The sequence below is a fragment of the Schistocerca nitens genome, chromosome 8 (genome assembly GCF_023898315.1).
Source record: "Schistocerca nitens isolate TAMUIC-IGC-003100 chromosome 8, iqSchNite1.1, whole genome shotgun sequence".
In the NCBI taxonomy this organism is placed as follows: domain Eukaryota; kingdom Metazoa; phylum Arthropoda; class Insecta; order Orthoptera; family Acrididae; genus Schistocerca; species Schistocerca nitens.
Genome location: NC_064621.1, coordinates 277,365,658 through 277,437,746, shown reverse-complemented (window position 1 = coordinate 277,437,746; position 72,089 = coordinate 277,365,658). Strand labels below are relative to the sequence as shown.

General features: G+C 43.0%; 1 protein-coding gene across 1 annotated transcript; it reads right to left on the bottom strand.

Moving 5' to 3' along the window:
- Nucleotides 1–21,693: 21,693 nt before the first annotated feature.
- Nucleotides 21,694–47,764, bottom strand: LOC126198838 (uncharacterized). The gene is made up of 2 exons (XM_049935416.1): nucleotides 47,635–47,764; nucleotides 21,694–22,879 (listed from the first exon to the last, which is right to left on the bottom strand). The coding sequence occupies exons 1-2, from the start codon at nucleotides 47,717–47,719 to the stop codon at nucleotides 22,626–22,628; spliced, it is 339 nt and encodes a 112-aa protein (XP_049791373.1). The 5' UTR covers nucleotides 47,720–47,764; the 3' UTR covers nucleotides 21,694–22,625.
- Nucleotides 47,765–72,089: the final 24,325 nt, after the last annotated feature.

Here is a 72,089-nt window from a genome sequence, read left to right as displayed (position 1 = left end):
GTTTTTCACCAATGAGTTCGCGGGAAACATCGCTTACGTCACGTCGATCTGACCAATCGCGGTCACCTGTGGGAGTCGCCGCTCGTTGAAAAACTTTCCAGACGCTATCTTGGCGCCTGTGTGCAACCGGACACAGTCACTCCTCTGTATCACTCTCAAAAAATATGGAATGGGGGATTCGTGGAGGTACTTTCCTTGCTGGCATTGTCACCTGCGACTTTTTCGTGAGCCCAGGCCGACCCGCCGAGGGGGAAACAGCGTCTCCCTTCGTTGTTCACTTTGAGCAGACATTCCGCTTGCCTTGCAGTGTTTTGCCGGAAGTGACGTCTGCCTGTCGGGTGGCATCAAAGCCCTGCCGCTGGAGATTGCACTGGCGGTGCCAACAATCACCCCCTGGGGTCCTGGAGGTTGCAAAATTCACCCTGCTGGCTTCCCGCCACTAGCACCCTGAGTACAATCCCGCACGACACTCTATCCACAAAATTTGTTTGCACTTAACGCAGTGCAGTACATTCTCATTGTTGATCCCTTAGTCATCTCCGTTAGCAAAGCTCAATGGACCGCAGATTCGTTCACAACAACGCTGCTATTCGTCTTTACTGCCCTAATTAATACTCAAAAATGCAAAGTGGCGATTGATGTGGGTGTTACACCCCCATAAAGTTTGCCACCTTGCATTGATCCCTCCTTACCTCTAGAATTTAGCGTCGGTCTGTACACAGCTTAGAGTAAGATAGGTGTGGTACAGGCCCAATAAATTTCTGCATGAGTAGACTACATACGTCATAATTGGTACAAATGCAATCATAAATCAAAGAGAAAAGAGTGGGTACCAACCAGCATGCACCCCACAAGTGGCCCATAGGGACCATCCGACCGCCGTGTCATCCTCATATGAAGATGCGGATAGGAGGGGCGTATGGTCACACCACCGCACTCCCGGTTGTTGTGATGGTTTTATTTGACCGGAGCCGCTACTGTTCGGTCGAGTAGCTCCTCAGTTGGCATCACGAGGCTGAGTGCACCACGATAAATGGCAACAGCGCATGGCAGCCCGGAGGGTCACCCACTCAAATGCCAGCCACGCCCGACAGCGCTCAACTTCGGTGATCTGACGGGAAGCGTTGTATCCACTGCAGCAAGACTGTTGCCTACGAATGGGCATAGTGTAACATATATGCACAAATTGAATGAAACACAAACAAACAATGTACTAAAGTAATCATATTAATGGTCAATGACGACGCCTGTATACCTATAAAGGGTGGCCCTAGGGCTCATCTCTCCCGCCATTGAGGGCGATGTAAGGCGACACATTGTCTGGGAAGACGTATAAACATGTTAGTGGCAGTAATCATAAATAAGTTATAAAAATTAATTTATCATTAAATATTGTATTTGACATCAGATAAGTCTGGTAAGAACATTGTGGTCACACAATAAAGAGTCTAACATCATCCAAGACTGTAGTTTTGTGAGTAGGCTGTTTAGGTTTATATGTTGGTAACGCCACGTAGCGCTCTGTATGAAAACCACTGACTGTGCTGTGTGAAGTCTGTGGCTGGTGGACGAGGCAATTCTTCATGCAGTTGACGATAACCCTAATGTCAGCGTCAGAGAAGTTGCTGCTGTACAAGGTAAAGTTGACCACGTCACTGTATGGAGAGTGCTAGGGGAGAACCAGTAGTTTCCGTACCATGTACAGCGTGTGCAGGCACTATCAGCAGCTGATTGGCCTCCAAGGGTACACTTCTGCGAATGGTTCATCCAACAATGTGTCAATCCTCATTTCAGTGCAAATGTTCTCTTTACGGATGAGGTTCCATTCCAACGTGATCAAATTGTAAATTTTCACAATCAACATGTGTGGGCTGACTAGAATCCGCACGCAATTGTGCAATCACGTCATCAATACAGATTTTCTGTGAACGTTTGGGGGCATTGTTGGTGATTTCTTGATTGGGCCCCATGTTCTTCCACCTATGCTCAATGGAGCACGTTATCATGATTTCATACGGGATACTCTACCTGTGCTGCTAGAACATGTGACTTTACAAGTACGACACAACATGTGGTTCATGCACAATGGAGCTCCTGCACATTTCAGTCGCAGTGTTCGTACGCTTCTCAACAACAGATTCGGTGACCGATGGATTGGTAGAGGCGGACCAATTCCATGGCCTCCACGCTCTCCTGACCTCAACCCTCTTGACTTTCATTTGTGGGGGCATTTGAAAGTTCTTGTCTACGCAACCCCGGTACCTAATGTAGATACTCTTTGTGCTCGTATTGTGGACGGCTGTGATACAATACCCAAGCACGACTCACGGCCCGTCCTCACAGCTTTAATTCCGCCAGTACCTCGTCTCCTACCTTCCAAACTTCACGGAAGCTCTCCTGCGAAACTTGCAGAACTAGCACTCCTGGAAGAAAGGATATTTAGGAGACATGGCTTAGCCACAGCCTAGGGGATATTTCTAGAACGAAATTTCAAGGTTTCGAGTTCGAGTCTCGGTCCGGCACACAGTTTTAATCTGCCAGGAAGTTTCATATCAGCGCACGCTCCGCTGTAGAGTGAAAATTTCATCCTAGAAACATCCCCTAGGCTGTGGCTAAGGCATGTCTCCGCAACATCCTTTCTTCCAGGAGTGCTAGTTCTGCAAGTTTCGCAGGAGAGCTTCTGTGAAGTTTGGAAGGTAGGAGACGAGGTACTGGCGGAATTAAAGCTGTGAGGACGGGCCGTGAGTCGCGCTTGGGTACCTAAGTTGGTAGAGCACTTGCCCGCGAAAGGCAAAGGTCCCGAGTTCCAGTCTCGGTGCAGCACACAGTTTTTATCTATCAGGAAGTTTGACGTTAACACTGTTTCCCAGGACATAATCGGTGTCCACCTCTCTATTGCGAGCAGTGTCGTTTACGTCAAGTTAGTCAGTGAAGATCTGTGAAACAGGATCGTGTGTACACATGCGAAAAATCGCAAATTCAAACAATCCGATAGCTGTACTGGGGCAAGCACTATCGACCACGTGGAACTCATCTTCTGTACGCTACGAGTTTACGAACTCCCGTTCGAAGTACCAGCGGACATCATCACCTCGTTTTTCCAACGTTATGGCAACACATGGCTGAAAAGTAGACCAATTTTTCAACATACCCAATCATCAACGGTGTACGACAGGTTAAAATTTAGCTTTCAAAATACATGCCGTTCTACTTTGTCGTCGGCTGCAGTAGGGCGATTACTATGTTCGAAGGACAGCCGTGTACTTACCATGTAATTACTCCGGTTGTGGCCAAGAAGATCATAACAGGTCGGCATGCCTACAATAGCGGACTACTCAAATCCCGACTGGTGAAACTGTGACTTCTCCTACGGTCACGACCCTCCCCCTCAACCATGCAGCTGTTACACGGACGCCGCCCCATCCGAAGACGACCATACTCATCAGGCAGACGCTCCCGACAGGACGAACATGGTGGAGTCAGAAGTACTGTTCTCATCTACTATGACGGCGCTCCATTCAGAAGAAACTCAACGGCTGACTTTGCAGGGGGTTGCAGATGAGAAGATGGACACTGACACGTAGGTGGTGCCGATACATCCTCTCTTCCCGAGGACAGAACAGTTGCAGAGATCTACCCACATTCGATACCGAAACAAACGTCTACGAACAGCGTTCTCCGTGGAGACACAAGAAACGGCGGCGAGCTCCGTCAGACGACTGTCTGCTGCGAACGTCTGAAAAAGAGTGTGGACAGTTCGACGGTGGTGACGGGGATACAGAGGTCGCAGTCGCGCCACACCCTGTAGATCGCATTGTCGACGCCTTCAGTCCCTACAACTGCACTGTAAGAAAGGACCGAGTCTTCAGTTCCTACAACCTCTCTGTAAGACAGAGGCAGGATATCTTGGAGATATCCGCCACAAATTACCCCCCCCCCCCCCCCAGTCAGGCGGAGCTGTGCCAAGAGCCACAGCTGAGATATCCCATCCACCGCCAAGGCGATTGGGCGGACAATTGTGAAGAAGATTCATAACACGTCGCGTCGACACCACGCGAGTGATTTCACCCCATCAGTGTTGATCCCTTGTTACTGTCGATGATCGCAGTGAGACACGCTGACGTAACGAACCCACACTCCTTTCGGTTGTGCTGATGGCCAACACGTGTGTTATGAACAGACTACAAACGTATCATGTTGCGACTATTAACATCAGCACTATATGGACACGCAATAAGTTATCCTTGCTTCAGGACATATTGATCGCTGCTGGCATCGTATAGTCTTTCTCCAGGAAGTATACGTCGACGACTTCCCAGGAATGTACGGCTAGAGCACATGCGTGTCCCATGCCTCTCTCAAAGGTTACTGCGTTGCTATACTTCTACAGGAAGGTGCAGCGGCGGACGGCATTCACTGTACCACAGGGCCTGAAGAATGGCACTCACAGTTCTGAATATGAGGCTTAATAATAAAGACATACCTAATGGAACGGGCAGACGTCGAGAATGATCATGTTTCTTTACGGAAGAGGTCGCGCCACTCTACCATAGCCGCTACGACCATTAAATGTTCGGGGATGACTTGGATTGCGTCCTAGCGTCTAGAGACCACATGCCTCGACATAATCCGTGCCTGGAACTCGGACCCTAATCCGGGACCTGCAGATGGTGGACACTTCGGAAAATGTTCGCTGCCATTGACCTCAGTTTACACACTCCACGTGTCACTCTTCCAGTCGCATTAACCGCGTTTATGTTCCACGTGCTCTCGGCGCTGAGACGTACGATGCGGAAGTGTGGCCCGCCGCTTTCTGAACCACTTGGCCTAAATACGGGCCAGCACCTTTGTCGACAACAGGTGTGGACTAGCCGCAGTTAGTGGAGGTTAAACGCCGCTCGCCTGGCTTATCCAGATTTCCGCCAAGCCATTGAGGACATTTGACATTTGTATGTAATCCGTCTCCGTGCATATCCTACGACGATGCGCTGGTGGCTGGACTGCCCTAAACCGGCCATGCGACGAACGTTAATAAGGTATGGTCGAAATTACGCAGCTTGGCCCAGACGTACGGTTCACTTCTGTTGTAAGGTACGGCGGGACTGTGGTAACATGACAAAACAGAAAATGACTCCTTAATATACAAATCAAGCAAGGCAGCGTCTTCCCACACGCGACCCATGTCGACCGACAGCGTCTAGCTACAAATATCCGTGCGCACTCAAACTAAACATCCCCAGTAAAGCTTGCGGCGTGTTCGCTCCTGGTTGGCCAGCCATAAGAGGCTCATCAAACTGCTTCCTCCTACACTCAAACCTAGTATTGCAAACAAGATTCATGTTTTATGAGGTCGACTACTCGGTACATAATATATTTTTACAGTGTCTGAGATTTAGAATACACAGAATAAAATCACTTTTGATAGTTACTATAACTTTCAACAGGCTTTCCTTTAATTTTACGGAAGGTTGTTTTCACTTCACTGTATTCTGAAGTTGTCCTTCCTACGGCCATTTCGTTTTCGAATAGGAAACTGCAGTGCCTGTTTCCGAAGAAGTGCGATGCAATGTTCCTTTGACACCCCCTCATGTACTAAGGAACAAGCACTGTGGCGACTATAACTGCTATGAAAGGCGTGAAATGTATTCGCAGTTGCGAATATAAACCACCTCCAGCTGTATAATGAAATGACGACAGTAAAAATTTATGGCGAACTGGGACTCGAAACCGGATTACCCACTTTAATTTTTGTTTTGTTTCTTTTTTTAATTTTTTTCACAAAATGAAAAATTATGTTTTTTGCACCAAATGAAAAATATTCCTCCTCTTCTGCAATTAAGTCTTTTTTTGTTTTATCAGAAAAGATTGAAACTGAGTAGTGCAGTTGTTGCATCAAATTGGGAGCTAAATGCATGGAGGGGACTGACAGAACTTAGTACATAACTGATGACGCAGCAAATTAATGAGTAAAGTATGTTGGTAAGAAAGCCATGAAATAAAATCGAATGATAGAATCCGTACCACCAGTAACTTGTGCATTGTGCGCTGGACTGGAAATAAAAACAGCCAAGTATCGTTCCTCAGTTAACATGAAAAATTAAAAAGGAGCACATACCGCAGGACAGTGCAAAGGGTCATGGAGAAACTCTCCCATAACTTTATCAAATGGTTCAAATGGCTCTAAGGACTATGGGACTTAACATCTGAGGTCATCAGTCTCCTAGACTTAAAACTACTTAAACCAAACTAACCTAAGTACAGTACACACATCCATGCCCGAGACAGGATTCGAACCTGCGACCGTAGCAGCAGCGCGGTCGGAAGCGCCAGAACAGCTCGGCCACAGCGGCCGGCAAACTTTATCATCCAGATATGACTTCTCATTCGGTCTAGGGAATATCCTTCGGTGAATTGTTCACTGTTCTATCATCATCTTTTAATTCTACACTACTGGCCATTAAACCTGCTACACCAAGAAGAAATTCAGATGATAAACGGTTATTCATTGGACAAATATATTATGCTAGAACTGACATGTGATTACACTTTCACGCAATCTGGGTGCTTAGATCCTGAGTAATCAGTACCCAGAACAACCACCTCTGCCCGTAATAACGGCCTTGATACACCTGGGAATTGAGTCAAACAGAGCTTGGATGGCATGGAACAGGTACAGTTGCCCATGCGTGCAACTTCAACACGATATCACAGCTCATCAGGGGCAGTGACCAGCGTATTGTGACGATCCAGTTGCTCGGCCACCATTGACCAGACGTTTTCAATTGGTGAGAGATCTGGAGAAGGTGCTGGCCAGGGCAGCAATCGAACATTCTCTGTATCCAGAAAGGCCCGTACAGGACCTGCAACAAGCGGTCGTGCATTATCCTGCTGAAATGTAGGGTTTCGCAGGGATCGAATGAAGGGTAGAGCCACGGCTCGTAACACATCTGAAATGTAACGTCCACTGTTCAAAGTGCCGTCAATGCGAACAAGAGGTGACCGAGACGTGTAACCAATGGCATCCCATACCATCACGCCGGGTGATACGCCATTATGGTGATGACGAATACACGCTTCCAATGTGCGTTCACCGCGATGTCGCCAAACACGGATGCGACCATCATGATGCTGTAAACAAAACCTGGATTCATCCGGAAAAATGACGTTTTGCCATTCGTGCACCCAGGTTCGTCGTTGAGTACACCATCGCACGCGCTCCTGTCTGTGATGCAGCGTCAAGGGTAACCGCAACCATGGTCTCAGAGCTGATAGTCCATGCTGCTGCAAACGTCGTCGAACTGTTCGTGCAGATGTTTGTTGTCTTGCAAACGTTCCCATCTGTTGACTCATGGATCGAGACGTGGCTGCACGATCCGTTACAGCCACACGGATAAGATGCCTGTCATCTCGACTGCTGGTTATACGAGGCCGTTGGTATCCAGCACGGCATTCCGTATTACCCTCCTGAACCCACTGATTCCATATTCTGCAAACCGTCATTGGATCTCGACCAACGCGAGCAAAAATGTCGCGATACGATAAACCGCAGTTGCGATAGGCTACAATCCGACCTTTCTCAAAGTCGGAAACGTGATGGAACGCATTTCTCCTCCTTACACGAGGCATCACAACAACGTTTCACCAGGCAACGCCGGTCAGCTGCTGCTTGTGTGTGAGAAATCGGTTGGAAACTTTCCTCATGTCAGCACGTTGTACGTGTCGCCACCGGAGCCAGCCTCGTGTGAATGCTCTGAAGAGCTAATCATTTGCGTATCACAGCATCTTCATCCTGTCGGCTAAATTTCGCGTCTGTAGCACGTCATCTTCTTGGTGTAGCAATTTCAATGGCCAGTAGTGTAGCTTCTCCTGCCAGTGATGATCCAACTCCACAGAGGGTCCTGAAGTGCATTGCATGAATAACTGGAGACGGTATTTTCTGTTAATAAATAATTCAAGAACACTCTTAATCGCAGGAGTGACACCAGCAGCAGCCGACCAATGGTGTAAACACCCAGAAGATGACCCCTACGTCGGGTTGAAACCGGTTGGCGGTATTATAACAATAATAAATGCGATTAAGACTAATAAGTGATTAATCATACTAATTGCTGCTTCTCTCCACAAACATGTTGACCAAAAAGTATTGTCTGTTCTTGAGTTACGTATGATCTTATACTGTCGTTCATGCACATATTTACAGACGTCCAATGTGTTCTTAGGGCCGTCGTGAAAAAAACAATACTCCGCGTGTCTACAAAACCAGGATCAAAAATGGTTCAAATGGCTATGAGCACTATGGGACTTAACTTCTGAGGTCATCAGTCCCCTACAAAATAGAACTACTTAAACCTAAATAACCTAAGGACATCACACACATCCATGCCCGAAGCAGGATTCGAACCTGCGACCGTAGCGGTCGCGCGGTTCCAGACTGTAGCGCCTAGAACCGCACGGCCACTCAGGCCGGCGCAAAACCAGGCCACAGCATTAGTTTGGGTAGGCTGGTAATGTGTCTCGTTCGGGAAGAATAGAGTTTTAGGTGCAACATGATTTAGTGTCACTCGAAGAAAGTACACGAACATTATTTCGCTTCACCAAACGTCACACTGCCGCCGACGTGCCTCAGCTAAGACGGTGTTCATCACTGTCTTGTAGTCAACAGCCGGTGCAAAGTGTTGAACCCGCCATGTGGATCGCGTGTAGCCTCGATGTGTTCATCTGTTTGCCGTTAACAGTAATAAACCACATCGCATTGTGGGTGATGGCCAGTGTAACATGATGGATCGTCCACCTCAACACGTTCGAACACAAGTTCGGGTCAGAATGAGACTTTCACACTGCAGCGGAGTGTGCGCTGATATGAAACTTCCTGGCAGAGCACTTGCCCGCAAAAGGCAAAGGTCCCGAGTTCGAGTCTCGGTCCGGTACACAGTTTTAATCAGTCAGGAAGCTTCATATCAGCGCACACTCCACTGCAGAGTGAAAATCTCATTCTGGAAACATCCCCCAGGCTGCGGCTAAGCCATGTCTCCGCAATATCCTTTCTTCCAGGAGTGCTAGTTCTGCAAGGTTCGCAGGAGGGCTTCTGTAAAGTTTGGGAGGTAGGAGGCGAGGTACTGGCAGAAGTGAAGCTGTGAGGACGGGGCGTGAGTCGTGCTTGGGTAGCTCAGATGGTAGAGCACTTGCCCGCGAAAGGCAAAGGTCCCGAGTCCGAGTCTCGGTCCGGCAAACAGTTTTAATCTGCCAGGAAGTTTCACAAGTTAGGGTGCTTTCCGCCAACCACGTAATTTGGCCACTCGCACTGCATAATACTATAGTCTGCCGGTGCCGTCGCCATTCGTGTCGCTGACAGCGCGAGTCGGACATAACTGAGGTCTAAATAAAGGACACCGATGTTCGGACAGCGGCGCCGTGGTTTGACGAACGTGCTTACAAATAGAGCGGCCGCCCTCTCACGGACATGGACAGGCTCAAGTCCTGCCCTATTCAGACATAGTGTAAACAGACTGCTTAGGTTTTTATGTTGGTAACGCCATGTAGCGCTCTGTATGAAAATCACTGACTGTGCAGTCTGTGGCTGGTTTGCATTGTTGGGATATTCGCCATTGGAGCGTTGGGCAGTTGGCTGTTACCAGTGCGTAGCGTTGCGCAGTTGGAGGTGAGCCGCCAGCAGTGGTGGATGTGGGAAGAGAGATGGCGGAGTTGCGCACGCTGTATTGCAGTAGTTCGAGTAACGAAGATTTTGTGAGGTAAGTGATTTGTGAAAGGTATAGGTTATTGTTAGTCAGGGACATTCTTTTGTAGGGATTTTTGAAAGTCAGATTGCGTTGCGCTAAAAATATTGTGTGTCAGTTTAGTGTTGATCAGAATAAGTAAAGAGCGAAAAGTCTGAGTACGTTCAGTTCTGCTCAGCTGTTTGAAAATCAAATGACGTAAGGGGTTTACCAGCACAGTCATTCAATAATTTTGCTAAGGGGTCGTTTCAATAGGATGAGAGCTCGTATCTTATCCTGAAAAGATTACCGGAACTTACAGAGGACCAAAAAGCGAGCTAACTTCATAGGCAGCCCTTAGTAGAATTTCCAGTGCCCGTACTTGATTTGCAGGCAATTCCTGTCCGAACATTTTGTAAAAGTCGTCTGTAGTTTTGAGCAGCGGGTGCGTCGTATATTGTCAGTAAAATCAACGCTGAGGCATTTCTTGGTCACTGAGCAATAGGGGTGACACTACCAATAGGCAGCATGACCACGATATTCACAGCCATTGCTTTGGTGACGTTGATACGACTACCCGAGACGATGCCATATGTACCGACCCAGTCCAGTGAGTTACCCGCATCGTCGCCGTTGCGGATCACAATCACCATGTTGTCCGCGCACGCTTTAGATCGGAATGTGTGACATCGTAACATCGTACCCGTTAGTAGCTGCCGCAAGCAGCATAATAGTGGTTCGACGGCCACAACATAGAACAATGTAGAAAGAGAGCAGCCTTGCCGTACAGATCGACAAATCGTGAGGGTTGGCGAAGGCGTCCGTTGACGATTACCTTAGAGTTCGTGCCACGGACGAGTCGCATCACCACGCTGATAAAAGGCTATGGATATCGCATATGTAGCTTTCAAATAAGGCCCACGTGATAAAGGCTTGACTGAAATCAATTGTCGCGAATGCACCCTTCACACATGCCCTCTCTCCGCGATCAAGTCACGCTATTCATTGAGTGCTGTTTGAATGATATTCTCATCTCCAAGCGACGTTTGATCGGTTGAAAATGTGTAAAATTTGGCGTATACGGGCTTCCAGCAGTCTAAGAAAGATCTTGAGGTCACAAGTCAGGAGCGTCAGCGGGCGGTAATCTTGTATCCGTGACCCACCGGACGGATTGTTGAATTGGTGTAATCATCCACTCCACAAAGGTCGCAGGGAGCGACAGATGTCCGTTCATCGGGTGGCCAATAAACGTTTAAATTTCAGGTGAAATTCTAAGGGAAGGCTGTCATTCCCCGGAAACTTATTTGCTGCTCATTTACCAAAGGAATCTCTTGCAAAATTTCTTGCAGCAAATACGCCTCCATTGCCGGGGTAACAGTGTAGAAGAATCAACTACTAATCCCGATGGATGAGGAGTCTGAGCTGAATAAAGCTATGAATAACAGTCGTGGAACGCGTTGCTTACGTCGTGTTCTGAGGACAGATGACGATAGTCCTCCAGTCGGTTGACTGTATCAGTGGTCGTCAGCGGCGTTTAGTTCACGGTCGTTCACTTTCTATTCTATTCTAAGTCCTAGATCAGGCTACCGCCACCGCTATGTGTCTTCGCGTACGGGCGATGGTCTGAACCTTAGCGCTTTAAGTTGCCTGATTAGTCGAATATTTGGCAATATATATAATTTTGCTGGTATTGGGGACATCTGAGAACCACTAAGAGCTTCATTGTATTGTATTTATGTTGGCTATATGCATTGTGAAAGAATAAATTCAGTGGTTAACCTTAGTGTTCAGCCATGGCAAAATTTTTGGAGGTTAAACTGTGATCCTAAGTGTTTTTAAGTATTTTGCCTTTAATTTATATTTTATATTTCGTCTGCTGTAGCAGAAATTTCCTGTATTTAATATATGTGTTAAAACTGTGTTGTAGATTTCCATCTAAATACCACGGAAGGAAGTATTGCTTGTAAGATCTAGTTATTAAGTACCACGTGATAGAGGTAAGCTTGTCATTTTCGTTACATTGTTTGTTCGCACAAGGTTCCTTTCCATGTGATTTGGTTAAATTACTGTCACATGTTATTTTCTGGGCGTTTATTAAGTTTTCCAGAGAGGCTTTACCCTCTCCAATACTATGGATTCTTGATATTTTGTAAGTTTGGTTAACGACAAATTTTTGAAAATTGGCGAACTGTTAAGAGGTCTTATGGTGGCACTTGTCGAGAAGAAGGCCATTAATATTTTCTTAACTTGTTTGTTTGGCGTATGCTTGTTTGTTAACAGCCTGGTTAGTCTTCTGAGTTTCGGGACCTGTTTTTCAGCGACTGAGGGTAGATAGGGGTTGTTGCTGTTATGCATCGCCTTGGTGTTAAATGGCAGCGTCTGAGGCGCGTTCCTGATTGCCTTAGAGTGCTGGTTTGCGTGGCTACTAACAAATTTTAAATAGTGGCTGTATTACTTAATGTTCTGGTCTGTGGAATCTTATTTAAAGTTTCACTTAAAGGAGTATATCGCCTTTGGAATATGAATTTCGGGTAGTATGAATTAAAGTTAAGGTGCGTTTCTGTGAAAGACAGCGTCCTGAAACTGGCGGCCAGGTTGTGCGCAGCGTTGGATAAATCTATCCACACTGCCCCTGTCACCGTTGGAGGGATAGGTGCCGGTATTTCTACTGCTTCTGTAGCTCTGGAAGAAGTGTCTTGTAATTTGCAATCTTTGGAAGACAGTCAACATACTTAAAGGCCATTGTGTAGGGTCCAAGCCCATTTGGCTCATACGAGTAACTGCCTTTCTGATTTCAATTATCTTAAGCTTAGTGATCAGCAAAGGGAGGCTTAAGCAGCTGTCAGTCAAGTGAAAGATCTACAAGTTAGGACTGGTTCACTGAATTACGGTAGTGAAGGGGGTAGCTTAGAACACCGTAGTTTAGCCAACAGTCATTCACTAGATTTAAAACAGATCGATTCTCGAGGTCTTGGGTGTTTGGGCTCTAATGCATTTGCTAAATTACTTAACCCAATCATGTGTTTGTTTAGTGGTATTTCCGATTTATGTGTTGATTACTTAGATGAAGTTCGACAGGTGTCAGTACTTGTCCTATTTGAATTTCATGCTGATGTCTTGCACTCATCCCATTCTGTGATACTTTGCTTACTCTATCCTTTGTCGGAGAGGTTCTCTAAGTCAGCTCAGGACTCGTACAATAACGAACTTGAGCGGGTACACTATTCGTAGGTACAAGCATCTACCGAGACATTGAGTCAGTATCTTGAGCGTGTTCACATTGCTATTTCGGGTTTGAATAGGAAGGTTACCGCACATGACTCTATCTCGAACATTTTTAAAGGCATGCGACCTGAAGATCTGGTGCGCTTTGTGTTTGCGAACAAACCCACGAATTTTTCTGAGTTAAATGAGTTAATTGGTGCTGTTGAAGCAGGCGAACGACGATATTGGGGTAAGGTTTTCAGTCTGAACCTCGTATCCGAAATGGTAATCAACAGCAATTGCTTTCTGATTGATTAACCGATAAACGTTGTTTTCAGCGTGGTGCCAGTAGCCGTGTTATGCCCGAATGCCAGGTTAGACGTGGTGCTACACCTAACATCTGATGCCATAAGGCGCGGCGTAAGACTCTACCGAGTAAACTACCGGCTCATTTTGCGCATATTCTCTCTCTTAATAAATGTGCTCTTCCATTTGTTTGTATTGGGCTTAACCAGGAACTTGTTTACGCACTTCTAGATTCTGGAAGTTTCATTTCCTTCCTCTACTATGGTAGATATCCCAAGTTTCGTAATTTGTGTAGGATGCCTCCTAGATGCGCCTCTTCCTAGAGATGTTGCGTCGCCAATGGCAAGAGTTGACTCTGCTGGGTGAGGTACGCGCCAGTTTACCTAATTGTGATTTTTCTTGTCCTCTTAGGTTCATTTTCATTAAAAACTTGTCTGTTCCCTTGTTGTTTGGATGTGATTTCATTCAACAGACTTGCTTGGTTTTAGATTTTGCTAGCAATACCTTTTTCTTTAGATTTCGTCCGTCTGTGGAAATGGCCTTTTCTCATTTTATCAGTAATATCAGTTCTTTGAAAGCAGAGCCTTCGGAATGAGACGGCTCTTCTACAACTGATTGCCGATATATTGACTAATATATTGGGAGTAACAGATCTAATTCAATACTAAATCCGTCTGGCCGACGACATCCTGGTACTGTATAGTCCGTGTCGTCTCTCACCCCCTAAGATGAGAATATTAAGAAGAAAGGTCAGTGATATGCTGCGGGATGATTAGACCATCGACTTCCCCATATGATTCACCTATATGTCTCGTACCTAACGGAGAGGGCAATGGTTATAGGCCGGCAGTCGATTATCGAGCCCCTAAAGAGAAAGTTATTTTGGAGTCAGTTCCCTTTCGTGATCTCAATAATTATTTCACATTGTTTGCTGGTGCATGCTATTTTACCGTACATGATTTAAATCAGACTTACTATCAGATCGCATTAAGCAAGGAGTCTATGCCCGTTACTGCTTTTGTATGGATTGGATTCTGTATGAATTTTATATACTGCCATTTGGCATGGCTAAATGGGTTGCAGTTCTTTCACAACTTTTGGACTATGTGTTGGGTGATCTTAAAATACAATGGTAATTTTTCCCGAGGGCGTGCAGCTCTACTATATGGTCTATATGGTTGTGTGAAATATTCTGGAGGTAAAATAGTTCCCTTTTCCGATCTCCGGGCAGGAACTACTCAAGAGGATGTCGTCATCAAGAGAAAGAAAGCTGGAATTCTAAAGATCGGAACGTGGAATGCTAGCTCCCTTAATCGGGCGGGTAGTTCAGAAAATTTAAAAATGGAAATGCATAGGTTGAACTTAGATATAGTCGGCGATAATGAAATTCGGTGGCAGGAGGAACGGGTGTATACAGGGTTATAAACACAAAATCAAGCCCAAAATTACCATAGTATTACAAGTTTAAATGCCACCTACTTCGGCAAATGATGAAGATATTGAAGGAAAGTGTGATCAGATAAAAGAAAATATGCAGATAGTTAAAGGAGACGAAAACTTAATAGTGGTTGGGGACTGGAATTCGATAGTAGGAAAAACAAGGGAAGGTAAATAGTAGATGAATATGGACTGGGGGAAAGGAATGAAATACGATGCCGCTTTGTAGAGTTTTGCACAGAGCATAATTTCATCATGTCTGACACTTGGTGTGAGAATGACACAAGAAGACTGTAAACGTGGAACAGACTTGGAGGCACCGAAAGGTTTCGGATTAATTATATAATGTTAATAGAGATTAGGAACGATATTTTAAACTGTGAGACATTTCTAGAGGCAGATGTGGACTCTGAGCACAATTTATTCCTTGTGGCCGCGCGGGATTATCTGAGCGGTCTTGGGCGCAGCAGTTATGGACTGTGCCGCTGATCATGGCGGAGGTTCGAGTCCTCCCTCGGGCATGGGTGTGTGTGTATGTCCTTAGTATAATTTAGGTTAAGTAGTGTGTGACCTTAGGGACTGATGACCTTAGCAGTTAAGTTCCATAAGATTTCAGACAGATTTGAACTTCTTTTTTAATTCATTTTGAACTGTAGAATAAAACAGACGAAACTGGAAAAGGGTAGGAAATTAAGGAGATGGGACGACGATCAGTTGAAAGACCCAGAGGTTCCTGAGACTTTCAGAGAGAGCATTAGGCAACGGTTGAGTAGAACAGGGGAGAGGAATACAGTAGAAGACGAATGGGTAGCTTCGAGAGATGAAGTAATGAAGGCAGCATAAGATCAAATAGGTAAAAAGACAAGGCCTAGCAGAAATCCTTAAATTGAATTTAAATGATGAAATGAGAAAATGTAAAAATGCAGCAAGTGAAGCGGGCGAAAGGGAATAAAAAGGTTTAAGAAATCAGATTGACAGGAAGTGCAAAATGACTAACCAGGAACGGCTAGAACAAATGGAAGGATCTAGAGGCATATCTCATTAGGGAAAAATTAAAGACGCCTATGGAGAAAAGAGAAACAACTTTATGAATATCAAATGCTCAGATGCAAAACCAGTCCTAAACAAATAAGGGAAAGCTGGAAGGTGGAAGCAGTATATAGGAGGTATATACAAGGGAGATGTCCTTGAAGGCAATATTACAGACACGGAAGTTGAAGTAAATGAAAATGAGATGGGACGTAAGATGCTACGAGAATAATTTCACTGAGCTCTGTAAGGTCTAAGTCGAAACAAGGCCCCGGGAGTAGACGATAATCTGTCAGAACTACTGATAGCCTCCGGAGAACCAGCCATGACAAAACTGTTCAATCAGGTGTGCATTACGTATGAGACATGCGAAATACCTGCAGACTTTAAGACGTATGTAATAATTCCAATTAAAATGGAAGCAGTTGCTGAAGGGTTTGAAAATTACCGAATTACCATTTACAAATCCATAGTTGTAAATTACTAATCGACGTATGTAATAATTCCAATTACAATGGAAGCAGTTGCTGAAGGGTTTGAAAATTACCGAACTACCAGTTTAAAAAGCCATGGTTGTAAAATACTAATCCGAATTCTTTACAGAAGATTGGAAAAACTGTCAGAAGCTGGCCTTGAGGAAGGTGAGTTTCGATTCCGGAGAAATATAGGAACACGCGAGGCAATGTGACTTAGCTTGGAAGATAGGTTAAGGAAAGGCAGACCTACTTTTACGGCATTTGAGGACTAGAGTTTTGCTATTTGGGCAGAAAATTAAGTGATGATGGCCGAAGTAGACAGGACGTGGAATATACACTAGCAACTGCAAAATAAGCATTTCTGAAGATGAGAAATTTATTAACGTCGAATATAGGTTTAAGAGTTAGGAAGTCTTTTCTGAAAGTATGTGTCTGGAGTGTAGCCATGTATAGAAGCGGAACCTAGGCGATAAACAGTATAGACAAGAAGAAAATAGAAGATTCTGAAATGTGGTGCTACAGTAGAATGTTGGGAATTAGATGGGCAGATCACGTAGCTAATAGAGTACACTGAATAGAACTTGGGAAAAAAGAAATTTATGGCACAATTTGACCAAAAGGAGGTTTCGGTTGATAGGACACACTCTGAGACATCAAGGGATCACCAATGTAGTACTGGAGGGACGTATGTGGGGTAAAAATCGCAGAGGGAGATCAAGAGATGAATACAGTAAGCAGGTTCAGAAGGATGTACGTCGCAGCAGTTATTCAGAGATAAAGAGGCTCACATAGGATAGAGTAGCATGGAGAGCTGCCCAAACCGGTGCTTGGACTGAAGATCACGACAACAACATTAGGGCTGATCAAGAACGGACTTCCTATCTGAGAAAATTTCTTCCCTCAAAGAATAAAAAAGGGGTGGCCAGATTCATTGGTATGCCAAAGTATTTTCGGAAATTGGTCCCTTATTTGGGTCAATTTGCTGTTCCTCTTAATAATCTGATTGAAAAGGGAGGAAAATTTGTCTGTACAGAGAATCAACAATCCCCCTTTGAAGCCGCTAAGACTGATCTCAACAACCCTCATGTATTGGCTACTCCGGACTTTGGAGAGTTACAGTGCAGACTCATGCTTCCAGTGTCGCGCCATTTAGCTTTTGCCTCGAGGAGATTAGCAGGTCCGGAACTTAAGCACTCGGTTTATGAGTAAGAGGCATTGGATGTCTTATTTTCTCTATAGAAATTTAAATTCTATCTCGAGCATAGGGAATTTGACTTGGAGACCGACAACAAAGCCTTCGTTCTTAGCATGCCCTAGGACGACCGGCGGGGTGGCAAGGTGGACCGTTCGTTCATCTGCCTTCAGAGTTTGTCATATAAGGTGCTCCAATAATTAGACTGCTGATGTACGTAGCCACATGTTTGATGACGTCACTCAGAAACCTGAAGGCTGTGTATTGGTGACCGGTTCACCAGTCTATAATGTTTTAACTGAGATACCTCAACTCTTTTGGGATATCACTGTTGAGCAGGATCAGGATTTTAATTTTGGATTTGTTAGAAAGCATGTGTTCGTTTGGGATGGTGTTGCCGGTTAGTTTTTAAGAAATGGTATTTTATGTCGTGAGATGGATACGTTACCTGAGGCTGCGATTTGTTTACCCTCTTGCCTCATTGTTGGGTGGTCATTTGTGTCTTCATAAGACCCTTGCTAAGGTGCATTTTCATATTACCTGGCCTTCCTAATGCGAATTGTGTAAAAATGGTAAACGCAACAGAAATTCCCTTCCCTGGGCTGGGGGAGATATCATTACATACTAGTAAGAGTGGATGGTTTTTCTAGGTCTTTTCAGTTACTTCCTAGCAGAGGAGTCACTGCTTCACTCCCTATTCGTTATCTTGCTAATATATCTTCTTGGTTTAGAGTACCTAAGGCTCTTGTGAGTGATAATGCTCCCGCCTTTATTTCTAGTGAGTTTAAGCACTTTGGTTTTAGTATTGCCATTAAGAATATTACGGCAACCTCCTATCAGCCTCAGCCCTCCTGAGGGATTAACCGGAATCTTAAGGCATCAGACCAAGTGAGTTATTTGTCTCCCTTGGATCAATTCGGAGCAGGACGAGGCATCTAAGGTGGATCCAGCGTTTCTTCTATTCTCCTACCGTCTTAATTTCCCCTTGCCAATTTGTGGAATATAAACGGCTTTTGCCTGAGCGTATCTGCCTGATTAAACTAAACTGGGAAATGATTACGAGGAAAACTGACTTAGTCCATCGACATAAGGGTAGATGTTATAATCAAGGCAGACAACCCCTTCGAGGGAATATGGGGGTAAGGTTTTCGTTCGGAACTATAGCGTGGGAGGGGAACAGAATGATGGAAATACTGGGAAACTAGCTCCTCAGTTTGTGGGTCATTGCTCCGTTGTTAGAATTTTGTGTCCTGTCAACTTACTCACTCGCGTTCTAGCTACTGGTGGAAATTTTAATGTTCATGTTAATCAGGTGAAACACACTAATCAGCCTGCCCTTTTTCCCTCCAATCCTGAAAACGAGGCATTATTTCGCTTTGAGTGGGTGAGGTTTAGCCATGGCGGGATCGCAATCGATTTCGCGTGACTTCATTTAAGGCCCTATTCACTGGCACTACTATTGGCAGTGCAAATAGAATGCAGCTTGACGCTGACTGTCTATGGCAGAGCGAGTCCTAAAATAGGCCTTGAGCAGTGAAGGTGGGGCAGCGGGTAGCAGCGGACTTGAGGGTATTATGGATTGAGTTCCGGACATATGGGGTTAGTCGGCCATTAGCTCTGTTTGTATCAACACTTGGTGTAACTGGTGAATTCGCAGTTACAACACTGAGCTGAGTACGAAATTCTTCCTTTCGCACCCTCTGACGGCCAGCTTTGATATTCCATGGTGTGTGGGACTGCGTGCTGGGAGCCGCACTGGATGTTTCCAGGATTATCAAATATCATTGTGCCTTTACGGTCAGAATTTCTCACGCTACAATACACCTACCTTTATTGCCTGACTTGATGGCTTAGTGAAATATTTGTTTTAGTATAATTATCTGAGCTAAGGCTCTATTGCTTCAGATTTATTCTGATTAGTAAAATATTTGGCTGTATATATAAATGTGCCTGTTTTGGGGATTTCTGTGTACCAGTGACAGCTTAATTGCAGTATACTTCTATTTGCTATACACAGTGTGAAAGACAAAATTCAGCGGGCAATCTGATTCGGCCGTTGGCTTTCTTGTGACGTAGTATTTTGGGAAAGCGTTTCGGCAATAAGCCATGGTAAAAATTTTCCTGGTTAAATTGCGATATTGAGGGTTTTAAGGATTTTGCAGTCAATGTTTTATTGTATATTTTGTTTGTTTTAACAGAAATTTCCTGTATTTAATATATGTGCTAAAATTGTGTTGTACATTTCCACGTCCAAAGACCACGGAGGAAGCATTGTTTGTAAGACGCCATCTCATAAAGATAAACTAATCGTTCTCCTTACTTAACTTTTTGCTTCACAGAAGGTACCTTGCCGTATGCTTTGGCTGAATTACTATCGGCTGCTATTCTCTGGGCATTTGTTAAGTTTTTCTGTATCAAATTTTGTTCAGCTAAATGATTTAAGAGACATTGCTTTCGTCACTACTACGTATTCTTAATATTTTGTAAACTTGGCATAAGATAAACATTTGAATTTGGCGTCATATTAAGAGGCCTTATGCTTACCATGTCGAGAAGGTGGCCATTAATATTTCCTTAATACGTTTGTTTGGCCTATGTTTCACCTAAGTGGTGTTTGTTAACAGTCCTATTTAATCTTCTGAGCTTCGCGGCCTCGTTTCCAGCAGCCAATGGCCGTGGGGAGTTGTCCCAGTTCCGCACCGCCGTGGTGTTCATTGGCTGCCTTTGAGGTGCATTCGTGGCTGCCTACGCGCTCTGGTTTGCGCTGCCTGGTAATACATTTTGCCGTCCGCTGTGGCCGAGCGGTTCTAGGCGCTTCAGTCTGGAACCGCACGACCGCTACGCTCGCAGGTTCGAATCCTGCCTCGGCCATGGATGTGTGTGATGTCCTTAGGTTAGTAAGGTTTAAGTAGTTCTAAGTTCTAGGGGACTGATGACCTCAGATGTTAAGTCCCATAGTGCTCAGAGCCATTTGAACCATTTAATAAATTTTAATTTAAGTAGAGGCAATACTACTTAATGTTCTGATCTGTGGAACCTTATTTGAAGTTTTACTTCAAGTTATTTATCTCCTTTAGACTGTGTTTGTATTACCCTTGTTATGAATTTCAGGTAGCTAAGTTTTTTCTACTCATTTAAACACAGGGTACTGTCTCGATTATTACATTACAATAATACTCCCAAATCATTCAACCACAATTACTGGTTTGAGCCTAAACTGGGATTGTACTTGCCTTACGTGTCGACACCCTTTATCTATTTCGCTGGTTTGGTTCTCGAAAAAATTTTCAGTAGATTTTATGCTCATTTTGGCAGTGGTTTCCCCCTTGTGTTGAGGGCCTGTTTGATTAAAGAAAGGTGATTAGTTTTCCGAAAATCCTCTGAAGGTCTTAAGTGACGTTTTCTTAAATAGTACAATAAATGTCTCTGCTGTTGTCCTTTGAACATTTTCTCGTTTATAAGGAAAGGAAACTTTTGTTTGCTGCTTTCTATTTATTCAGGTACTATGTTTGCCTCTTGTTGAGGTAAAATCATTCGTTAAAGCAGATTATTGCTGTAATCAACTAATTAGCCTCCCCTCATCAGTCAGAAATATTTGTGATTATCCTATTTATTTATTCATGCTCTGATGTGGTGCTTAAAGTAATGTAACCATTCAAATGACAAATGAATCTGCTATTTTGGGTTTGCACTTCTATGTTTTCCTTGTCCTACCCCATTCTGTGTATAGCGATTTCAATAGTAGTCCCAAAGGAGTTACTATTTTCCATCTTTCTAATCATTTGGGGACTGTTAGTGTACCGAGCGAGGTGGCGCAGTTGTTAGACACTGGACTCGTATTCGGGAGGACGACGGTTCAATCCCGCGTCCGGCCATCCTGATTTAGGTTTTCCGTGATTTCCCTAAATCGCTCCAGGCAAATGACGGGATGGTTCCTTTCAAAGGGCACGGCCGACTTCCTTCCCTGTCCTTCCCTAATCCGATGAGATCGATGCTTGTCTGGTCTCCTTCCCCAGAACAACCACCAATCACTGTTAGTGACTTGTGTTTTGGGGAGAGAGCTTTTGAGAGTGCGAAGTGCAATGCTGATCCTCTCTGTGGGTAGTGTAGTTTAGAGAATAAGGGAAGCAGAATAGTGATGGACTTGGTTGAAATTACGGCAATGCATGGCAGATATTGCTAAAGCGTTTACATTATGTGTGTGAGGCCAAAAGTACTACACGTAGGAAATGACTTTTAAAAGAAAATGTAGGTATCATCACATAAAAATCAGTTTATGTAAAAACTGCAATCTTTTATTTGTAAACTGAAACAGTGACATTGAAATGAACCATGAATCACTAGTAATCTCATTTCGAAACAGGTATAATTAAATAATTCTCTTTGCATTACATACCATTCAAGATGCCCAGCATGAGTAAGTGATACATGTTTGATACATACAAATAAATTCAGTTTAGAAAGATAGATTTTTTTTATTTACAGTGTGTGATACCATTACTGAACTGAGAACAGAGGGGATATGGCGGGAAATATTATCCATATTATAAAGAATTATAGTATGGTAATGGGAACTACACGGTTTATATTTTTCCTTGAAAGCGGTTTAAACAAGCATAGGAGACGGCACGCCTCTTTTTAGTGGTGGCCACATAGTTGTAAATCTATGGCTGTGAGCTTTCGTCTTATCCTCCGCCCTTCTCAGTTGGAATGCAGTGGTGTGCTTAGTGCGTGAGGCGACTAGGTCACGCACAGTATTAGCAAGCCTGCCTTACTTCTTGCAGTGGAAATCACACGCATATTCTGCTGAAGTAGTCGCACTAATGGAATTGAAATTTTCGTGTCATAAAAAAGGAATCTATAGAAACAGAAAGAAATAAAAAGTTGGAAAAGTCATCTCATCCGTTAATTTCATGGGTAAGCGGCACACGACTCACATACCTTGAAAGAAAACCATTTCTATCAGAATGTTAGTGACTGGTACTTGAAAAGTGTAGTAAAGGTGGCCGCACCTACAAGACTGTAGACATTAATGTATAAAAAATATATTTCGTTAAATAGTAGTTATTTACAATATTTGAAATGAAGCGCAGGTGTAAGATTTCCTGAGGAGCCTACAGAGATACGGGACAGAATTCAAGAGGGTTTATTGAGGGCTCAAGACTTCCTATAAATGTTCTAAAAGTAGCGTTATCAGGGTTTCACAGGTGCTCGTGGTGATGGAGAGAGCAGAGCTGGCAACAGAGTGTGCCACCGCTGGGGTCGCCCCTACCGGCCCCAGGAGACCACCAGCGTGACGAGAATGGCCCCCACAGTCAGCAACGAGCTGCCGCCGGGAGAGAACGCGCTGTCCGTGTCCGGCGGTGTCGACACGTCTGGATCTTCTGTCGTTGTCTCCCCTGAATCAGACGTCGTTGATTCAGATGGATCACTTGTCTCTGCTTTGGGTTCTCCATTTAGCAACTGCTCGTACCACCCATCGTCATTCAGTTGTCCAACTGACATGTGTGTATCTACGTTGCCTGCAAATTTCATTAAAAATATTACCAAAACAGATCTCTAAATACATTTTGTTTTCACAGTTTGAAAAGAACACGTCCTTTATTTGGTACGCTTCCTGTAAATTCTTTAATGATTGTTAATGGAGCCATGTTACATGTATAATAAGACTGTAACTTAATCAAAATTTCATATTAACTATTAGTATCTTTCAGGCACACTAATTTCTAGGTACTGTACTGGTCCAGGGCAAAACTTTTTCTATAAATTTAAACATGTACCATAGCGATAGGAGTGTTAAATGATGAAAACGTGTCTGAAGTTAACAAATTAGTTTGAAAAATAAACGTAGAAAATGTAAGACTAAAACCTATATTTTTATTTCTATATATTCATACATCCATTTGTTTCTGTATACATACGAGGGTTGGGACTTAAATAGTGGCAACTATGTATTCACAACCAAAACAAAAGAGTTACATGTTTGCTCCCGTTACTGTCATTCAAAGTAGTCACCAGCGTTGTGTAGAACCCGTTGCCGGCGATGTGGAAGAGTAGTATAACGTTAGCAGAACCTCTTCTGTTCATGGTGCGAATGGAGCTGTCTACTGCCTGTCGAATCTCTGGAACAGTTTTGAAGCGAATGCCACGAAATGGTTCCTTCAACTTCGGAATGAAATCAAAGTCACAAGGACTTAAGTCCGGGGAGTATGGTGGATGGTACAGTACTTCGTAGTCCCGCCGACCGAACAGAGCAGCCCACAGCTTGCGCTGTATGCGCCCGCTCATTGTCGTGCCAAATGATGGATGGGTTGTGCAGAAAGTGTCGCCGCTTCTCTCGCAAAGCTGGTCCCAGGTGATGCTAAAAAAACAAACAGTAATACTGTGCAATGACGGTCTGCCATGAAGGAACGTAATGTGTTAGGATAACACCATCACCGTCGTACACGAGAATCATCATAACTTTCACCATACTGAGGCTCTGACGTACTTTCAACTTCGCAGCGACCCATAATGACGCCATTAGTTGGACTGGCCTTTCAGTTTTGGCTTTGTAGCATTCGCTTCAGAACTGTTCCAGAGATTCGAAGGCAGTACACCGCTCAATTCACACCATCAACAGATTAGCCTCTGTTAACGGTATACTAAGCCTTCCACATCGCTGGCAACGGCTTCTACACAACGCTGGTGACTACTTTTGAGGATAGTATCAGGTGCAAACATGCAACTCTTTTGTATTGGCTGTGAATAAATGGTTACCACTAAGTAAGTTCCAACCTTAGTACTAAATGTAGATAATGCACTTTCTTGCAACTGATGTGTCACACTTAAACACATCTTTGCACATAACCTGTACTGCGCATAATCTTGTTTACATGCTTTAGGGCTATTCTTCGGTGTAGTCAAGAGGAGTGGGGTACAGCTGAGTATTAGGATAGGGATGGAGGGAGGTTGGGAATGGGAAAGTGTTTCACCGTGTGTGTATGTGTCTAAGTGTATCCGTGTCGTGTGTGTATGTAGCTTTTTTATAGTAAACTGTGAGTTAGTTTGAATATTGTTCTTCTGTTAATGCTCTTTTGGGCATTGAGAACATGTTCAGACAACTCGGTATACCTCTCTCATTCACTTCGTTATTCCTGATTATTGGTCCCCACAAACGATAATCGTATATCATGTATCTGATAATCATTTTCTGTTGCCAGATATTATTTCGGCAAAAGTACTGTCATTCGCTCTATAGGATCTCGTCTATGGGTAGCGACTTTGAGTAGTAATGAAAACGTCGTGGTTATAGGGTTTGAATCCAGCTACTGCTTAAATTCTGAATAAAAATCGTCATCAATGGTGGCCGAAGACTTTTGGCATAAGAAGGCCCTCTCGCTCTGCCAACGGCCTTGTCAGAGACGGGGCAGGAGCAGACAATGCTTCAGGCCACTCTCTTGCTCTTGGTGTAGCAATTTCTCCCAAAAGGCAGAACAATCAGCGATGATCGGCGGCAAGGTCGCGATAAGACAATGAAAACCACTGAATGAAAGAAACATCATTTTCATCTGCGGGACATGTGCCCTGTAGTTGAAGAAGTGTCATGATGATCTCTTCATTCCCAGAAGATCCTGGACTGGCCCCCATCCATATGTCAGGGGTGGGACTGTCAAGTAAAAGCTCACTATGAGTAAATGATTCAATAGCCAAAAAAGAGAGAGCATTCTACGAGCCATAGCATGTATAGTCAGACGTTTAAACGTAGTGGGAAACCTAGAAAAGTTAAAATGGGAAATGCAAAGGTTCAGTCTAGATATACTGGGGTTATCGGAATGAGATGGAAAGAAAACAGTTTTCAGGATATATGAATATAAGGTAATATCAACAGCAGCAGAAAATGGCATAACGAGAGTAGGAATCGTTATGAATAGAAAGGTGACCTACTGTGTACAGTTTAAGTGATATGGTTGTTATCCTCAAAATCGGCAGCAAACCAACGTTGACAACAATAGTTCAGGTATACATGCTGATGTGGCTAGTAGAATTGGAAGAGACAGAACGTGTCTGTGAGGATATTGAACGAGCAATTCAATTTTTAAAGGGAGATGAAAATCTAACAGCCATGGACTGCAGTGCGGCTGTAGTGGAAGGATAGTAGAAAGTCTTATGGAAGAATACGGGAGAGGCAGCAGGAATGAGGGAGAACAAAGACTCACTGCGTTCTTCAATAAATTCATGTCCACAGGGAGTACTCTGGTCACGGTCCCAAGAGAAGGAGCTCTACTTGAAAAAGAGTTGGAGACACAGGAAGATTCCAGCTGGATTACGTCATGCTCAAATAGAGACTCAGAAATCAAATATTGGATTGTAAGGCGTGCCTAGAATTAGATACTCAGGTCGTCGTTTGGTAAAGATGAAGAGCGTACTGAATTTTAAGAGAATCATACAGAAGAACCGATGTGGAAGGAAGTGGGGCACTGATATCGTGAGGGTGATGAGACGCTTCTGAAATTCGTTAAGGCTCAGGATAGTGCGATAAGGAAGACCAGAATATGCAGTTCAATGGAAAGGACATCTCTAAAAAAGGCAATCACAGACATGGAGCAGACTAATATACATATAAGGAAGGTAACTCTGAAAAAATGTTGCGTAACATATGAAACACTTCATCTGAACGACGAACGGAGGAAGTACACAAATTACTGGGGAAACACAGCAACAACGCAATACAAATCTTCTAGGAATGAAATAAGTGAGATGTGAAGCGCACCCAAGGTCGCAGGAAAATTGAGAAGAGGTCTAAAAAGAAAAGCTCGTCGAAAGAACTGATTCAGTTTACAGAAAAGTCGGAAAATACTATGGCGAAATTAAAAGTGCAAGTGCAATGGAAATTCCACTGTGAAAGCAGAGGAAAGGGGGAACAGGTGGTGCGATTACACTGTAGGTCTATACAGGGTGTTACAAAAAGGTACGGCCAAACTTTCAGGAAACATTCCTCACACACAAAGAAAGAAAATATGTTATGTGGACATGTGTCCGGAAACGCTTACTTTCCATGTTAGAGCTCATTTTACTACTTCTCTTCAAATCACATTAATCATGGAATGGAAACACACAGCAACAGAACGTACCAGCGTGACTTCAAACACTTTGTTACAGGAAATGTTCAAAATGTCCTCCGTTAGCGAGGATACAAGCATCCACCGTCCGTCGCATGGAATCCCTGAAGCGCTGATGCAGCCCTGGAGAATGGCGTATTGTATCACAGCCGTCCACAATACGAGCACGAAGAGTCTCTACATTTGGTACCGGGGTTGCGTAGACAAGAGCTTTCAAATGCCCCCATAAATGAAAGTCAAGAGGGTTGAGGTCAGGAGAGCGTGGAGGCCATGGAATTGGTCCGCCACTACCAATCCATCGGTCACCGAATCTGTTGTTGAGAAGCGTACGAACACTTCCACTGAAATGTGCAGGAGCTCCATCGTGCATGAACCACACGTTGTGTCGTACTTGTGAAGGCACATGTTCTAGCAGCACAGGTGGAGTATCCGTATGACATCATGATAACGTGCTCCATTGATTGTACCGAGCGAGGTGGCGCAGTGGTAAGACACTGGACTCGCATTCGGAAGGACGACGGTTCAATCCCGCGTCCGGCCATCCTGATTTAGGTTTTCCGTGATTTCCCTAAATCACTCCAGGCAAATGCCGGGATGGTTCCTCTGAAAGGGCACGGCCGACTTCCTTCCCCATCCTTCCCTAATCCGATGAGACCGATGACCACGCTGTCTGGTCTCCTTCCCCAAAACCAACCAACCAACCATCCATTGATTGTAGGTGGAAGAACATGGGGCCAAAACTAAAATGAGCTCTAAGATGGAAATTAAGCGTTTCCGGACACATGTCCACATAACATCTTTTGTTTATTTGTGTGTGAGGAATATTTCCTGGCCGGTCGTGATGGCCGTGCGGTTCTAGGCGCTACAGTCTGGAACCGCGTGACCGCTACGGTCGCAGGTTCGAATCCTGCCTCAGGCATGGATGTGTGTGGTGTCCTTAGGTTAGTTAGGTTTAAGTAGTTCTATGTTCTAGGGGACTGATGACCTCAGAAGGTAAGTCCCATAGTGCTCAGAGCCATTTGAAACATTTTGAACCAATGTTTCCTGAAAGTTTGGCCGTACCTTTTTGTAACACCGTGTATAGGGGAGGACTTGTCTGATGACTTAATAGAAGAAGAAATTGGAGTTGAGAAGAAAGACGTAGGGGATCCAGTATTGGAGTAAGAATTTAAAAGAGCTCTGAAAGACTTAAGGTCAAATAAAGAAGGATAGATAACGTACCGTCGCAACTCTTGAAATCGTTGAGGGAAATGGGAGCAAAACAAGTATTCATGTTGGTGTATAGAATGTATGAGACTGACGCTTACCATCCAACTGTCAGAAAAATATTATCCACCCAATACCGAAGATAGCAAGAGCAAATAGGTTCAACAACTTACGCACGATCTGCTTAACACCTTATGCATCTAAGCTGCTAACAAGAATGATATACAGAAGTAAGGAAATATTGACGAATTGTCAGATTACAATCAAATTGGCTTTAGTAAAGGTAAGGGCACCGGAGAGGCAGTTATGGCGTTGGGGTGGGTAATGGAAGCAAGACTGAAGAAAAATCTAGACCTTTTCATAGGACATATCGACCTGGGAAAAGCACTCAAGGGTCGAAGACGTTCGAAATAGAAAAACACGGATAAGCTATACGTAACGAGAGGCAAAATACAACACTTACCAAACCCAAGAGGGAACAATAAGAGTGGAAGGACAAGAACGAAGTGCTCGAATTAAAATGGGTATAAGACGGATATATAGTCTTTTCCTTCTACTATTGAGTCCACACGCCTGGGAAACAACGACGGAAATGAGAAGTTCAAGAGTAGGATTGAAATTCAAGGTGAAACAGTTGTTGCTGTTGTGTTCTTCAGTTCAGAGACTGGTTTGATTCAGCTCTCCATGCTACTCTATCCTGTGCATGCTTCTTCATCTCCCAGTAACTACTGCAACCTAGATCCTTCTGAATCTGTTTAGTGTACTCATCCCTTGGTCTCCCTCTACGATTTTTACCCTCCACGCTGCCCTCCAATGCTAAATTTGTGATCCCGTGATGACTCAAAACATGTCCTACCAACCGAACCCTTCTTCTATCCAAGTTGTGCCACAATCTCCCCAATTCTCTTCAGTACCTCCTCATTAGTTATGTGATCTACCGATTTAATCTTCAGTATTCTTCTGTAGCACTACATTTCAAAAGCTTCTGTTCACTTCTTGTATAAACAATTTATCGTTCACGTTTCACTTCCATACATGGTTACAACACTCCATACAAATACTTTCAGAAAAGACTTTCTGACACTTAAATCTATACTCGAAGTTAACAAATTTCTCTTCTTCAGAAACGCTTTCCTTGCCATCGCCAGTCTACATTTTATATCCTCTCCACTTCGACCATCATCAGTTATTTTACTCCCCAAATATCAAAACTCCTTTACTACTTTAAGTCTCTCATTTCCTAATCTAATTCCGGCAGCATCACCCGATTTAATTCAACTACATTCCATTATCCACGTTTTGCCTGTGTTGATGTTCATGTTATATCCTCCTCTCAAGACATCGTCCATTACGTTCAACTGCTCTTCCAGGTCCTTTGCTCTCTCTGACAGAACTACAATGTCATCGGCGAACCTCAAAGTTTTTATGTCCTTTCCATGGATTTTAATACCTACTCCGAACTTTTCTTTTGTTTCCTTTACTGCTTGCTCAATATACGGACTGAATAACATCGGGGATAGGCTACAACACTGTCTCACTCCCTTCCCAACCACTGCTTCCCTTTCATGCCCCTCGACTCTTGTAACTGTAATTTGGTTTCTGTACAAATTGTAAATAGCCTTTCTCTCCCTTTCTCTCCCTGTATTTTACCCCTGCCACCTTCAGAATTTGAAAGAGAGTATTCCACTCAACATCGTCAAAAGCTTTCTCTAAGTCTACAAATGCTTGAAACGTAGGTTTGCCTTTCCTTAATCTATTTTCTAAGATAAGTCGTAGGGTCTGTATTGCCTCACGTATTCCAATTTTTCTACGGAATCCAAACTGATTTTTCCCGAGGTCGGCTTCTACCAGTTTTTCCATTCGTCTGTAAAGAATTCGTGTTAGTATTTGCAGCCGTGGCTTATTAAACTGATAGTTCGGTAATTTTCACATCTGTCAACGCCTGCTTTCTTTGGGATTGGAATTATTATATTCTTATTGAAGTCTGAGGGTATTTCTCCTGTCTCATACATCTTGCTCACTAGAAGGTAGAGTTTTGTTAGGCCTGGCTCTCCCAAGGCTGTCATTCGTTCTAATGGGATGTTGTCTACTCCCAGAGCCTTTTTTCGACTTAGATCTTTCAGTGCTCTGTCAAACTCTTCACGCACTATCATATCTCCCATTTCATCTTCATCCACAAATGGTTCAAATGGCTCTGAGCACTATGGGACTCAACTGCTGAGGTCATTAGTCCCCTAGAACTTAGAACTAGTTAAACCTAACTAACCTAAGGACATCACAAACATCCATGCCCGAGGCAGGATTCGAACCTGCGACCGTAGCGGTCTTGCGGTTCCAGACTGCAGCGCCTTTAACCGCACGGCCACTTCGGCCGGCATCTTCATCCACATTCTCTTCCATTTCTATAATATTTTCGTCAAGAACATCGCCCTTGTATAGACCCTCTATATACTCCTTCCACCTTTCTGCTTTCCCTTCTTTGCTTAGAACTGGGTCGCCATCTGAGCTCTTGATATTCATACAAGTGGTTCTCTTCTCTCCAAAGGTCTCTTTAATTTTCCTGTAGGCAGTATCTATCTTACCTCTAGTGAGACAAGCCTCTATATACTTACATTTGTCTTCTAGCCGTCCCTGCTTAGCCATTTTGCACTATCTGTCGATCTCATTTTTGAGACATTTGTATTCCTTTTTGCCTGCTTCATTTACTGCATTTTTGTATTTTCTCCTTTCATCAATTAAATTCAGTATCTCTTCTGTTACCCAAGGATTTCTTTTAGCCCTCGTCTTTTCACCTACTTGATCCTCTGCTACCTTCACTATTTCATCTCTCAAAACTACGCATTCTTCTACTGTATTTCTTTCCCCCATTCTTGTCAATTGTTCCCTAATGCTCTCCCTGAAGCTATCTACAACCTTTAGTTCTTTCAGTTTATCCAGGTCCCATCTCCTCAATTTCCTACCTTTTTGCAATTTCTGTAGTTTTAATCTACAGTTCACAACCAATAGATTTTGGTCAGAGTTCACATCTGCCCCTGGAAATGTCTTGCAATTTAAAACCTGGTTCCTGAATCTTTGTCTTACCATTATAGAATCTATCTGACACCTTCCAGTATCTCCAGGCCTCTTCCATGTATACAACCTTCTTTTATGATTCTTGAACCAAGTGTTAGCTATGATTAAGTTATGCTCTGTGCAAAATTCTACCAGGCGGCATCTTCTTTCATTCCTTACCCCCATTCCATATTCACCTACTACGTTTCCTTCTCTTCCTTTTCCTACTGTTGAGTTCCAATCACCCATGACTATTAAACTTTCGTCTCCCTTCACTATCTGAATAATTTCTTTTATCTCATCATACATTTCATCAATCTCTTCGTCATCTGCGGAGCTAGTTGGCATATAAACTTGTACTATTGTGGTAGGGGTGGGCTTCGTATCTATCTTCGCCAGAATAATGCGTTCACTGTGCTGTTTGTAGTACTATACCCGCATTCCTATTTGTTTATTCATTATTAAACCTACTCCGGCATTACCCATATTTGATTTTGTATTTATAAGCCTGTTTCATCTGACCAAAAGTCTTGTTCCTCCTGCCACCGAATTTCACTAATTCCCACCATATCTTTAACCTATCTATTTACCTTTTTAAATTTTCTAATCGACCCGCCCGATTAAGGGATCTGACAGTCCACACTCCGATCCATAGAAAGCAAGTTTTTTTTTTCCTGACAACAACGTCCTCCTGAGTAGTCCCTGCCCGGAGATCCGAATGGGGGACTACTTTGCCTCCGGAATATTTAACCCAAGAGGCCATCATCATTTATGTATACAGTAAAGCTACATGCTGTCGGGAAAAAATTACGGCTGTAGTTTCCCCTTGCTTTCAGCCGTTCGCAGTACCAGCACATCAAGGCCGTTTTGGTTAGTGTTACAAGGCCAGATCAGTCAATCATCCAGACTGTTGCCCCCGCAACTACTGAAAAGGCTGCTGCCCCTCTTCAGGGACCACACGTTTGTCTGGCCTCTCAACAGATACCCCTCCGCTACGGTTGCACATACGGTACGGCTATCTGTATCACTGAGGCGTGCAAGCCTCCCCACCTACGGCAAGGTCCATAGTTCAGGGGGGAGGTGAAAGAGTATCAGTGGCAACATTCCTTGATATATCCTTAGTAAAATGAAGTAGAATTACAGGATGTGTTCAGTAGAAAATTAACAGTCTAATGAGTGCAGAGTATGGACTGAGCGTAATCGAAGAAAGACAAAAGTAATGAGAAGTAGCAGAATTGGGACAAGCGAGAATTTTAATATCATAATTGGGGATCACGAAATAGACGAAGTTAAGGAATTTTGCTTCCTAGACAGCAAAAGAGTCCACGACGACTGGAGCAAGCAGGACATAAAAAACTGACTAGCGCTGGCAAAGATAGCATACCTGGAAAACCGGAAAGGAAAAGAATCTAAGAGTTTGAAATGTGGTACTACAGAAGAATGATCAAAATTAAGTGGACTGAAAAGTTGACGAATGAGAAGGTGCTCTGCAGAATTGGCGAGGAAAGGAATGTATGGACAACACTGACAGGAAGAAGGGACAGGATGATAGGACATCGTTTGCGACATCATCGAATAATCTCCACTGTAGTGGATGGAGCTGTAGAGGGTCAAAACTGTAGGCGAAGACTGAAACTGGAATACGTCCAGTTAGTAATTGTGGACGAAGGTTTCAAGTGCTACTCTGAGAGCAAGATATCTGATGGTAGCACCCCATGCAGTTTTAGTAAGAATCTGTCGCTTTATCATTCCCTCTCCTGCCAGACTGTGTCTAGTATATCCCCATCTTCCAATTGTAGCTACGGTTATTTCACTTACATGAGGTTTCATTTCAGTCAGCAGCAGCCTGCTCAACACAGTGATCATATGGATCGTCGCAGTGTTAATCGAGGGCTAGTCATGGTGCTATAGGACCTCCACAAAAGTCACATTTGTGTGAATACTTTTTATTACTGTTTAATCTAGGTCTTTCCTAATGCTATAATTCATTGATAATCTTTTTTTTTGATGGCAGCGACAATAGAGATTCACACAAACATTGACAGGAGATGGGTTGTTATTAATGTTTACACATACCCAATGCAATTTACTTTAAATGTCCCTGTTCACGCCACTTACTTTACAGGTTCAACTAAATTATTCAGTCCAAACCATAACCTGCTACATAATATATAGTGTCAGATTATATAATATATTTACAGAAGACCATGAACATAGTTTTGTTAAATCATAATCATATAGTAAAGTGCACTGGTGGAAAGATAATGGAATAACAATTACAGGAACATATTTTCTGAACAATTAAAGCATATGTAAAATATATTCTTATGAAACTAGTGTTACCATATGATCGTGTGGAAGTAGAAGCCTGTAAATCAAGCATAGAACAGGTTTAAATTCTATTAAAGAAAATTGATATTGGTATCTTGCAAACAATTTCTGTAACTGCTCATACTTGTGCAACTTTGTGTTTAGTGTGACATAGATATCAGTAAACGATTATCTATAAAAAAAAGACAAAAGCAGGGAACTAATGTAGACTGATACAAGTACATACAGATGAAGATTTTAAAAGTAGTTGTGGCATCACTAGTAGTGTGGAATAAAAATGTTAATTGAGTATTTAATTAGACATGAAAATAGAACATTTGCTGTTGTGAGTGCATTGACTGTTGCTATAATTGGGTAGAGAAGAGGGAAAGGTAGGTTGACTGAGCTACATGCAGAAGGAAACCATCACACAAAGGAAGATCCCTGTGGCTACTGGTGTCGAAGAGGTATCTGTTTTGGGTTGAATCCGGATCCAGGCAACCTTTCTGGAAAAATTCAAAATAACAGAAGAGTATCATGAGATGCTTAAGTATGCACAGAAAAGTAACTTTAGTTTATTTCATCAAAATATTAGAGGAGGAAGTAATGAGCTAGAAGAACTTCCTGTACTGAAAATTTACAGAGCTCTGAAAAGACAGACATCATGGGCCTATCTGAGCATTACATAACAAATGAGTTAGATAGGTTGCATATGAAAGATTACACTCTAGCAGTTTAGCCAACACCTGCAGAACTAATATGAGAGTCGGAGGAATTGTATTAAAACACAACATAAGTTCAAAGACGTAGGGACAAGTAGATTTTGTAGCAATCAGTACACAGAAATGTGTGGTTAGAAGCAGCTCAATTTTAACTGTAACTGTATATAGATCACCACTCAGAAATTTTGAATTGTTTGTTGGGACACTGGACTCCTTACTATTTTGTCTGTTAGGAAGCAGCAAACAGTTACTACTTTTAGGTGACCTCAATGTAGATTTTCTAAAGGGTTCTGGTAGGAAAAATGATCTGGAAACCTCATTTGAATCCTACAATTTGGTCTCAGCAACTAACTTTCCAACACATGGATAAAGAAAGTGGGGGCATAATTGATAATGTTGTCTTTACTGAAGCTCAGTTAAAGAAAATAAATGTTTTCTCAGTAACAATTGCTCTCTACGAACAGCATGCATAGTTACACAGGATAAATAACACTGTGCCTCACAGTATAGATACTCCTCAGTGGAAATCACCTAGAATAATAACGCCAGGACAAATGTTTTTAAGAATACTTCACAAGAGATGAAATGGCATGAAATTTATCATCACCAGATGCTAACACAAAATATAATCTATTTTATGATAACTTGATAACAGTTTCAAAAAATAACTTTCTCTGCAAGGTAATCAGAAACGTAAAAAGCCATTGATCACTAGAAGGATTGAAGTGTCTTGTGAAGGAAATGGGAAATGTATGAGTTGACGAGGAGAAGTAGAGACCCTGCACCACAAAGACCGTTCAGAACTACTAAGAAGGTTATTAAAACGTCAAGAAACATTCGTATAATGCCAGAAATCAGTAATTATGACAACAGACTTAAGTTTATATGGATTGTAGTGAAACGAGGGACGGAATAACAGGCCACAGAACATGGGAACTTCACTACTAAACAGAATGGTAGGGCAAATGATAGGTAGAAAATGTATTCAATAACTACTTATTGTAAATAGCCTTTCGCTCCCTGTATTTTACCCCTGCCACCTTCAGAATCTGAAAGAGATTATTCCAGTCAACATTGTCAAAAGCCTTCTCTAAGTCTACAAATGCCAGAAACGTACGTTTGCCTTTCCTTAATCCATCTTATAAGAAAAGTCGTAGGGTCAGTATTGCCTCACGTTTTCCAATATTTCTACAGAATCCAAAATGATCATCCCCGAGGTCGGCTTCTACCAGTTTTTCCATTCATCTGTAAAGAATTCGCGTTAGTATTTTGCAGCTGTAACTTATTAAGGGGATAGCTTGGTAATTTTCACATCTGTCAACACCTGCTTTATTTGGGATGTTTTTTGGATGTATTCTTCTTGAAGTATGAGGGTATATTTCCTGTCTCATACATCATAAGAGTAGAGGGGCATGAAAGGGAAGCTGTGGTTGGGAACGGGTTGTTGCCTCTCCCCAATGTTAGTGAATCTGTCTATTGAACAAGCAGTATAGGAAAAAAAGAAAGATTTGAAATATATATTAAAATCTGTGGAGAAGAAATAAAAACTTTGAGATTTGCCAATGACATTGTAATTCTGTCAGAGACAGCAAAGGACTTGCAAGAGCAGTTGAACGGAATGGACAGTGTCTTGAATGGAGGATATAAGATGAACATCAACAAAAGCAAAACGGGGATAATGGAATGTAGTCAAATTAAGTCGGGTGATGCTGCCGGAATTAGATTAGGAAATGAGACACTTAAAACAGTAAAGGAGTTTTGATATTTGGGGAGCAAAATAACTGATGATGGTCGAAGTAGAGAGGATATAAAATGTAGATGGGCAATGGTAAGGAAAGCGTTTCTGAAGAAGAGAAATTTGTCAACATCAAATATAGATTTAAGTGTAAGGAAGTTGTAACTGAAAGTAATTGTGTGGAGTGTAACCATGTATGGAAGTGAAACATGGAGAATAAATAGTTTGGACAAGAAGAGAATAGAAGCATTTGAAATGTGGTACTACAGAAGAATGCTGAAGATAAGATGGGTACATCACATAACTAATGAGGAGGTATTGAACAGAATTGGGGAGAAGAGTAATTTGTGGTACAACTTGACTAGAATTAGGGATCGGTTGGTAGGACATGTTCTGAGGCATCAAGGGATCACCAATTAGTATTGGAGGGCAGTGTGGAGGGTAAAAATCGTAGAGGGAGACCAAGAGATGAATACAGTAAGCAGATTCAGAAGGATGTAGGTTGCAGTAGCTACTGAGAGATGAAGAAGCTTGCACAAGATAGAGTAGCATGGAGAGCTGCATCAAAGCAGTATCAGGACTGAAGACCACAACAACAACAAACGATTTATTAAAAACAGATGAAAAGTTCAAGAGAAAACTGACATCAAATTAAGTTTTAAGAATATATCACCAGATTCTCCTTCTGAAATTAAGAAAATTATATATTATCTGAATAATAAATCTCATCTGGTTTTGATGATGCACTGACAATAGAAAACTAAAGATTTTTCCCCATATATTAAGCCCAGTCGTATCTATGATGCAGTCTGTATCACTAAAAAAGCCACTTTTCCCAAGAAACTGAAATATGCTGTTGTGAAACCACTGTACAAAAAAGGTGTTAGGAGAGCTGTCAATAACTACACTGACATCATTCTCCAAAGAGTTAGAGAATATAATATCACACCTGAACAAAAATAATATCCTCAGCAAATCAAAGTTTGGATTTCAGAAAAGCTGTCCTACTGCAAATGCCAGTTGTATGTTCATCCACCAAATTTCACAAGCATTAAATAATAAGATAGTGCTGCTTGGTACTTTCTATGATGTACCTGACATTCGACTATGTGAATTATAGTATTCTCCTCGATAAATTGATGTGTTATGGATATGATGGTGCAGTTAAAATATGGATAATATCATATGCACCCAAAAGAATGCAGAACATTGTACTTACTAGTTCAACCAACATGGTTAAGGGACACAATTCTGACTAGGGAGAAATCATATATGGGCTTTCCCAATGTTCAGTCTTCTGTTTAAAGTACAGTAAGCAGGATTAGTTCTTTTTGTAGACGACACCAGTATTGTGATCAATCCAAGCACACACACAGGAACAGAATAAATAAACAGTTTTCTTAAAAGTATCATTCAGGGAATGGTTTCACTCTCAATTTCAAAACGATACAACATATTCAGCTCTGTCCACCAACAAGTGCTACACAAATGATAAGTGTAACACATGGTGAAGAAATAATAAATATGGTGTAAATTTGAATAACCTTAGGTGTCCATATTGATGAGAATTAAAACTGAAAAAATTATATTTTCGAACGCCTAAAACAACTCAATTCAGCCACATTTGCAATTATAATTATTGCAAATAAACAAAAGTATGTTGAATATTTTTATTCAATAAATCATAAAGAATAATGTTCTGAGGAAACTCATCTAAAGCCCCTCCACTACCCGAATTTTTTGGCTCACTGAGTAGCACCAGGGATATATAGACCCCAAGTAATTTACACAGGGTATATTGGCAGTATTTTATTGAGCTAACATAAACCATGCTTTCTAGTTGTTAAATATGACAGTAATGTTTCATAAATAATACACACAAGAAATAAAACAAATTTAGAATGGGTTTATAGTGATAACAGTGGGGATTAGTACAAAAAGCATGAATAAATTTTAATGTGCTGTAAATATAAAACTGAACAAAATATTACTGGATACAATTGACTCAGAAGGTGAAAGTCATATATTTTGAAATCAATTGTTCCTCTAACAAGGTAGATATGTGTTTCCAGTCTGCTTATGAGGTCACATTGACCCCAGTCGTTCTAAGAGCGTTAATAAATAAAGTCCTGAATCTCCAAAAATGTGCTTTACAGTAATATGTGGTGATTACCCACGATCATCTTGTAGATATCTTTTAAGGAGTGGGACATTCTGACTACTTCTTCACAGTATATTTATTCCCTCATGAAGATGGTTGTAAATAATCCACTGCAGTTCAAAAGGAACAATTCTGTACATAATTACAATGCCATAAGGAAAAATGTAATTAATTACTGCACATTACAGTCACTTTTAGCACAAAAGTGGGTGCACAATACAGCAAATAAAAGTTTTGATTATCAACTCAGTGATATAAAATATCTGACAAATAGCAAAGTAAAATTTGAAAACCCTCTAAATAAGTTTCTGCTTCAAAAATCATTTTATTCTGTATAAGAATTTGTAATGTGTAGAAACTGTTGTGTAGGAATTACTAAAATTACTCGATCACATGTGTATATTTAAAATAAATAAGTAAAAAATAAAAAAAAATAAAAATTGACTTATATATGTCTTGGATGTAGCCATATTTACAAAATAATTTGTGATGCGTAAAATGATCATGAAACATAAACTAATTAACTAAATAACTAGCTAACCTTCTCTGTGATTATAGAAAGTAACCATTATTCTCTGAAACTGCCCAGTAACATATTTCAGAGGATGATATTCAAATTCCTTTCATTAAGTAATCGTTCAGTGACACCGCTCCGTAATTGCAGATCCAGATTAGTGTCGCCAGTGACTAATTTCTTTTCACTGCATGTTTTTCTGCTTTTTCCTGTATAATACGATGGAGGTTTAGAAGAGTCGAAAGCTTACAATAAGGTTGCGCGAGTTGAGAGCCCTTTAAAAAGTAATTTACTGTCATAAAAAGATAGAGCCCTGGGCAGAGGAGCAGTCGCAGCTAGCCAGGCTGGCTTTCCTATTCATTCTCGTTCCCCAGTGTGCTCTCGGCGAGGGACAAGGGACACAGTTTCTCCTGCCAGAAGAAGAATGGGAGGGTTTTAGCGAGATCAGAAATCTCCAGTCATTTGTCGATTCCCTAAGGCCGTACGAATTTTCGTTACGATGATCCGGAATAAAGTTCATTTAAAAAGTTCAGTTAAAACTTTCGGAGTCCAGCCTTCTGATTGGGTTGCAGTGTCGTCTTAGGGAGAGACTGCTCTTTCTAATGTGGCTACGTGTAGAGCATCGGACAGGCCCTTTTCAGAATTATGTCGTGAAGTAGGAGAGATTTTATGCCTTTCTCTACACTTAAGAGCACTGCTGGCTGAACACAGAAAAAATCTACGAGAGCTACGAGAGTAGAAGATTGTTAAACTTCTTCACTTGAGTATTGCCGGTCAGTTCTTGCAATCCTTGCCAAGATTAGCCAACGACTTCCTCCTCTGACGAACAATAGCAAAATTCCAGAGCAGACAGAAGGAAAACGCTTCACTATAGTATTTGAAATAGTATACTTGGCTTCAGAGCTTTGTAAAGACTTCACGATACACTTTTGGAAAGTCATGACTTCACTTTAGGCTTTCCTATGTCACTTAAGATATTTTTAAAAACATTTTATAAACTGTTAATAATTCTTTAGCAAATGTTCCTTTATACAAAACCACAGGAATTATTGAGAAAGTTTACATTAATTTTAAAAAATTTCTTATGTGTTATAGAAACGTTTTTGTGTAAGTTACGTTTCATGAATGTTGTGCATGATTTTACAGACAGTTTTGTTTCAAAATGTAGATAATTGACTTGGGTACACGTTACGATAATAATTTAGGCATTTGTAATTGTATGGAATGGTATAGCCATGACTTAATCTAATGGGAGGTGAAAATATAGAATTGTCTACCACTGCGCCATCTGATATACTTATGTATCACTGAGAAGGTTTAGGCTGAGATCTGTCACTTGGAAAATTGTAATGAATGCGGCAAGGGGAGCCGGAGGTGCCTATACTGCCCATGTTAAAATCACTAAGTTTGAGGAACATTTATGAATAAACTACCAAATAGAAAAAAATTGAATTTTTTTACATATAGAGTGGTTTAGTATTGCAGTTATGACAGAGGGATTTTGGAGTATCTTTTCTAGTTTCCTTCCAATTATTTTTTTTATTAATGACCCAAATTTTTTTACAAATAATTGCTTTATAATTAAACTGAAATGAAACTACTGAACATATTGCCAAATGGCTGTGTTACAATGTAAGTTTGACCACTAGGAGTGCTGTATAAAATTTCATCTCTCTAGCTTGAGTGGATTTTGAGAAAATGTTCCTTATATTCGAAAAATTCTAATTTACGGGAAATGGCTATCAAAGTTTCTCAATACATTCCTGCACTGTAGGATGGATTATCAGGGTCTTCTTCTTCATCCTCCAAAAGCTTCCACTTCTGTCTTCTTTTCTGGCCTGTTGTTCCATCATACTTCATATGCCTTTCCTTTCTTTCTGCTCCTCTTATCCTTTCTCTGTCAATATTTCTTAGTGCTCGTACAGTGTTCACCCCAGCTGTAAATCCTAATGCTTTCAGAACTTCATACTTCACACTGTTCCCTTGGTTGTAGGTTGCTATTGCATCATAAATGCCAAAGTGCAGTGTTTTTATGCTTACAAACACCCTTTTAGGAATCACTTTCCAAATCAAATTGTTTATGCTCTCATTAGGATTCTGCGTCTTTCTGTGTAGACATTTCTGTAACAATTCTGGCTGTGCTAAGTCATGAAAAATTGGTTTTATTGCATTTATCACAGCTGCTGGCAAATCATGTTTGTGATCATAGTCCTTTTTTGCATTATATTTGCACCATGAATCTTTTGCGCACAGGCTGTGTTGAGGGTATTCATTGGAAGAGGGAGTATGAAGGAACAATGCCCACACTGCTTTTCGCATGTCACTAACATTACTAGTATTTTGCCTTATAGCTTACCCATAGTATCTCTGTAGACGTTCAATCACCTCATCAGTAAGCCTGCCTCTCCCTCCTATTGTCTTTCCATCACTGAGCTTACTTGAACCCAAAGTTTGTTTGAACCTACGAAGCCGTGCACCAATACGATTTTGCACATGCGCAGTGCATTCCAGCTTTTCAACTACAAATTCATTTCCATATGGTTTCAGTTTCTCTACAGTCTTGAAACCTTTTGAGTCACCAACCCCAAGGTAGTATTTGTACCTAACGTTGTATCTGGGAACTGAACGTTAAAAAATTTGTTTCACTCCATCCACTTCCATTGCTCCACTTGATCCACTAAAATTTGCCTCACAGGTTCCACTGTGCTCTCCTTTGATTTTATTTTTGCACCTACAATGTTTTGATAATATTGCAAAATCTATCACTTTTGCACTATCACAACAAGTAGCAGTTACAACCCCATTCAGGGATTTATGACCCCTCTTTTGCCAGGAACCATCTAATGCCACTACCAAACCCTAGAACCACCATTCATTTCTACAGATTCCTCCACTGCTTCCTTCATGGTTTTCAAAGCCACATATTCAACAGAGGATCCTACCAGTTCACAGTAGTACCCATATTTGCTTGGAGGCGATGGCAAGTTCATAATACCACAAAACAGTTTACCAGCAGCAGACCCTTTTGCAATGGATGGAAGACCATACAGAAGTCGAACATTCACATCAAACACTCTAGATCGTCCATTTTCACCAAAGAGACTGGCATGTGAATTGTAGAAAGTCACTTGATACTTGCAACATGCACAGATTATCTTCATCTCACAAGCTAAGCCAAAGTGCTTTGTTATCTCTATTCCCACTCCTACACTTGAACACATTTTGCACAGAACACTTTCTTTCAGCACAGAAGATAATAATGCAATATTCAGTACTTCGTTAATATCATCACTGTCACTAACATATTCACGAAATCTGTCACTTCCACCAGTCAGCTTCTTGCTAGAAGATGTCACAGGGCTATGGCCGGCCATGTGTTGCTTAGCAGAAGAACGCACTGTTCAGTAATTGTAGTATCGCAACTTGGTATTAGTGTTAATTTTCTTTTCCCTACGTTCTTCCTCTTCTTATGTACACGGTTACTAAAACGTGGCATCGTAACCAGAACAACGCTTTACACAAGAAGTATAATACTACCAACAACAGGCGCAACACTAAACTAATTCGAAACGGTAAACAGCAAAGAGACGATGTTCCGCGCTCTTAGCACTTCATTTGTCACAGAAAACAATGTAGCCAACCCTTGCACACTCGCTGTATGCGTAACATAAGGCACTGTATGCGTAACAGGCCGAGAAAATCCCAAGCAGTTTGCCAGGAAGTCACGAGAGGGCGTTAGATGCATTCAGTGGCCGCCCATTTCCTCTGCAGGCGTGGGGGAAAATGGTAATAACTCCACTTCTAGGGCGAGTAGAACAATATTTCAAAGTTTACATTAAAGAGGAATGTTCCAATTAATTTTCGGTAGCAAAAAAAAAAAATCGTTATTTTTTGGATATGACCACCTCCGGCTCCCCTTATGTATCGCTGAGAAGGTTTAGGCTGAGATCTGTCACTTGGAAAATTGTAATGAATGTGAGCACTTGTGGTCGGCGTAGTAATATCTGTGTACGTAGCTGTTATTTTAAAATTGACCTTCCGACTTCTATCAGAGCTCACGATATCAACATGTACATACATTGTGTAGCATCACTTACTGAACTGAAGGAGAAGAATATGTAATGATGTACCATAGTTAAGTTGGTATACTACGTACTGTAAATTTTGGTTACAAGTATGTGTGTTGTTATGTTAGCTGCGGTATCCTAACGTTTTCGGTCCCATCGTTCGCAGATGGTGACAGAGAATCGCCAAAAATGGTCACTGTGTGAATAAATGATTTTAGCGATCTTGTCAGTTGAAAATTTATTCAATGTTCAAGATGTAACTGTGTTTCATCACTCCCATCGATCTGTCCCAAGTTTGTAATTTAGAGTGATAATCCCTTGTCCGTTTGTCAATTGTTCCTTATGAATATCAGGGCGTGATTCTCATGTTTAAAGATAATAAAACTAATTTCTATAGCAATTACTTGTTTGTAGTCTTAGCTAGAAGACCCTTTCTCCCTTTAATAGGCCTGTGTCAATGGTGTGAAACCCATTTGTTTCATTCTTAATAAGGCCATCCCCATTAATATAAATTTAAATAAGACGTTTTCCTTTACGTGATAGTATCCTTATTTTAAATTAATTTTATGATCTTTTGTGGTTTTTTGCTCACTCTGTTAGTCACCAGATTTCAGTATTGTGCCTCCTAAAGGTATTCACCAACCACAACCGAAATCTCACAATTAACAGTCGACATTCCTCACACTGCTCACACTGAGACACTGCAATGTGTGTAACAGCTTATTTGATGGGGACGTATTTAAAAAGAAAATTGCGATGTAGAAGGAGCAGATTCTGACAAAGACAATGCAGTCGCTGAAGTTCATTGGCGTTAAGGAATACGTGAGGTCTGAAAAGCTCATTGTGGCCTCGAAAGAGTTAGAAGGGTAGTTTGAACGTTTCGAGGACACTGGAAATCTTATATCTTTTTCAAGCTGTTTTGTAAACCGTTTGTCATTTCAGTAGAAAGTGCCCCAGTAAAATTGCAAATATAACTGATTGATGCCTCACGTGATCTCCTCCCAATTTACAATCAAATCCTCTTAAATTAAACTGTACAGGGCGTCAACTTTTTTTTTCTCAGCAACATCTTCCAAATCTACCTAATGAGTTTGTAAGTGTGATACAATATTTCGATCAACATATGTGTGTGAAAGAGCATTTTCCGTTATGAAACTAAATAAATTACAATCCGTGGCGTGTCTAACCTTAGAAAAGCTAATCCATCAAACGAGCATTTTAAATTACCTATTTGTCTCCGTTCAATCAATACTCGCGAGTAGATCTCCTGCCACAGCCACCGTTGAAAATTATTTTAACGTAATACAAAATTTTACTGCTGAAGAGCTGCCACTTAATATCTGTTTCGCCTCATATCATGCATTCTCAGATGATCACGATTACATATAATCACACTGTGAAGGAGAGCAATCAGATGTCTTAAGTGTGAGCTATAAACAGAAGAGGAAGCGATGACTCTCCCCATACATTAAGTTGCGTCCAACTGCATAGCCGCTTTGTGGTACAGAAAAGGAAGCTAAGGGACGCAGTGCTGATACACCGTGCGCGCAGTCAGGAGTGGGATGATAAAAAAAGTTATCCACCCATCCAGGTTAACATTTTCCGTGGTTTCTCTAAAGTACTTGAGGCAAATCCCGCTCTCGTTACTTTCCCCTTCCTTCGCCAATCCAAGATCTCGTCATTGATGGGGCGTTAAAACGTAATCTTCCTTTTCTAATAGGAGACAATGCCAACAAGTGGGTGACACGCTCATCGGTCTAGAAAACTGATATTTTTTAAGGAATTTTTGCAAAGAAAATGCGATTAAATTATTTCCATCGGTTCACGATCAGGTCCACTAAAAAAAATACGTTTTTAGTTATGTCGAGATTCTATCTAGAAATCATAATCACCAGATTTCTCTTCCGTATGACAAAGCATTTCCGTTGACTCCCATCTACAAAAACAGCAGTGACCATCGTGAAAAACACAAGCATCAGAAGTTCGCACGGATAGGTTTAGATGCTCATCTTTTCCACGTGGTATTAGATAATTAGAGAGATAAATAATGTTCTATGAACCAAGAGAGATAAATAATGTTCTGTGAACCAAGTGTCAAACACTTCAGTTTTAATTGCAGAGAAATAAAGGTGTACTTCAAGAAGACGTTGAAGATTAAAACTGTCTGACGTCGCGACACACGCAGGTCAAGTCAGTAGATATTACGATGTCTTACTTCCTATCGATTTTGAACATTATATATGTACTGACGCATAAACTCGCAACATCAAGAAGGAGTTGTGCGAAATAAATGAAAGTTGGTAGACTTTTTTTTTACATCTGAAAGACGTAGATTTCGCACCAGTCGCAAAAGACTGACGGCAAGTAGCCCCAGTATGTGAATTCAAATCAGCTTTTCTTTAAATACACGCAGTGACGGTCGCGAGCTATCATTATTTTTGAGATTGGACGTGGTGAGTTGATCTCTGTCAAGAATGCCTTTCAGGTGACAAAGACTCCATTATCAACAACTCACGTAGTTAACTATATCGAGTAACATGACCACGAGAAGCTGGAAGTTCCTTCTGTGATACTTCAGAAACACATACCAAGGATGTAGCCACTGCATATAACTACTGCCAGTGGTTGTAACGAGAATGTATGTTCGCAAGAAGACCAGGCTCCGAATGTCCACACCGTACTATCGAGCGGGAAGACCATAGTGTTCGGCGTACAGTTCTGGCGCATCGTTCTGCATCTGCAGCAGCAATTTTAACAGTAGCTGGCGCCGCAGTGACACAACAAACTTTTACAAATCGTTTACTACAAGGACAGCTCCGAGCGTGACGACCTGTAACGTGAATTCAACGGACCCCAAACCACTTCAGTCGTGTCAAGTGAAAGATCATTGGAGATCAGGGTGCACGTCTGCTGTGTTTCCTGACGATGATCGTGCCTCACTGTTATTGATGGCCCTGTGTTAATTAGAAGGAGGTCAGTTGAGGGCTTACAACCAACCTGTTAGCGTATTATAATAGACACATTGGACCTACACATGAAGTTATCGTATGATAGCAGGAGCACTCTTGTGGTTACCCCATGCACTTTGACTCTAAATTTGTACGTCCATCTTGTCATTCTAAATGCCATGCTGACATTCATCAACAGAATTCCAGTGGGGTGCTTCCTGTCAGGAAAACTCTCGTCCACAAAACGCTGTTGTAACCCAACATGCCCTGCAGCGTGTCGACATATTGTCTTTGCCTGTTTGACTACTGGATCTGTCAGCAATCGAGCACATATAAGACATCATCCACGAACAGCAATAACCGTCCCTGTATTGACCGAAGAAGTGCAACAGACATTTAACTCCAGCCCACAAACTGACATCCAGCACTTGTAGAACACAATACATGCACGTTTTCATGGTAGAACTCAATATTCTGGCAGTTACGTCGGTTGTTAATGTACCAGCATTTCACATCTACGATGACTTACCTCGTTCTTACATTAAGTCCCAATCTTGTAACGCTGTTCAGTTAAATGTCACCTAGACAAATGTATTCCCGAAATGTCATTACTTTAATTATTTTTGATGTTGCTATTTTTTACTGTCATGTACCAATAAGTTTGTTCCTCATGATGCCACACCATATGTAATCGGCAAAGGACGTTGATGGTCAACTTTTGGTAACCGGTGAGGATTGTCCAAACCCCATTAATGCATGTTTTGCCAGTTAATGATCTATGAATGTAGATTCGTCGGAAAACAATACCTCGTCAAAGAGCGTGGGGGTCGTTGGCAATTGTTGATGTGCCCATTCACAAAACACTACCCGGTATAGAAATCGGCAACACGAAGTTCTTGATGCAGTGACAAGTGACATGGATGATACTTAAAAACGATGTAATACTGTGACAGTACTACCTATGGACATACCGGAATGGTGGAGTAATTTCCAGGCGCTTATCAATGGGCTGTGGTGCACTGCTTTAGTGCAACTAATTCATTAGCTTCTCCTGTAACACATTTGTTTCGTTTCCTTTTGCCGGTCTGTACGCTGCCATCAGACATAAAGGCGTTCAGAACCTTCTAAGACATAAAGGCGTTTAGAACCTTCTAAGACATAAAGGCTTTCAGAACCTTGTAAAAGAACGAACGAGAGCGAGCTTTCTCTGGAAAACGGTCAGCATACAAGGCAACAGTATCTTAACATTTCTCCTACATTCTCCGTAAAGCAGAATCATTTCAGTTTCTTCTTCTGTGGTTGCGACATTCGCCGTCGACTTGCACGTCTGTTCTCCAGATGATACGTAGGTGAACAGGCAATAAACACTGCACAAGCACTGTAAGAGTTAAATGCCGCCATATGTTCTATGTCTGCACAATACGTGAGCTCGGGTCGCAGTGTACAGTCTATTATGATGCGTCGTAGTTCGGTACGCGGCCGCGGTGGTGAGTCGAGCAGTCCCCTGTTCTATACGTCGGAGGAATACAATGCTGCGAATGGTGCTTCCAATTATGAGTTACGAAAGACGTACCTGGCCTCTGCCCGCAGCCAGGATGTAGGATCCCACGTGCCATTGAGTAGTATGTAAATTACGGTCGTGTGGTCTTTTCTATTCTTCCGATTATTCCGATTACAGCGCCATCTCTGGCGAAAGGAAGAAAATGTTTCAGATGAAACGTCTGTAGACGTTGCCGTAGATTCCTAATTTGCAAAAAAAAAAAAAAAGAAAAAAAGAAAAAAAGAAAAAACGAGTATTCCAGTTGAAGAATTCAAAACTGTCCCCCACTACCTACCCACAGGTGGGGGTGATGGGTCGAGTGTGGTATCGTTGGACCTCCACCTCCGATGTAGCATTTCATCATCTTCAGTTAAAATGAACAACCTCTGCTGGGGCATACTGAAAAGTATTACCTCTGAACTGATCTCATCACAACCATAAAATCTTATTTTGCGACGCATTTTCGTTTAACATCAGTTGATGACTCCGGCATGGCGTTAACCCTGGAACATCTCTGCGCAAAACGGATAGAATATTTCCTGAATCGTGGGCTTCTTAAATATGAGAACCTGAGGCTACATTCGTCCACTATAAATCATGGAGACGTGCAAAATAATTTCGCCTGTGTACAACTATAATGTTGTGATCGCATATTCGATTCTGTGGGACAAGGGCCGATACTTTCCGAGTTCTTGTCGCATCAGTCCGCTGTACAAGGCCAAAAGTGTAACCAGTAACTTCAGGAAATTCTAAAATTCTTGATTTGTCTATTTCGGTGCAACAGAATCCTGCGGCTGCTCGGCTATGATAACACAGGCGAGATATACTGTGCTTCTCAGGAATATCTGCTAGCAATTCAGGGCCGTATTTTCCTATCAGAAGCATTAATTTATTTGTAATTACACCATTTTCCGTATCTTACCTTCAGCACCTCTCTGTAAGCTTCCTGGTAAATATGAGATGGCGCACAGCACCAGTAGAGTTGCGAAGACACCTTCAAATCTCATCCTCAAAGGCTGTGGAAAGCTGATCGCACGGTGTGGCCCCGTTAGTGTTCCAGCTCCTACTTATACAGTGCCAATACACTCCTTATCAGCTAGAGACGCTTGCCCTTTCGATGGGTTTACACGGTAGCGCGCTGCCAGATAACGCTGATGTTCAGCCTCTTGACAGCTTCCAGAATTTGGAAACGCCCATCTGCATTAAAGTCTTGCGTGCAGCGTTCTTGATGAGCTAAATTCGACAAAAATGCAGTCACAATGAAAAAGGTATGGAAGGGGGCGTATTCCAAGATGGTTGTGTTGAAATATTCTTTAGCACTGGCGACGGGCTTAAAAAAATCTCAGGCTTAATCGTCAGATGAAAAGGGGTGGGTGGGTGGTGGTGGAATGATTTAAAAAGAGCTCATTACTATTCGTCGACGGACTTTCACGTGCTACTGGGCTTGCGCTGGATCTCTATGTGTACAAAATATTCGAATCTATTCAACTCAGTCGTCTCAATAATGTCATTAATACTGGCTCTATGCACAACAGATAGCTACAACATTAACACACAAGCTCAATGGTATTTAGTATGACGGGTAATGATGGCTTAGTAGTGGAAAGGCACATCAGTACCATATGAGTTGCCTGTAAGATTTTATAAAGATTATGCGAAGGAATTTGCTCCCGTGTTAATAGCAGTTTATCGTTGCTCGCTGGAGCAACGGAAGTTACCTAGCTACTAGAAACAAGCGCTGGTCAATCCCGTTTACAAGAAGGGTCATAGATCAGATGCACATAATTATAGGCCTATATCGTTGACGTCAATCTGTTGTAGAATTATGCACCATGTTTTATACACAAGAACCTCTGTAAAAATCAACACGGATTCCGAAGACAGAGATCTTGCGAAACTCAGTTCGCTCTGTTCTTCCATGAGATCCATAGCGCTGTAGACAACGGCGCCCACGTTGATGCCGTGTTCCTTGGCTTCAGGAAGGCATTTGACACCGTTCCGCACCGCCGTTTACTGAAGAGAAATACGAGCTTAATAAGTATCGGACCGTATTTGCGACTGTGCTCAAGACTTCCTTGCAACCAGAACTCAGCACGTCGCTCTTAACAGAACAAAGTTGACAGATGTAAGAGTAATTTACGCAGTTCACAAGGAAGTGTGATAGGACCCTTAAGCCGTCGGCACACGTGACAAATTAGTTAACTTTGTCGGGGCCAAAGAGATATAAGGGTCTTACAAGGAACGTGTCACATCACACAACTAGGCTTGTCCGCCACAATTCGTGAAAGATGGGCTCCTTTGAGGGCCCACGGGAAATCAAAATGTAATGGAAAAACACGCAGACAAGAAATACTAAACTCGACTGGAAAAGTTTCTCACTCACCACCGGAGACAACTACTGGCACTCGTAAGACGTGCAGAGCACGTGCTGTGGCGTATGCGCCTCCGCCTGTCTTTTTCGTGGGCCTCGCGCTCTTCCTGCTTGGACGCCATTGTCAGTGTTCGGTAGAAGCACATATACGGTGCGTCTTCTGTTAAACGTTACACCCAATGAATATATGTTATTTCTAAGCGCCAGCGCGTTGGATGTCTTGAAAAAGAGTCGTTATTGTGTCACGGACAAGGTAGTTTTATAGGCCCTTTGCTGTACCTTATCTATATAAACGATTTGGGAGACGATCTGAGCAACCGTCTTAAGTTGTTTGCAGATGATGCTGTAGTTTATCGACTAATTAAGTCATCAGAAGATCAAAACAACTTGCAAAACGATTTAGAAAAGATATCTGAATGGTGCGAAAATTGGCAGTTGACCCTAAATTACGAAAAGTGTGAGGTCATCAACATGGGTGCTAAGAGGAATTCGTTAAACTTCGATTACACCATAAATCAGTCTAATCTAAAAGCCGTAAATTCAACTAAATACCTAGATATTACAATTGTGAACAACTTAAATTTGTAGGAACATATGGAAAATGTTGTGGGGATGGCTAACCAAAGACTGCGTTTTATTGGCAGGACATTTAGAAAATGTAACAGCTCTACTAAGGAGATTGCCTACAGTTAGCTTGTACGTCCTCTTTTAGAATACTGCTGCGCGTTGTGGGATCCTTAGCTGATAGGACTGACGGAGTACATCGAAAAAGTTCAAAGAAGGGCAGCACGTTTTGTATTATGGGAGAGAGTGTCACAGAAATGATACAGGATTTGGGCTGGACATCATTAAAAGAAATGTGTTTTTCGTCGCGACGGAAACTTCTCACGAAATTCCAATCACCAACTTTCTCCTCCGAATGCGAAAATATTTTGTTGACACTGGCCTACATAGGGAGAAACGATCACCACGATAAAATAAGGGAAATCAAAGCTCGTACGGAAAGGTATAGGTGTTCGTTGTTTTCGCGCGCTATACGAGATTGGAATAATAGAGAACTGTGAAGGTGGTTCGATGAAGTCTCTGCCAGGCACCTAAATGTGATTTGCAGGCTATCCATGTAGATGTAGATGTAGATGTAGACGGATGAAGGTTTTGACAGTAAACCATGTCTTCGTCTTGCACATACAATTCGAATAAATACAACCAAGAAATGTTGCAAGGAAACAAACTACTGAATCTCACTCTTGATTGAAACTCACTACATGTCAAAATTGAAACCAACCTTTATTTAATTCCAAGCTACATCATAGGCTCAGGAAGGTTATCGTTCTATACTCACGTTTGTCTACAGCTAAACTGCTGCGTTAGGACTGGCCAAGAAATCACATATCTGTTAAACATCACAGTGGTTGAGAAGTTGCAGTTTTCACATTGATAACTTCACATTGTGTCTGCGATTTCTGTCACAAATAGAAGTTACAAGCAGTAATTAAAAACAGCATTTAACATTCAGTGCCATCGGCCAACTGCTGAATGACGTTCGTACCTCGTTCTAAGAACCGGAATTTACATTTCATGTTTACCTGGCAGCAGCACTGATATATTTGTGTTGATACTGGACACCTTATTCCCCTTGTAATCGTGATAGTGTAGCGTAGCGCAAGATATAAAAGGATGGACATAAATTACGAAAAATGGAAGGAGCATGGGCGTCCATCATACAGCGTTTAATATTTAACAGTAGTGTACTGTAATTACCCAATTTGTCAATGTTGCAGGAGGCGATTTTTCAATATATTGTTGTAGGTTCCTTTAGGCAAACATTTTATTTTCCTGAATTGCAAATGATACATCCACTACTGATTTCGACTCGTTACATGATCATTTCAGATCACATTATTGAAAGAAATGTCACACGAACTACTGAAGCAAGGCGCTTTCTACAGTCGTGTTTCCAGTTCAAAACTATATTCGCAACAAGGTATTTCTGTTCAACACTCAAATGAACAGGTAAATATTTATGTACGTCTTCAAGTACTGCACATAAGCTATTCCCAATGTTAGCTTTTAACTGGAAGATCCGTACCTCCTCATTGTTTTTGGCTGCATATCATCAACCTTAAAGCAAATAGGAAAGTCTTTATGAAGAACAGTATAGCCAAAAATTTAGCAGTATGGGTTTTAATAAGGGAGAATGGTGTTTTCATTATCCTCTTACAGTGGATTTCACATTTAATTATCAAATCGCATAATGACTTCAATGATAGACTATTGGAATACTCGGTTTGCAAACTGCACAGGCGAGAACATATCACTTCCGTTGCATTGACGCAGGTCATCTGGCCATAAATACCAGTTACAAGATATACTTGGTACCTGTTAGTTAGTACTTGTGTCTCATCATAACGGTGATAAACCGCAGAAAACGGTTTTTAACGCTATGAAGATATACAAATTATGAATACTCAAACTGAGATTTTAAACTGTGACAATTCGCAACCAAAAGATAGCCGTTACCGAAATGTAGCTTTCAAATAAGTCAATGAAATCAGATATTTTGACCCATCCGTATGCTGACTGCTCGCAATTTCGCTAGTACGCGTTTCCTGGTAAGTGGTGAGAAGCAACATACGTTTAGTCGTTGCGAACTGCGGTTCAGTGACATTAAAGAAAATGATGCATCTTTGGTGCACCTTGCATTTGTTGATAACTCCCTGCTACCAGAATGCGTTTAGACTGGCACAGATCAGGCATACGGGTGTCATTCTGTGGCCCCTCAAGGAAATATGGAATTACACTGAATCATTTCTCCAATCAGTCGGGACAGATAATAAACAAGGGGGGCCGATGTCGTTAACGCAAGGTTATCCCGTGGGGCTCGACCTGGGGATAATCCGGGTCTCAGAAAAATTTTTCACTCTCAGTATTTGGCCTGCAAGTGGAGGAGAGGTGGTGGCATAAAGTTCCTAGTCGCTAGACTTTGCGCCAATGTCCTGGTTTAAATATAAAATCTCAGTGCAGTGTTTCACGAGTGATGGCATGTGACGCTGTTGATGGTGATCCCTCTGTCCGATGGGGACTTTAAGTTTGGTGAGCCCCTTGGAGCTACAAGCGAGGAGCAGGCTATGTACCAGCACTGGATTTCAGCCTCTTCCTTCTCACCTAGCCGGCCGGTGTGGCCGAGCGGTTCTAGGCGCTTCAGTTTGGAACCGCGTGACCTCTGCGGTCGCAGGTTCGAATCCTGCCTCGGGCATGGATGTGTGTGATGTCCTTAGGTTAGTTAGGTTTAAGTAGTTCTAAGTTCTAGGGGACTGATGACCACAGATGTTAAGTCCCATAGTGCTCAGAGCCATTTGAACCAACCTTCTCACCTCACCATCATCGTAGTCATCATCGCACGACACAAACATACACTACACTACGCACACACACACACACACACACACACACACACACGCACACACACACACACAGACACACAGTACACACATGTAGTAAAAAAATGTGGTGGAACACGTCGTACATAAATAACGAAAAAAGAAAATGAAATCAAAAAAGGTGCACACGAAGGAACTTGAATTGTCAGAGTACCAATACATAGGAAGTAAGCACGTTTTACCAACTCATTTTCACTCTAGAGACACGTCATAACAGCAGATGAGTGGGATGCAGTGTGACTCACATGTTAATAATGCTCTTGGAAATTCTAAGTGACAGCTCTTAAGGCACAGTGCTGACAGTATCGTTTCAGCGATACCGGATGAAAATCAAGTGGTCGTACTACGCACCAGCACTCAGTTATCGGGAAACAATTTACGTCAGGTCCCCCACTTCATTTCGTAGACGCACATCAGCATCCGAGAAAAATGTCGTCAGCTGGTCAGGAATTCTATTGTGCATACTTCAAGCACATTTGTTTTCTGGTATACGTGAACACTGTAAACGTCGGCATCTTTGGAAAATACTTACCGGTTTCCGTGCAATGTGTTCATTTGCACCCGCATCTACATTAAAATGTCCGGCTGAGGGCACTCCTGTAATTCTTTTCCCCTCTTCCCTGTTTCATTTCGCAACGGCACGTGAGAATAATGATTTTCGGTAAACTTGTTGTTGTTGTGGTCTTCAGTCCTGAGACTGGTTTGATGCAGCTCTCCATGCTACTCTATCCTGTGCAAGCTTCTTCATCTCCCAGTACCTACTGCAGACTACATCCTTCTGAATCTGCTTAGTGTGTTCTTCTCTTCGTCTCCCTCTACGATTTTTACCCTCCACGCTGCCCTCCAATACTAAATTGGTGATCCCTCGATGTCTCAGAACATGTCCTACCAATCGATCCCTTCTTCTAGTCAAGTTGTGCCACAAGCTCCACGTCTCCCCAATTCTATTCAATACCTCCTCATTAGTTATGTGATCTACCCATCTAATCTTCAGCATTCTTCTGTAGCACCACATTTCGAAAGCTTCTATTCTCTTTTTGTCTAAACTATTTATTGTCCACGTTTCACTTCCATACATGGCTACACGCCATACAAATACTTTCAGTAACGACTTCCTGACATTTAAATCTATACTCGATGTTAACAATTTTTTCTTCTTCAGAAACTTCTGTATGAGCTCTAATTTCTCTGACTGTCCTCATTGTGATCATTTTGCGAGAGGTACATGCGAGGAAGTAATATGCTCCCCGACTCTTCCTAGAAAGTAATCTCCCGGAATTTCAATAATAAATATCTGCTGTAGCGTCTTTCACTTAAGTTAGTTGAGCATCTCTGTAACATTTGAATGGTGCCTTGTGTGGATGTGCAAGTAGTCCCCTGATCAGAGTAAATCCTGTATCTCATTGTTCTGAAGATACACACCATCCCCAGGAACTGTCACTCCCTATTCCGCGCAAGGGTGTCTGAATGTTAAAGGGTATATTTGGCCCTGTCTTTAATGACAATTTAGTTGTTGACCCGTTTACATAACTTACAATATATTGAATAATATCCCCCCGAAATGTGATTATGGGTATTATAATGTGGTTCTGTAATTACTGAAGTGACAGCAGCACTTAGTATCACAGTGAGATTTATTTACTTCAAGCACAAATGCATCCAGTGTTCAGATATTATGACAACATGTGGCTACTCAAATACATAACAAGTACAACGAGTTTCTGTGAACAATTAGTTGCCAAAGCTGAAGTGGGAGCGTTTCAGATGAATGTAAGTTCCTTTCATCAGTTCGCTTTCATCTAGTTTGAGTGGGCTGATTATCCTAGCAGATTACTAGTTCGCTAACTTGTGGTAGAGTGACCGAATAACAGCTCTCATCTACAGAATCCCACGTGTAAATCACATTTTCTGTGGACACTATGCGGCGGGCGCTTTGTAGGAGGCGTCAAAATAACTGACGTAGTCCCTACTTTGCCGGTGCTATGAAACGTCGTGCTCTTTTCGTGTGGAGTCAGGTTCCAGCGGTGGACAGTACTGCAGGCTGCAAAGAGGACCGCTGACCACCCTTATGAGCTGCTGCCGTGGACTATATTCCGATGAGGTGCGACATCGAATGATAGTTATGTTGACTGGCTAGCTGGATCAGCGCGTACAAAACATCTGTCTAGGCTACTGAGACTGTGAACACTCTTAACTCGAACGATCTCCAATCTCTACTTCACACCTTCCCTCTCTGGCAGTCCAGAATAGAGTTTAACGAGATAATGCCGTTCTCTCACAACCTTCGAAGAAATTAATAAGCGCCAACCGCACAAAGCTGTATGGCTGCCAATAGTGGCCAGTACCAGATCTTAGCGCCAATGACAAGTGTTCAAATCGCCGCACACAAACCCTCAGAAACACCATGAAAAATCCTATCCCAGTTGAGTCTGCTACCAATACCAACGGCACCTTGTTACGTCAGCGAGCGTCAGCCATTCAGATTACTCTTTTACATTGAGCGCGGGATGTCCACTGTATGGGAAGAGTAATCAACATAGCAAAATACGGTGCCTACATGAGGCGCAGACTTGGCAGACACCCCCTGTCACCGAACCACTTTTCGAAGAATGAAACGATACAAAGCCCAACTGCCCTGCCCGAGGTGCCATGGCGCCGCACTGGCAGATTCCATTCAATCCTCGTTGCCTTCCCTCCAGCCGAGAAAAAGGCGAGGGCGCCTCCGAAAGACAACGCCAACGAACCCCGCTATTGTCACAGGGGCCCCAATTTTCTGGAACCCGGCATACGCGTCCGCACACAGTTCTCCTGTCCCGCACGCCTCTCCCATACAGACTGTCCACCAACAGACCTTGGAAAATATAGCGACAAGAATGAGACTCGTGAGTTGATTTAATATGAGCAAAAAGTAATTGATGCCTCGATACACAACCACTTTCCTATCGTCGTTCCCCCAGAGGACAATTAAAGAAAATGAATGAGAGAGGACAAGGCATAAGGATTTGGCACTCGCACACTAACTCGCCACCTAAACGATCTCGGGAAAAAATGCGGCACCCTTCTTCAGATCTTCTGGTAAGCATCCTGCATCGAGGGGTAATACTCAAGAAACTATCTAAAAGTGCTCTATAAGCCACATCTTTCCTTCCAATAAATTTCTTGCTGGCTCCTGCTTTCACTACAGTTTTTTGCACTTGACGATTCCATATTAGGTAGCCTGTATGATTACTCCAAGGTATTTCAAATTTACTGTTTCTAATGATTTGTAGCCAGCAATATAATTGAATACTAGTGAATTTGTTTACCTATTCATGTGCAGTCTGTTACATTTAATTATTACTTTACTCGTAGCTGTCATTTTTTCAGTGGCTATAGTATATATTTCAGTATGAAGTCCAGTATTTAGTTGTACAGACATTTTTATTTAACTCTACCGGTTTCTACAACTTAATTTCTCAGCTTCAGAAGTCTACAAAATTACACTTTGGCCATACCTTTGTGTAAACTACAAGAAGTGTATTACAAAAACTTACTTAGTACTGGTTTAGCAGATGTCATGAACACTAGCTTAACAAAGTGACTAGAATTCTTATAAAGCAACTTTTGAAGAACTTCTCAAAATCGAGATACACAGTCTTTCTCTTCCATCCTTGCTTGACGTTTTGCATATTGTTCACAAGAGCTACAACATGAACCCATAGAAGAATTTGAAATATATAAACGTTCTTATCTAAATTCAAGAGATACGTTGAATGATCACCTTCCATTGAGAAATGGATAACATTTTGATTGTATAGATGTCTCATAAAATATGAAAATTAGCCCACTTATTTTAGGTATTAGAACTGTTTGTCATGTTTTTCAACTGTACTGTATATATCTTCCTTATATACCTTAGTTATACCTATTATATGACGCTTGCTGCTGACACAACAGCATGACATGTACACAGATGTGATTTATTTACTGTAAACTTTAAATCTGTCAATCTGTATTTACAAGAATCGCATAAAGTGTGTGCAGCATTGTGCTTCTGCGATGAAGAGGCTGAAATCGGCTAAAACAATAATAAGTATGTTTTTATAATTCACTTTTTGCACATTACATACAGGTCTTATAATTTACAATATCCCTAATTTCGTAGATTTCTGAAGATAAATTAATTTTTTGAAACCAGCAAGGAGAAATAAAATTATCTGTGGGACTAACGACTGAACTTTATTATAGATAAAAAAAATGGTTCAAATGGCTCTGAGCACTATGGGACTCAACTGCTGAGGTCATTAGTCCCCTAGAACTTAGAACTATTTAAACCTAACTAACCTAAGGACATCACAAACATCCATGCCCGAGGCAGGATTCGAACCTGCGACCGTAGCGGTCTTGCGGTTCCAGACTGCAGCGCCTTTAACCGCACGGCCACTTCGGCCGGCTTTATTATAAGTCACTTATTTATATTCAGGGACACAGGCTCTGCAGCAATCATAGAACCTCTGGCAGTCTTCCTGCAGTTCTCTTACAGTCTCTTGCGTCGATGTAAACAACTGATCCGCCTGTGAACAGATCTGCTAGAGCTTCCGACATTGGCGGACCATTTTCCTAGACCTTGTACTAGGGTTGGTCTCAATATCTTTTAGAACACGGTCCTCCAATTCCGGTGTACGCTATGTCCACTACCTCCCTGCAGATTCGTCTGTCTGAAAGGACTCTTTATTACACAAATGCTCATAAAGGGCTTCAAATGTTACGGTTGACGTCTGTAAGGGTACTTGTTTTGGTATAGCCGTACTGCCTCTCGACCGTTTCCATCTCCCTGGCCGCACACATACCTTCTCGTCTTTTATCCGACGTAAACACCAGAATACTCTGCAGCTTACAGTACGCTGCGTCATTCACGCAGAATGCAACACACGTGGAATATACCGAGCGAGGTGGCGCAGTGGCTAGCACACTGGACTCGCATTCGGGAGGACGACGGTTCAATCCCGCGTCCGGCCATCCTGATTTAGGTTTTCCGTGATTTCCCTAAATCGCTCTAGGCAAATGCCGGGATGGTTCTTTTGAAAGGGCACGGCCGACTTCCTTCCCCGTCCTTCCCTAATCCGATAAGTCCGATGACCTCGCTGTTTGGTCTTCTCCCCGAAACAACCCCAACCTAGCACGTGGAATACGCGGCATGTGGTCACTTTCATTCATCAATGCCATCTACTGTGGCAACGATGGATTTCCAGACACGTGTTCATAGGATCTTTTTTCCTCCATTTCCAGTGAGTAATCCGTCCACGCAGTTCGTCGGTTTTACTAATTTTCGCCCAACACACACACACACACACACACACACACACACACTCACACACACACACACACACACACATATATATATATATATATATATATATATATATATATATATATATATATATATATATATATATATATACGTCGCAAGAAGAGACAACAGATGGACGAAGCTAGTACTGGAGTGGAGTCCGAGAGAGCACCGGAGGCCTAGAGGAAGACCACCAGACAGATGGGACAAAGAGATCAAGAAGATCGCTGGTAACACCTAGCAGACGACTGCCCAAGACCGTCCCACTTGGAGAAGACTACTGAAAGCCTACCTGAATTCACGACTCGAAGAGGCCACATCATTTAATGATTGAATTGGCGGCTCATTAGCCACCCATCACGCCGGTACATGCCAAACGACGCCTCGCTTGGTGTAAGGATCGTGGAAAAACGTTGTGTGGAGTGACGAATTACGGTACACAATGTGGTGGGTCCGATGGCAGGGTGTGGGTGCGTTGAATGCCCGGTGAACGTCATCTGCCAGCGTGTGTAGTGCCAACAGCATAATTCGGAGGCGGTGGTGTTATGGTGTGGTCGTGTTTTTCATGGAGGGGGCTTGCACTCCTTGTTGTATTGCGTGGCACTATCACAGCACCGGCCCACATTGATGTTTTAAGCACATTCTTGCTTCCCACTGTTGAAGAGCAATTCGGGGATGGCGATTGCATCTTTGACACAATCGAGCACCTGTTCATAATGCACGGCCAGTGGCGGAGTAGTTACATTACAATGACATTCCTGTAGTGGACTGGCCTGCACAGAGGCCTGATCTGCATGTTTCGGAATGCCGACTTCGTGCCAGGCCTCACCGACCGTCTTCGATACCTCTCCTCAGTGCAGCACTCCGTGAAGAATGGGCTGCCATTCCCCAAGAAAGCTTCCAGCACCTGGTTGAACGTATGCCTACGAGAGTGGAAGCTGTCATCAAGGCTAAGGGTGGGCCAACACCATACTGGATTCCAGCATTACCGATGGAGGGCACCACGAACTTGTAAGTCATTTTCAGCCAGGTGTCCGGATACTTTTGATCAGGGGGAGCGTTCAAGCTGCTGGAGGCCCTGTAATGGTGTGAGGCGTGTGTAGTTGGAGTGATTTGGGACCCCTGATATGTTTAAATACGACTCTGACAGGTGACACATACATAAGCATCCTGTCTGATCAGCCGCATCCATTCATGTCCATCGTGTGTTTCGACTGACTTGGGCAGTTCCAGCAGGACAACACGACACCCCACACGTCTAGAATTGCTACAGACTGACCAGGAATACCCTTCTGAGTTTAAACACTTTCGCTGGTCACCAAATTCCCCAGGCATGAACATTATTGAGAGTATCTGGGGTGCCTTGCAACGTGTTGCTTCAAAAATGGTTCAAATGGCTCTGAGCACTATGGGACTAAACATCTATGGACATCAGTCCCCTAGAACTTAGAACTGCTTAAACCTAACTAACCTAAGGACATCACACAACACCCAGTCATCACGAGGCAGAGAAAATCCCTGACCCTGTGCAACGTGTTGTTCAGAGATCTCCACCCCCGTGTACTCTTACGGATCTACGGGCAGCCCTGCAGGATTCATGATGTCGGTTCCCTCCAGCATTACACCAGACATTAGTCGAGTGCACGCCAAGTCCTGCTCGCGGGAGCCCTACACATATTAAACAGGACTACCAGTTTCTTTAGCTCTTCAGTGTACAGTTAATTAAGGGAAACTTTAAAACACACACACACAATTATAATTATATTGCAACAAATATAAATGTATATAATATATGCATGCGTGTTTAAAGTCTCTCAATTAGTTACATTTATATGTGCCTGTTAATATATATAATAGAGGAAACGCTTCTTGTGATCTATTGATGTTATTTTGATATTCAGAGCGTCAACTTAATGTCATAGACTGAAGTTAAGCTATTGTATTTTAGTTATTCGCTGTGCAATCTCATTAACCATAGTCCACAACTTGGACAAAGAAGAATGAGGCATTACACTGCTGTGTCTCTTGAGTGTCTTTATCACGACAAGAGCGTATTCGTGGATACATCAGTGCTAAACGCCAGGAATTAAATGGAGTACTGACTCTCTCCAGATACTGTAGCCACATATGTATACATGATGCAAAAGGCTTCTATACCAGTAATTTGCAGAAATACAGCGCTTCCTTCAGTAATACAAGAGCAAACTCATACGTAACTGTAACTGCAATAGTTGAGTTTCGTTAAAATACACAACCATACCAATTTTTTTAATGATATTAGTTTGTGACACTGGCTGTTACTAGAATTATTGCTTGACAATTCAAGGCTGCCAGAACAGACTCGACACTTAGGAAGCAAAAACAGCCCCACACATGTCCTTCAGACCATTCCAATTGGAACCACTCTTCCGTTATGATTTCCCCACTCTCACCTTCGCTGTCGCCTCTGGACGTAGGGAAACAAACACCATCCGTTGCTCCAGCGAGAACGACGTCTCTTGTCGACAGGAAGCAAGAGCCAGTCTTGACCATCCTCCACCCAACTGGCTCACTGCTCTGTCGCATTATTAAATCCAGCGCCAGGATATCTCACTTGAGTTTTCTTGCAGGCTGTTGCGCTGTCGCCAGCTGATACCCCAGACCCGACTGTGCTCCACCCAGCTGGCTCGTCTGGGCTGACTGCACGGAACCGGGCCCACACCGGGCCCCACCTGGGACAGCCAAGCCGATACAACGCAAGGATGGCAGGCGCGCCATGTCTGGTTCCACGGTGCGGCATCATACACTTGACTGCGATTCGCCCTGGCCGCCAGGCGCTGGCTCCCCAACGCTGCTCATGTGGCCGATTCTCTCCCCGTCTTCAGGCAGTCCACTCCTGTGCCGCACCGCTACATCTAACCCTGGTGTGGCACTGCCTCTGCTGGAAACGCCTGTGTGGTCGGCCCCATCAGCGACAGAGGTAGATGTCGCCTGACAAGGTGGGAATTTAAAGGCTTCATGAATAGCTTATCCACAGCACAGCGTGTGACTACTACTGCTTTTACACAGTCATTAAAAAAAAAAAATTTGGCCGTATACATTCGTCGTACGGTCTGAGGGTGCAGGTCTTCTGAAAAAATTTGTAAGGACAACCCTCTCTTACATTTACATTTTTGACTTTACAAAAGGAAAGGAGGATGTACCTCATTTGTACAGATGGATCAAAAATTAAGCCCATGCCTTTCGGCAACCGCTGATCTCAATAAATTGTTCCAAGTTTCCATAGGAACCTTTCATAACTAGGGACAATAGGAGTGCGTGTCCATTATAATTATCCGGGCTGTTATGCCGTGGTCGGTTGATGAATTCTGAGGTGATTCCCAACGTTTCGTCTCCGACTGCGGGAGACATCTTCAAGGGGGTCCGTAGCTTGATGGTCCAACACACACACTGGCTCGCTACTGACTGCCGCTAAATTCCGTGTCCGCGCGCCCCCGCACCGCGGCGTGACGTCACGTGTCTTGAAAGCGTCAGTGCAATTGGCCGCTGCCCGTCGCCGTCGATCGCCGTTGCCATCACCCAGTAGTGGACGAGTGGTACACATCTTCTTTAACACCGGCATCCATATACCGTTTAATTTGACGCCCTCCTCCTTTCGGTTGAAATTATTTGGGTGTTTAGCGATTTCGATTGCCTCCCTGTAGAGCCTTTCGTAGTATCCGCTCGTGGCCGCTAGTACTTGCGTCTCCTCGAAACGAATATTGTGGTTCCCTGGCTGGAAAGCATGCTCCGCAACAGCTGATCGTTCCGTTTCTCCTCTTCTACAATTTCCCTTGTGCTCTTCCAAACCTTTGGAAACAGTTCTTTTGGTGGTACCCACATAAACATCACCACAGCTGCATGGGATCCTATACACTCCAGATTTTTCCAATGGTTTGCGAGCGACCTTGGCAGGCCTAAGGTATTCCTGTATCTTCCTGGTGGGCTTGTAAATTACGGTGATATTCCGCTTCGTCAAGATCCTCCCTATTCTTTCCGTTACATTTTTAACAAACGGCAGGGAAACCTTAGATTTTGCAGTAGCCTGTACGTCAGTATGATTTCTGTGTGGCTGCCTCAACGCACGTTTTATTTCGGCGGACGAATATCCGTTCTTCGTTAGTGCATTGTGGAGATGTTCCATCTCTGCATCGAGCAACTCAGGTTCACAAATATTTCTAGCTCTGTCCGCTATCGTCTTGCTAACACCCCGCTTCTGTTGTGGGTGGTGGTTCGAATCCCGGTGCAAATAACGGTCCGTGTGCGTGGGTTTGCGGTACACTGAGTGGCCCAAACTACCATTTTCGTTTCTAAACACAGGCACATCGAGGAAATGTAGTTTGCCGTCTACCTCCTCCTCCATAGTAAACTGAATTCTTGAGTTTATACTGTTCAGATGTTCGTGGATCCGGCTTAGTTCCTCCCTACCATGTCTCCACAACACAAACGTGTCATCCACGTATCGGAACCATATATTTGGTTTCTTGCTGGTTTCTTGCAGGACCTAAGGCCTGTTCTTCGAATTTCTCCATAAAGAAGTTTGCAATTACGGGACTTAGGGGGCTTCCCATAGCTACGCCATCCGTTTGCTCATAAAACTGTTCATTCCACTTGAAGTATGTGGTCGTCAAACAACACTTAAACAGCTCTAAAATATCGGCAGGAAAAATTCGATCCAGCTATTCCAATACATCATTAAGTGGAACCATGGTAAACAGCGATACCACTTCGAAGCTGACCAATATGTCCTCCGGCTGGACCACTATGCCATTCAATCTGCTGATGAACTGTGTCGAATTCTTTATATACGAGTCCGAACGGCCCACATGTGGTTTTAACAGCGTAGTCAAAAACTTGGCTAACGAGTAGGTGGGCGAACCAATGGCACTTAGTATCGGTCTTAACGGAACATTTTCTTTATGAATTTTGGGCAATCCATAAAGCCTCGGTGGTAGCGCAACCGAACTGCAGAGACCTTTCTGTACACTCTCTTCAATGGAGGACTTTTTTATTAACCGCGACACAGTTCTGAGAACGTTGTTAGTGGGGTCCTTATTCAGCTTCCTATATGCTTGCGGATCCAGTAGATCCGTAATTTTTCTCTGATAGTCGGCCACATCCACAACCACCGTTGCGCTTCCTTTGTCAGCTGGGAAAACCAAAATATTGTCGTCGTCATTCAGGAGTTTTAAAGCTCTTCTGTCACCCACAGTTATATTACATTTCGGCGGTTTTGCATTCGCTAATATTCTCACTGTTTCTATACGGATTTCTTCAGCTGTTACAGAATCTACACTGCGAATTCCTGCTTCTACATTGGCTATAATTTCTTCCGTGGGCACAAAACGCGGACTAACAGCAAAATTTCCTCCCTTGGCAAGCACAGATGTCTCATCGTCAGATAACGAACGTTTGGACAAATTGATAACGGTCCGGGAAACGTCTGAATGCCGAACAGTCTGATTAGGTAGCAAATTATCAAACTTCTTCTTCTGTCTACTAGACGTCGTCAACATACGCTTCCCCATAGTATCATGCAGTAGTCTATCAATTTTATCCCAGTCACCGCTGCACAGTTTATTACTGATCGTAATATGGAGAGACATTAACTTGCAGTTTGTGCTTGCCAAGTCCCGTCGGGTCTGCTGAATGCGCTCTCGTAGTAAGGCCTCCTCAGTCCGTTTGAAAATGCGTTGTGCCTTTCCCGAATAGAGCAGTCGCTTTATCTTCAGAAACTTCGGTATAACGCCGACGGCTCTGCAACGAGACAGGAATGTGAGGGAACACAAAAGCTGCACTCTCTTCTTCTGGAGTCCTTCCAGGCGTCGCACTTCTCATGACATCTCCTCCCCGTAGAGGCGTCTGATACTAAAATGTAAACTTTCACGGCCGGAAATATGATGTCCATTATAATTATCCGGGCTGTTATGCCGTGGTCGGTTGATGAATTCTGAGGTGATTCCCAACGTTTCGTCTCCGATTGCGAGAGACATCTTCAAGGGGGTCCGTAGCTTGATGGTCCAACACACACACTGGCTCGCTACTGACTGCCACTAAATTACGTGTCCGCGCGCCCCCGCGCCGCGGCGTGACGTCACGTGTTTTGAAAACGTCAGTGTCATTGGCCGCTGTCCGTCGCCGTCGATCGCCGTTGCCATCACCCAGTAGTGGACGAGTGGTACACATCTTCTTTAACACCGGCATCCATATACCGTTTAATTTGACGCCCTCCTCCTTTCGGTTGAAATTATTTGAGTGTTTAGCGATTTCGATTGCCTCCCTGTAGAGCCTTTCGTAGTATCCGCTCGTGGCCGCTAGTACTTGCGTCTCCTCGAAACGAATATTGTGGTTCCCTGGCTGGAAAGCGTGCTCCGCAACAGCTGATCGTTCCGTTTCTCCTCTTCTACAATTTCCCTTGTGCTCTTCCAAACGTTTAGAAACAGTTCTTTTGGTGGTACCCACATAAACATCACCACAGCTGCATGGGATCCTATACACTCCAGATTTTTCCAATGGTTTGCGAGCGTCCTTGGCAGGCCTAAGGTATTCCTGTATCTTCCTGGTGGGCTTGTAAATTACGGTGATATTCCGCTTCGTCAAGATCCTCCCTATTCTTTCCGTTACATTTTTAACAAACGGCAGGGAAACCTTAGATTTTCAGTAGCCTGTACGTCAGTATGATTTCTGCGTGGCTGCCTCAACGCACGTTTTATTTCGGCGGACGAATATCCGTTCTTCGTTAGTGCATTGTGGAGATGTTCCATCTCAGCGTCGAGCAACTCAGGTTCACAAATATTTCTAGCTCTGTCCGCTAACGTGTTGATAACACCCCGCTTCGAAATCGCTAAACACCCAAATACATTCCTGGAAATGGAAAAAAGAACACATTGACACCGGTGTGTCAGACCCACCATACTTGCTCCGGACACTGCGAGGGGGCTGTACAAGCAATGATCACACGCACGGCACAGCGGACGCACCAGGGCCCGCGGTGTTGGCCGTCGAATGGCGCTAGCTGCGCAGCATTTGTGCACCGCCGCCGTCAGTGTCAACCAGCTTGCCGTGGCATACGGAGCTCCATCGCAGTCTTTAACACTGGTAGCATGCCGCGACAGCGTGGACGTGAACCGTATGTGCAGTTGACGGACTTTGATCGAGGGCGTATAGTGGGCATGCGGGAGGCCGGGTGGACGTACCGCCGAATTGCTCAACACGTGGGGCGTGAGGTCTCCACAGTACATCGATGTTGTCGCCAGTGGTCGGCGGAAGGTGCACGTGCCCGTCGACCTGGGACCGGACCGCAGCGACGCACGGATGCACGCCAAGACCGTAGGATCCTACGCAGTGCCGTAGGGGACCGCACCGCCACTTCCCAGCAAATTAGGGACACTGTTGCTCCTGGGGTATCGGCGAGGACCATTCGCAACCATCTCCATGAAGCTGGGCTACGGTCCCGCACACCGTTAGGCCGTCTTCCGCTCACGCCCCAACATCGTGCAGCACGCCTCCAGTGGTGTCGCGACAGGCGTGAATGGAGGGACGAATGGAGACGTGTCGTCTTCAGCGATGAGAGTCGCTTCTGCCTTGGTGCCAATGATGGTCGTATGCGTGTTTGGCGCCGTGCAGGTGAGCGCCACAATCAGCACTGCATACGACCGAGGCACACAGGGCCAACACCCGGCATCATGGTGTGGGGAGCGATCTCCTACACTGGCCGTACACCACTGGTGATCGTCGAGGGGACACTGAATAGTGCACGGTACATCCAAACCGTCATCGAACCCATCATTCTACCATTCCTAGACCGGCAAGGGAACTTGCTGTTCCAACAGGACAATGCACGTCCGCATGTATCCCGTGCCACCCAACGTGCTCTAGAAGGTGTAAGGCAACTACCCTGGCCAGCAAGATCTCCGGATCTGTCCCCCATTGAGCATGTTTGGGACTGGATGAAGCGTCGTCTCACGCGGTCTGCACGTCCAGCACGAACGCTGGTCCAACTGAGGCGCCAGGTGGAAATGGCATGGCAAGCCGTTCCACAGGACTACATCCAGCATCTCTACGATCGTCTCCATGGGAGAATAGCAGCCTGCATTGCTGCGAAAGGTGGATATACACTGTACTAGTGCCGACATTGTGCATGCTCTGTTGCCTGTGTCTATGTGCCTGTGGTTCTGTCAGTGTGATCATGTGATGTATCTGACCCCAGGAATGTGTCAATAAAGTTTTCCCTTCCTGGGACAATGAATTCACGGTGTTCTTATTTCAATTTCCAGGAGTGTAATTTCAACCGAAAGGAGGAGGGCGTCAAATTAAACGGTATATGGATGCCGGTGTTAAAGAAGATGTGTACCACTCGTCCACTACTGGGTGATGGCAACGGCGATCGACGGCGACGGACAGCGGCCAATTGCACTGACGTTTTCAAAACACGTGACGTCACGCCGCGGCGCGGGGGCGCGCGGACACGGAATTTAGCGGCAGTTAGTAGCGAGCCAGTGTGTGTGTTGGACCATCAAGCTACGGACCCCCTTGAAGATGTCTCCCGCAGTCGGAGACGAAACGTTGGGAATCACCTCAGAATTCATCACGGCATAACAGCCCGGATAATTATAATGGACATCATATTTCCGGCCGTGAAAGTTTACATTTTAGTATCAGACGCCTCTACGGGGAGGAGATGTCATGAGAAGTGCGACGCCTGGAAGGACTCCAGAAGAAGAGAGTGCAGCTTTTGTGTTCCCTCACATTCCTGTCTCGTTGCAGAGCCGTCGGCGTTATACCGAAGTTTCTGAAGATAAAGCGACTGCTCTATTCGGGAAAGGCACAACGCATTTTCAAACGGACTGAGGAGGCCTTACTACGAGAGCGCATTCAGCAGACCCAACGGGACTTGGCAAGCACAAACTGTAAGTTAATGTCTCTCCATATTACGATCAGTAATAAACTGTGCAGCGGTGACTGGGATAAAATTGATAGACTACTGCATGATACTATGGGGAAGCGTATGTTGACGACGTCTAGTAGACAGAAGAAGAAGTTTGATAATTTGCTACCTAATCAGACTGTTCGGCATTCAGACGTTTCCCGGACCGTTATCAATTTGTCCAAACGTTCGTTATCTGACGATGAGACATCTGTGCTTGCCAAGGGAGGAAATTTTGCTGTTAGTCCGCGTTTTGTGCCCACGGAAGAAATTATAGCCAATGTAGAAGCAGGAATTCGCAGTGTAGATTCTGTAACAGCTGAAGAAATCCGTATAGAAACAGTGAGAATATTAGCGAATGCAAAACCGCCGAAATGTAATATAACTGTGGGTGACAGAAGAGCTTTAAAACTCCTGAATGACGACGATAGTATTTTGGTTTTCCCAGCTCACAAAGGAAGCGCAACGGTGGTTGTGGATGTGGCCGACTATCAGAGAAAAATTACGGATCTACTGGATCCGCAAGCATATAGGAAGCTGAATAAGGACCCCACTAACAACGTTCTCAGAACTGTGTCGCGGTTAATAAAAAAGTCCTCCATTGAAGAGAGTGTACAGAAAGGTCTCTGCAGTTCGGTTGCGCTACCACCGAGGCTTTATGGATTGCCCAAAATTCATAAAGAAAATGTTCCGTTAAGACCGATACTAAGTGCCATTGGTTCGCCCACCTACTCGTTAGCCAAGTTTTTGACTACGCTGTTAAAACCACATGTGGGCCGTTCGGACTCGTATATAAAGAATTCGACACAGTTCATTAGCAGATTGAATGGCATAGTGGTCCAGCCGGAGGACATATTTGGTCAGCTTCGAAGTGGTATCGCTGTTTACCATGGTTCCACTTAATGATGTATTGGAACAACTGGATCGAATTTTTCCTGCCGATATTTTAGAGCTGTTTAAGTGTTGTTTGACGACCACATACTTCAAGTGGAATGAACAGTTTTATGAGCAAACGGATGGCGTAGCTATGGGAAGCCCCCTAAGTCCCGTAATTGCAAACTTCTTTATGGAGAAATTCGAAGAACAGGCCTTAGGTCCTGCAAGAAACCAGCAAGAAACCAAATATATGGTTCCGATACGTGGATGACACGTTTGTGTTGTGGAGACATGGTAGGGAGGAACTAAGCCGGTTCCACGAACATCTGAACAGTATAAACTCAAGAATTCAGTTTACTATGGAGGAGGAGGTAGACGGCAAACTACATTTCCTCGATGTGCTTGTGTTTATAAACGAAAATGGTAGTTTGGGCCACTCAGTGTACCGCAAACCCACGCACACGGACCGTTATTTGCACCGGGATTCGAACCACCACCCACAACAGAAGCGGGGTGTTATCAAGACGTTAGCGGACAGAGCTAGAAATATTTGTGAACCTGAGTTGCTCGACGCTGAGATGGAACATCTCCACAATGCACTAACGAAGAACGGATATTCGTCCGCCGAAATAAAACGTGCGTTGAGGCAGCCACGCAGAAATCATACTGACGTACAGGCTACTGCAAAATCTAAGGTTTCCCTGCCGTTTGTTAAAAATGTAACGGAAAGAATAGGGAGGATCTTGACGAAGCGGAATATCACCGTAATTTACAAGCCCACCAGGAAGATACAGGAATACCTTAGGCCTGCCAAGGACGCTCGCAAACCATTGGAAAAATCTGGAGTGTATAGGATCCCATGCAGCTGTGGTGATGTTTATGTGGGTACCATCAAAAGAACTGTTTCTAAACGTTTGGAAGAGCACATGGAAAATTGTAGAAGAGGAGAAACGGAACGATCAGCTGTTGCGGAGCATGCTTTCCAGCCAGGGAACCACAATATTCGTTTCGAGGAGACGCAAGTACTAGCGGCCACGAGCGGATACTACGAAAGGCTCTACAGGGAGGCAATCGAAATCGCTACACACCCAAATAATTTCAACCGAAAGGAGGAGGGCGTCAAATTAAACGGTATATGGATGTCGGTGTTAAAGAAGATGTGTACCACTCGTCCACTACTGGGTGATGGCAACGGCGATCGACAGCGACGGACAGCGGCCAATTGCACTGACGTTTTCAAAACACGTGACGTCACGCCGCGGCGCGGTGGCGCGCGGACACGAAATTTAGCGGCAGTCAGTAGCGAGCCAGTGTGTGTGTTGGACCATCAAGCTACGGACCCCCTTGAAGATGTCTCTCGCAATCGGAGACGAAACGTTGGGAATCACCTCAGAATTCATCAACCGACCACGGCATAACAGCCCGGATAATTATAATGGACATGATATTTCCGGCCGTGAAAATTTACATTTTAGTTATAGGAGTGCGGTAATAAATGGGCCAAGAGTAGAGTTTCACGTTTAGTCTATGACAGTATCATTAGAGATGGAGCACAAGTTCATACTAGGGAAGCATAGGCAAAATAATTTGAGATGTCATTTTCAATCGGACCATTTGTGTATTTTCGTCAAGCAATTAAAGGTAACTAAAGAAAACCTGAGTGTGGATTATGGAACGAGAATTGAGCAACCCTACATCTACATGGCTGCTCTATAAATCGTACTTAAGTGGCGTTCAGAGGGCTCATCGATCCACATTCAAAATAGTTCTCTGTTATTCCATTCTAGAAAGGCGCGCAGAAAAAACTAACACTTATGTCTTTACGTTCGAACTATGATTTCCCTTATTTTATTATAACGATAGTTTCTCCTAGTGTACGTCGGCATCATCTAAGTATTTTCGCATTCAAAGGAGAAAATTTGATTGAAATTTCGGGAGAAGATCCTGCCGCAACTACAAAAGTCTGTCTTTAAGTTTTCACCCCAAATCCTGTTCCGTGATACTCTCTCTCCTATATCTCGGTAATATAAAAAGTTCTGCCCTTCTTTGAATTTGTTCGATGTACTCCGTTAATTCTATCTGGTAAGCAGTACAGGACAACAGTAGTCTAGGCTGGCCGAGCGGTTCTAGGCGCTACAGTCTGGATCCGCGCGACCGCTACGGTTGCAGGTTTGAATCCTGTCTCTGGCATGGATGTGTGTGATGTCCTTAGGTTAGTTAGGTTTAAGTAGTTCTATGTTCTAGGGCACTGATGACCTCAGAAGTTGAGTCCCATAGTGCTCACAGCCATTTGAACCATTTTAAGTAGGGTAGGCAGTCTCTTTAATAGATCTGTTGCGTCTTGTAAGTGCTCTGCCAATAAAACGCAGTCTCTGGTTCACATTCCCCACAACATTTTCTATATGTCCTTTCCAATTTAAGTTGTTCGTAACCGTAATTTTGAGGTATTTAGTTGAATTTATGGCTTTTACACTTGACTGATGTATCGTATAACGTGAAATTTAATCTGTTCCTTTTAGCATCTATGTGGACGACATCACATATTTCATTAGGGTCAGTTGCCAATTTTCACACCATACGGATGGTTTTTCTAAATAATTTTACAATTTTTATCATCTTCTGATGGCTTTACTAGACGATAAACGACAGCATCGCCTGCTAAAACCTAAGACTGCTGCTCAGAGTGTCCCCTAAGTCGTATGTATAGATAAGGAACAGCAAAGAGCATACTATCTTGGGGAACGCTAGAAATCACATCTGCATTACTCGATGACCTTTTAATCACTTCGAGCTGTGCCCTCTCTGAGAGGAAATCTCGAATCCAGTCACGTAACTTTGACGATAGTCCTTAAGCATGCAATTTGAGAACAAGTCACTTGGGAGGTGTGGTGTCAAAAGTCTCCTGGAAACCCAGAAATACGGAATCAATTTGAAACCCTTTCTCGATAGCACTCAACACTTTGCCTGAGTAAAGAGCTAGCTGTGTTTCACAAGAACAATATTTTCTTAATCCACGTTGACTATGTCTCAATAGACCATTCTCTTCGAGGTATTTCATAATGTTCGAACACAATATGTATTTCAAGTGCTACTGCATATTGACACTGATGATATGGATTGTAATTGAGTGAATTACTCCTATTGAATTTCTTTTAATCGTTGTGAACCGTGAAACTTTTCCGTTTTGGGCACGGAGCTTACGTCGAGCGAGCGTTTTTTATATGCTTGTTAAGTATGGAGCTATTACGTCAGCGTACTTTATATTGGGTGATTTAAGTTTATTATTACTCCTAGGATATCTGCTTAAAACTTACTCATGTTGTAAACTGTGCTTATTCGAATTCTGGAATATTTACTTCGTCTTCTTTGGTGAAGGAATTTCGGAAATCTGTGTTTAGTATTTCTGATTTAGCAGCACTGTCGATAATATTTCCATTGCTAGCTCGTAGAGAAGGCTGTGCTTGTGTGTTGCCGCTAGCATGCTTTACTTAAGACCAAAATCTCCTTGGATTTTCTGCCAGATTTCGAACTAAAGTTTAGTTGTGGAAAGTATTATAAGCATCTCGGATTGAAATTCGCACTAAATTTCGAGCTTCTGTAAAATATCACCAGTCTTGGGGACTTTGCGTTAGTTTAAATCTGGCATGCTTTTTTCGTTGGGTGTGCAGCAGTGTTCTGGCCTGTTTTATGTACCAGGGGAGATTTATTTGTTATGTATCTCTCAACTGTTGTAGATTTTGCCACATCTGGTCTACATTTACATTATTAATTTGAAAGGTGTGGAGATTGTCTCTGAGGAACGCATCAAGCGACTTTTATCTGCCTTTTTAAATAGATATATTTTTGGTTTATTTTTGATGGAATTAGGAGTTACGGTATTCAGTTTCCCTACTACACCTTGTGTTCACTAATCCTCAGCTCAGGATTATTTGTTGCTAAGAGGACAAGTATGTTTTCACAAACGTTTACTATTTAAGTGGACTCATGAATTATTGCTCGAAATAACTTTCAGAGAATGCGCTTGTAAGGTGGCTGTAATTTCGCACCTTACAAGCCCTCTTCTATATACCTTTCCGTGATTTACAATCGAAATTAGGTATCAATTGATAGGTTGTACATCGTATATATGAATATTTAAAGGCTGACATTGTCACATACACCTTGTTAATATATGTTAACGCTTACTACATGAAAGGTGATGGCTTGCATTTATTATCAAAACGGTTTAATGAATGAGTGCCTATACTAGAAGAGGTTGGAACGCCAGTGGAATTGAAACGTCAGATGTAACTCAGGCCATGGGTGGATAACCCCGCACAGGTGTGTTGGTCTGCTTAACACAGGAAGTAGCCCAAGACGGACGGTCGGGGCACCTGAGCGCTGAAGCATAATACAGCGGCGGCCGGCGTAGAATTGT

Coding starts and splice junctions, on each gene's coding strand:
- LOC126198838 (XM_049935416.1), bottom strand. CDS start 47,719: ATGAGATTTGAAGGTGTCTTCGCAACTCTACTGGTGCTGTGCGCCATC. Junction 22,880..47,634: donor CTTACAGAGAGGTGCTGAAG/GTAAGATACGGA, acceptor TGAAATTTGCAG/GCAACGTAGATACACACATG.